This window comes from Stenella coeruleoalba, assembly GCF_951394435.1.
Source record: "Stenella coeruleoalba genome assembly, chromosome: 17".
NCBI lineage: Eukaryota > Metazoa > Chordata > Mammalia > Artiodactyla > Delphinidae > Stenella > Stenella coeruleoalba.
Window position 1 is genome coordinate 79954619 of NC_137163.1, and position 61034 is coordinate 80015652.

A 61034-nucleotide genomic window follows, 5' to 3' on the forward strand; every position below is an offset into this window, starting at 1 on the left:
GCCTTCGGGACGTTTATGCGCCAAGTATAAGTTTTCTGGCTGGTGAAGCATCAGAGTGAAGGAGGCGGTAGTTTGAAGCAGAGTGTTTGCTGCTGTGGGTCGGATGGATTGGTGACTTTTAAAATAATCTACGTTTCTACTGTTACTTCAACCAGCTCTTAGTCTTGCTTTTAGGAATTCTGAACTCCTAAATCTGTCTAGCCTTTGGATCCAAAAATAGTTTCCATTTCTATCCCCCGTTAGAAACAACTCACAAACGGAAAAGTCGGGCTCAGGAGCTCGTTAGCAGAGTCATCAGGAGGTGCCCTTGTCTTCACACCACTTCCCCGTCAGGAGGGATCCGGCAACACCTCATCACCCGAGGGCACTTACTAATCTCTTTGCTCGGATACTTTATAACCGCATCTGTCACTGTAGCGATTCCCTGAACACTGGGCCGGTCCGCCAGCCAGGACCACGCTGTCCTTTGAGCAGGCTCAAGCTCACTGCTCATTACGAGGCGCCACAGGAAATCCACTGATGCGTCTCTTCCAGCAACAGCCACTTAAGCCCATCTCTGTAATGATGTTAACTGGGAAATCTCTGTGCTCAGAACTCAGACCCTGCCCTTCCTGGAGCCTTGACGGCCTGGGCTCCCTGCCCCAGAAAGTCGCCACCCTTTGCTGCAGATCCTGTATTCACTTTTGGCCACCTTAGCCATCCTGATGAAATTCAATGCAAGGGTCCCAGAATAACCCAACATAAATTAAGTCTGTGGAAATTCAGTGCCTACAGCCAGAGAACGTCAGCACCCTCAGCGCCACAAGCAACCAGAAAGGAATCCAAAGTCCTCTCTGGAGGTGGGTCTCGTTGGATTGCGGTGACGAATTTGCATACAAAGTCCCAGACTTTCTGCTTTCCACTTGCTGTTTATGTTATTTGGCAAAGACATTTCAAAGTTAATGACAGGACGTCTGCTTCTGGGAAGACGGAGTAGGTGTACTTTCCTCTCCTGCTCCCACTAAGTATGATGGAAACACTGGGCATTATGTATAAGAAACTGAGAAGTGAGAGGAGTGGCCAGACTGGCCGGCGACCTCGGGACCTGAGGGATGACCACGCCGAGTCCCTGGCTTTGCTCTCTGCCTCGTATGTCACAGAGTTGGAGCTAGAGAAGCTGGTGACCTGGGAATACCAACGGACACAGACAAAGAAGCCTCCGCAGAAGCTGCTCTTTCTGGGCAAAGGGCCAGGCAAAGGGCAGCCCAGCAAGAAGGAGAACTTTTAGAAAATAACCACTGTGTTCCAGCCAAGCACCACAGGAAAATCTATGGTCCCTCCACAATACCATGCCAGCAGAGGCCTAGTCAGGAGCTACACTCCCCCTCCTAGGCTGTCAGGAGCCTACGCTCCCCACTCCTGGCTGCCAGGAGATACCCCAGGACCTCAGCCCCCAGGTTGGTGTCAGTGGAGACCACATGGGGAGCCTGGACCTCCACCCCGACCTGCAGTCCCAGGGACCTTCCCTCTGCCAGGTGGGTTAGTGCCAGAAGAGGCCCAGGGGACAGTAGGACTTTCACCACAGCCCAGCAGTAATGGAGTCACCCCTGCTCTGGTGTCAAGGCAGGGCGTGGGGAGGGAAGTCCTACCCCTCACAGCCGGCGACACACCCATGGAGGCCCGGGGGAGTTGGGCCTCTCCCAGAGCAATAATGGGATGTCCCTCAGTGTCAAGGGAGAGTGAGCGGGGATGCAGGACATCACCCCACCTGACAATAATGAGGAAGCACCCTCCTGCCCCCACTGGACCAGTGTCAGGAAACACACAGCAACCAAAGGGCTCGAACATGACCACCAGTGTTCAGGCTCCAATCTAATTCTCTCCTCACACCAAGAAGCAGAGGATCTCAGACTGAATGAAGAAAGTCAATCTCTAGATGTCATCTAGAGATGACACACGTTAGAATTCTCTGGCAAAGACTTTAAAGCAGCCAACATAAAAATACTTCAATGAGCAAATAGAAACATGCTCGAAACAATTAAAAATAGTCTCAGCAAAGAGACAGTAAGTCACAGCAAGAAACAGAAGAAAGAAGAACCAAATGGAAAGTTTAGGCCTGCAAAATGTGACTGAAATTTAAAAACTCAATGAATGTGCTCAACAGCAACATGGAAGGGACGGAGGAAAGAGTCCGTGAACCAGAGGACAGATCACCAGCATTCACCCATCTGAATAACAGAGAACACAGACTGGAAAGAGGTAAGAGCCTCAGACTATAGCGAAAAATCTAACATTTGTGTCACTGGAGAAGCAGAGGAGAAAGTGGGTGGGCCTGAAAAATACCCAAAGAAAATGGCTGAAAATGTCTTAAATTTTGCAGAAGACATAGCCTACAGATACAAGAAGCTAAGCAAATCCCAAACAAGATAAACCCAAGACATCTCAGCATTAAACTTCTGAAAACTAAGGCAAAGAAAATCCTTGAAAGAATCCAGAAAAAAACACACCTCACCAATAGTGGGAAGGAATCCAAATGATCACAGATTTCTCATCAGAAACCAGAGGAGTCAGAGCAAAGGGCACAAAATGATTCAAGAACTGAAAGAAAACAACTGTCAAATGGAATTCTATATCCAGTGAAACGTTCTTGAGGAATGGAAGGGAAACCAAAAACCCTCCAATGAAGGAAGACCAAGACAAGTTGTCATCAGCAGCCCTGCCCTGAAAGAATGGCTAAATGAATTTCTCTGAACAGAAAGGAAATGATAAAAGAAGGAATCCTGGGACGTCAGGAAGGAAGAAAGAGCACATTAAGCACAAATACGGGAAAACACAACAACCTTTTCTTCTCTTGAGTATAGTATATATAATATTATATTATATTATATCATATCATGCAATTGAAGCAAAAATTATAACAGTCTGATGTGGCTCTAAATGTACGCAGAGGAAATTTTTAAGATAATTGTGTTATAAAAATGGGAAGATGAAAGGATTGGAAGCAGATTTCCACAAGTCATTCCACTGGCAAAATGACAGGCAGTAAATTGGGATAAGTTATGAAATGTAATATATAGTGCAAAACAGTTAAAATGCTATATAAAGGGATACACTCAAAAACACTGTAGATAATCAAAATAGAATTCTAAAAAATGTTCAGGTAGCCCACAGGAAGGAAGCAAAAACAAAACAGAGAAATAAAAAACAGAGAGAACAAACAGAAACCAACCAAAAATAATGACAGTCTTAAACTCTAACATATTAATAAATACCTTATTATTTGTCTAAACATAAATGGTCTAAATATAACTATATCTTGTCTACAAGAAACTCATTTCAAACTTAATGATACAGTCAGATTGAAAGTAAAAGGATGTACAAAGGTATATCATGCAAACATTAATCAAAAGAATGTAGGAGTGGCTATATTAATTTCCAATAAAGTAGCCTTCAGAGCAAAGAAAATTACCAGAGACAAAGAGGGACATTATGTAATGATAAAAGGGTCACTCCACCAAGAAGACATGAAAAAGTGTGTGTGCACCAAACAATACAGATACAAAATATGTGAAGCAAAAACTGACAAACTGAGAAAAGAAATAAACGAATCCATAATTATAGTTGGAGACTTCAACACCTGTCTCTCAACAATTGTTAAAAGAATTAGAAAATCATCAAAGATAAGGAATAAATCAAGATCATCATTAATACAGTTTCTAATCAACATTTGTAGAACACTTCACCCAACAACAACAGAATACACTTTTATTTTTTTGCGGTACGCGGGCCTCTCACCGTTGTGGCCTCTCCCGTTGCGGAGCACAGGCTCCAGACGCGCAGGCTCAGTGGTCATGGCTCACGGGCCCAGCCGCTCCGCGGCATGTGGGATCTTCCCAGACCGGGGCACGAACCCGTGTCCCCTGCATCGGCAGGCGGACTCTCAACCACTGCGCCACCAGGGAAGCCCCAGAACACATATTTTTTTAAGGACCCAGAGAAAATACACCAAGAGAGACCACATTCTGTGCCATTTTAAAAAATTCAACAAATTTTAAAGAATTGAAATCATATATTCTTTGATCCCAATGTTAAAAGACAAGAAATCATTAACAAGAAAATATCCAAATGCTCAGAAATGAAAAACCCTGTAAAACACCTTTAAAAACTCATGGGTCAAAGAGGAAATCTCAAGGGAAATCAAATAATACATTGAACCCAGTGAAACTGAGACTACAATATATCAGAATTTGTGGGACACAGCTAAAGCAGGGCCGGAAGGGAAATATACACCACTAGATGCATACATTAGAAAAAAGGAAAGTTTCAAATCAATAGTTTAATCTCTCACCTCAAGAACCTAGAAGAAGAAAAAAATAAACTGAAAGTAAGCAGAAGGAAGGACATAATCATGATAAGAGCAGAAATCAGTGAAATTGTTTTTTAATAATAGATAACATCAATGAAACAAAGAGTTGGTACTTTGAAAACATCAACAAAATTAGCAAACCTCTAGCAAAACTTATAAAGAAGAAAGGGAGAAAGCACAAAACAGCAAAATGAGGAAGGAGGTGGAGATATCACTTTCCCTGCAGACATCTAGAGGATAATCAGGGAATACAGCTCTACAGGCATACATCTGACAAATTAGATGAAATGGAGCATTTTCTTGAAAAACACAAGCTACCACAACTCACTCAATATTAAATAACTATTCCAAATAGCCCTTTAACTATTAAGAAATTTTAATTTATAATTAGCAACTCCCAAAAAAGAAATCTCCAGGTTCAGATGGTGTCACTGGAGAATTCTACCAAATACTTAAAGAATTACTACCAATTCTACATAATCATTCCAGAAAATAGAAGAGAAGGGAATACTTCTGAATTCAAAAGTAGACAAACATCATATAAAAAAAGAAAACTAGAGACTAACATCTCTCATGAATATAAGTGTAAAAATCCTTTAAAAATACCAGCAAATAGAATTCTGCAATATGTAAAAAGAATTATACACAATGACCAAGTGGGTTTTACCTCAAGGATGAAAAGCTGGTTCAGTATTTTTAAATCAATCATTGTAATCTACCATATTCATAGACTAAACAAGAAAAATCACATGATTGTATCAATCAATGCAGAAAAATCAGTTGATAAAATTCAATACCCATTCATGATTTTTTTTTAAATCTCAGAAAAATAGGACTAGAGAGAAACTTTCTCTACTTGATAAAGAAGATCTACAAAACCCTGCAGCTAATATCACACTTAACAGTAAATGACCGAACATTTTCTTCCTAAGATTGTAAACAGAACAAAGATGTCCACTCTAATGCTCTTAGTCAACACAGTGCTTGAAGTTACAGCCAGTGCAATAAGTCAAGAAAAGAAAATTAAAAGGCACACAGATCAGAGAAGAAAAAATAAAAATGTTCCTACCTGCAGATGACATGGTGGTCTACATAGAAAACCCCAAAGAATCTGAAGAAAAGAAACAAATTCCTAGAATTAATAAGTGAGTTCAGCAAGGTCACTGGATATAGAATAAACGTAGAGAAATCAATTATATTTCTACATAATAGCAATAAACACAAGGACCCTTAAATTATAAATACAATACCATTTACAATTGGTCAAAAAAAAAAGAGAAATATTCAGGTGTTAATGTAGCAAAAAATGTACAGGACTTGTATGAGAGAAATTACAACGGCTGATGAAGAAATCAAACAAAATTTAAATAAACAGAGAAATAACGGTGTTGATGGACTGGAAGAATCAAATGTTAAAAGATGCCAATTCTCCCCAAAACTGATATACAGGTTTAATGATTCTTATTATAATCTCACCAAGATATTTTGTAGATATAAACAAAGTCATTCAGAAATGTATATGAACAGACAAAAGAACCAGAATAGCTACAGTTTTGGAAAAGAAAAATCAGGTGGGAGGAATCAGTACCCAGTTTCAAGATTTATAACTACAGTCAGCAAGTCTGTGTGGTGTCAGTGAAGGGACAGACACACAGATGAATGGGACAGACTGAAGAACCCAGAAGTAGACCCACACAATTGTGTCCAACTGATTTCTGACCAAGTTGCAAAATGGCATAAACACAGCTTATCCACAGATGGTGTTGGGGCAATTGGGCGTCCATTGCTAAGAAATGAGCCTAGACTCAAGTCTCATACCTTATACAAAAACCAACTCAGAATATGTTGTGGACTTAAAGTGTAAAACTATAAAACTTTTAGGAAAAACGTACGAGAACGTATTCATGATCTAGTATTCGGCAAAGAGTTCTCAAACTTGATATCAAAAGCATGGTCAATTTAGACAGTGTTAAATTGGACTGCATCAAAATTTAAAACTTCTTCTCTGTGAAAGACACTGATAAGAGAACGAAAAATCAAGTTATAGACTGGGAGAAAATATTTGCAAACTACATATCTGTCAAAGGGTATATAAAGAAGAGAGAAAGAATATTAAAGTCAAAAAATTTAGCAGTTAAAAAAAAGAAAGAAAAATTTTAAATCCATCAGAACATGCACGAAAGACACAAAGACATTTCAGTGAAGAAGATACAGAAGCGGCAAATAAGCACATGAAAAATGTTCTACATCATTAGAAAGCAGGGAAATGCAAGTTACAGCTATAATGAGAGGGACTTTCCTGGTGGTCCAGTGGGTAAGACTCCACGCTCCCAATGCAGGGGGCCCGGGTTCAATCCCTGGTCGGGGAACACAGGCATGCCGCAATTAAGAGTCCACATGCTGCAACTAAAGATCCCACATGCCGCAGTGAAGATCCCACGTACTGCAGCTAAGGCCCGGCACAGTCAAATAAATAAATATATTTTTTTAAAAAAACAACAACGGGCTTCCCTGGTGGCGCAGTGGTTGAGAGTCCGCCTGCCGATGCAGGGGACGCGGGTTCGTGCCCCGGTCCGGGAAGATCCCACATGCCGTGGAGCGGCTGGGCCCATGAGCCATGGCCACTGAGCCTGCGCATCCGGAGCCTGTGCTCCGTAACGGGAGAGGGCACAACAGTGAGAGGCCCACGTACCACAAAAATAAATAAAAATAAAAAATAAAAAAATCAACAACTATAATGACACAGCTTTACACACCTATCAGAATGGCTAAAAAAATTTTTTTTAAATAGCAGTAACGTTAAATGCTGGGAAGAGTATCAAGAAACTGGCCCACTGACACGTTGCTGGTGAGACGTAAAACGACAGTCACTCTGGAAAGGAGTTTGACAATAAAAACTGTTAGCCAACATCTGAGAAATGGAGATCTGATTGAAATAAACAGGTGTTTCTCTGAGGTTTAGCAGGACTGCAGCCTGCAAGACACAGGTTCAAGACTGGGAGAGTGGAATTGACATACAGGCACTACTATACATAAAATGGAGAACTAATAAGAACCTACTGGACAGCACAGGGAACTCTACTCAATACTGACCTATATGGGAATAGAATCTAAAAAAGAGTGGATATACGTGTATGCATAACTGATTCACTTTGCTGTACACCTGAAACTAACACAACATTGTAAATCAACTAAACTCCAATAAAAATTAATTTTAAAAAAGAAGCACTTGAATCGTGTTCCCCTGACTTCAAAATGGGGGAGGCTTATAAAGGAAAAACAGCAAGGTTCCAGTTGGTTCCATGAGCTGTTCATGAAGAGTTACAACTGGAGCTTGTCAGAAGCAAGGCAGCTTGTCAAGCCAGGGTCGGCTGGGGTCTGAAATGGTCGCATAGTCACAAGTCACCTTGAGATCATACGGGTGCAGCTGGCGGGTGCTCTTCTGAATATGGCTGGTGGTGTCCTTGGACCTGGTGCAGTTCAGAGAAAGTTCAGCTTCTCAGTGGGGCAGAGACCTGTCTGAGACCAGATCCCCAATGGCCACCCGACTCAATGTTTGTATGTCTGAACTGATTGCTCCATTGTAATTTCACTTGTCATCAAAACTAAACATGCAACCACCATATGACTTAGTTGCTCTCCTGGGCACTCATTCTAGAGAAATGTACAAGCGTACAGAAATGTACACCTTTATCTATAATAGCCAACATGAAAGTAACCCAGGTGTCATTCACTGGGTGAACAGTCCAGGGAAATGTGGTCCTTTCACATCACGGAATAATCCTCAGTCATAAAAGGGAATGAGCTACTCGGGCACATAGCAACCTGTATGAACCCCTAGAAATAATTCAGAGTGGAGACATGTTACACACCATACGATTCCATTTATATAACATTCTTGATGACAAAATTATGCAAACAGAACAGATGGGTGGTTACCGCCTTTCAGGTGAGTGCATAGGGGAAGGTTGTAGATGTGGCTATAAATGGAGAGACAAGGGGTCTTTATGGCAATGGAGACGTTCTGTATTTTGCATCAATGTCAATATCTTGGGTGCGACATTGCTCTATAGCTTTGCAAGATGTCACCATTGGGGGAAACTGGGTAAAGGGTGCATGTGAACCTACAATTATCTCAAAATAAGAAGTTTAGTTTTTAAAAAGTTAATGACAATTCATCGGTGCCCAAAGTCTAATGGGAATACAGGGGAAAAAAAGCATTTTGCCATTTTTACTGCTTCCTTACTCTTTCCTCCAGCTGGAAATTGTTCATCCTTCATAAACATTCCATAAAGCTACTGAACCAACTGTGTGCTTGGGATAAATACCATAGTCTTTCTTCTCAGCAGTGGAGCAGAGATCACACAGAGTCCACTGAAAAAGGCAGTATGGACAGGAGCCAAACCCAGCCTGCATGACCTTGGAAAAATCACTTAGCCTCTCTGGTCTTTATTTCTCCACCTACAAAATGGACCCGAACGTGCCACTGCACCAAACACCAAATTCTATAGAATTAACTTATAGAAAGGTTGTAGGCTAACCTTTAACCTATCAGGAGTCCTGTTCCCACCGCCATCTTTACGAGCCCTGAGCCAAAGGAATGAATCCTGTTTCCTTTGCAGAGTCTCCTTTTGCAAAGGCTCCGCACATCTAGGCGCTGGTCTCTGCCCCCAGACCAAGCCCCACGCCCTCTGCGGCCGGAAGGGCTTCAGACAGATGCCGGGCTGGTCCTGCCTTCCCGACGGCTCTGATCCACAGTGACAAACGCGACTGAGTGACGTGGTGAGAAACAAACTCAGAGACGGCAGCCACAGGTACAGGGTATTTCCTATGTGATAAGCTGTTTTAAGAGCTTGGCAGAGTTTAATTTTTAAAAGCAGCCCGATTTCAAATCTGGACACAACAACCCAAGCGGCAGCGAGAAGCCCTGTCCACACACAGGATGCAAACACAGCGACACCAGGACGCGAGGCCATCCCCAGCCAGCCCCGACCTGCAGTGGCCCGAGGTCTCCAGCTCAGGCCACTCTCGGACACAGAAGCCCAGGAAGGACCTCAGCGGTCCTTGCACTAGGTGGTCTGCCGCCACCAGGGGTCACCAGCCCAGTGTCCCCATGGCACCCCAGCTCGTGCCAAGGGCTCCTTCTCTAATCCAAGTATTCCATTTCACTGCTTCCTGGGACCCATGGTACAGAGGCTCGCTCTCAGCCTCCAAGCGGATTACGTCGCCCCTCACGACGGAAGGGTTAACCCTGCTGCTCCTCTGCTGACTGAAATGGCAGGATTTTGCCAACACTCTTTGAAAGACATTCCCTGGTGGCCAAAATAAAGCTCGAGGGATCGGTCAGACCCTTGTCTACCATCTCCAACCACAGCCCCTCAGACTGTAACACCTGATTCTCAGAATCGCATCAGTGAGAAGTTCCAAATTAGCCATGCGGCCCACTGGAGCAAGACCACATCTTATACCCGGGGACCCGCCTGGCCCAGAGGAAGGAAGGCAAAGGGCCTCCCCGGGGCAGGCAGGGCTCTGCGTCCCCATTGAGCCCAGGATGGAGGCTGCCCCAGGGCAGCAGCGCAGGACGTGCAAATAAACAACTAAATAGGTGAGGGCAGGGCACCTGACAGAGCTGGTTCGCTTACAGCTGCGCGGCGCTCATCCCGGGCATCTACGGTCTGGAAGCTGCAAAAGTTTGCATCGGGCTTGCTTTCCGTAGGAGCCAACTCTGACATTTAAATGATCCATTCCATCATATCGTAACATTGTGTCAATCTGGAATGCATTTTAATCAAAAGCCCCCTTGAAATGGTCTCCTTTGTTGTATTTCCTCGTTGGGTCATTTCAGCAACATCTGCTGTGTTTAGACAATAAGAGTAAGAGCCGCAGAATGCTGTTTGTACTCAGCTGCCCGTGGGGGGAGACCCACCCCCAGCTCGGCAGTGTTTATGTAAATCAGTGTGGCTGACACAGCCTTCATAAACAGACGAGGGAAGTATAACAAACACGCGGGCCGCGCAGGAAATGTTTGCCTGAGAGCTGGCTTTGCTCTCGGCAGACCGATGAGCAGCTGCTGACATGGCAGATCTGGGCTCCCTGCACCCAGGCTGTGCCCGCGGCCGCACAGGACGGGACGGGCCTGGCCCACCAAGGGGCCACTGAGGTTCTCCGAGTGGGACGTGGCCCTGCGTGCTGGGCCATGGGGCACCCTCTCCGGCCCCGGGACCCCGCCAGCTGCCCCCCATCACGCGGCACCCGGGCTGGAGAGGTTTCCAGGAAGGCCCTTCTGACCCCAGGCCCTCGTGCTCATTCGGGAGACAGGGTGCAGGGGAACCATCACTCACACGTGCAGACACACACAGACTGGGCTCTTCATACGAGCAGCCTGGGGGTCCACCAGGAGGAACCTGGTTCACCGGCTAATGCAGCCGTGAGAGCGCGGGAGCCCTGAGAGAACACACCGCGCAGTGCACTGTTGAGATGTGTCACACACACACTGCGCTTCCTGTGTGAGCTGTGCTCTCCTGTCCCGGACGATATACTAACTGCGCTCTGCTACGCTGGGCTGCGCTACACAGTGTCCCGCGCTCTCCTCCGTGTCCTGGACTGTATGGGACTCTGCGCCCTGCTACACTGGGCTGCGCTTCTCTGTCTACTGTAATGCTGCACGGCTGCAGCGCAGCAGTGTGGTGCAGGCCACTGCGGTGCAGGGCACACAGTGCGGCACAGTACAGCACGACGCAGCGCACGCCGCCCAGATGGTCCGGGGTGACGCAGCACAGCGGAAGCTGGTGCGGTGCAGTGCGGGCCGCGTCCTGCGGGGCAGTACAGCCCAGTGCAGTGCAGCACAGTATAGGAGGCCCTCGCATGCAGTGCGGCGCAGAGCCACGGGCCACCGTTCTACGCCGTCCTGTTCTCATGCACGGGGCTGTGCTTGGCTGTCCTGCACGACCCTCCTGCCCTGTGCTGTATGACGACACTGTGCTCTGCTCACCGTAGGTTCTCCCGTTCCCCACTGTGCGTCCTACTCACAGCCCCTTCTGAAGGAAGGTGACAGCCTGGCTCACGTGGGACACAACTTGATGAGACCTCGAAAGTCGATCTACCGAGCAGGTTCTGCGGGAGAGACGCGCCCAGACGCCCCTGGACACGGGTGGGGCTGCGAGGTCGAGGTTTCTGGCGCTCGGCGGGGGCCCAGCTCACCCGCAGGACCAGGAGGCAGATGCTCGGGCTGCTGGAGAGACCCTCAGCCCTCAGCCCCCTCCAGCACTGCCGAGACATGGGTTCAGACCCTCTGGTGCTCAGTCTAGCTGTGTCACCTGGACCCCAGAAGATTCCCTGGCCCAGTGGCAGCACAGAAAGGACGCAGATCACACTGACTGAGCAAAAGCTCCCAGCACAGGGCACCTCATCAGGCACGCAGACCTGTAGTTAGAAATGAACCCAGAGACACTTCAAGCCCCTCATTTCACAAAAGAGGGAGCAGACCCGAAGCAGTTTATTCACCCCCGTCACAGGCCACGGAACGTCAGAGTGAGGACGAGCCCACTGCCCTGGGCACGTCCGTCCACACCACAGGCCGCTGTCTGGGACCAGAACACACGAGTCACCTGGCGTCACAGACCAGCCTGGAGCTGTGGGACCACTGCCCCGCAGGCCAGACCCAGAGGGGCAGGCGGAGGGCCGTGCCCGGAGGGTCCACCAGCACAGAACTGCCTCCCACTCGGGGGCCGAAATTCACGTCTCCTCAGTAAGAAGATCAAACCTGATCGCTTTGCAGTCAAGATTAGCCGCGGTTCCAGAGGATGGATTACTCACCAGATGACCATCTTGGAAACGTCCAAAAGCTCTATCTCTTCTTGGGTGACGAGTTCCAGACGTCCAGATGTGGGGGCGGCCGGCTACCATGGTGACCAGACCAACACAGAGAGGCCCCTCCGCACCACACTCCGGGGAAACGGCAGAACCCGAAATATCTCTCCTGCCACCAGAGCCACGCTTCCCACGGGGGCCCTGACGGCTGACCAGGTGGAACCGAGGCCCTAAGAATGTCTCAAATGCCCCTCTCTGCGTTGTCTACCCAAAGCCTCAGCTGGAGGTAGCCCAGAAGCTTCCAGAAGACGGCGGGACTCCTGGAGGATCCACTCACGTTGCCGGCCTGACAGAGGGCACAGGCGGTTGAAGCACAAGCCAGGGGCTGCTACTCACGGGCATCATCATTCTTATGGCAAGTGCGCGATCTTACACGAACCGAGCGTGAGCCTCGGGCCGCACGGAGGCCCTGCTGCGGGTCCCTGACGGCCCGGCCCGGCTTGAGGCCCAGTCAGGCTCCCCAGCTTCAGAAGCCCCAGGAGTCTTCTCATGAAGACACACCCAGAAGGGAGAAAAGACCTTTTTCTACTACAGCTGGACTTATTTCTTGGCCTCCAAGTAAAAATTTCAGAAAATATTTTTAACCTTATTTAAACAGAAGATGAACACTAAAAACACCTTTGTGCCCTGCCAATTCTTGCAAAGAAGAGCTGCTTGGATCACACTGAGCAGTTAGAAAACATTTATCTAAAATAGCTTACTTATCATCACACTACACCCTGTGATATATATCTGATCACAGGCTCCCCAGCGCAAACCGACCAGGCCACTCAGTGGGAGCCGGGGCTTCTCAGCAGTGGGCCTGGAAAGGGCCTCCTTCAGCTGGCTCCTTCCTGACACAGTCAACACGATAACCGCATCTCAAGGGGAGGGGTGCTCCTGGGGCCACGGTGAGTGAGGCGGGAGCTGGGGACACGGCCGAGGCCGCAGCTTCCAGCCCTGCCACTTGGGCTCACGCGCCGGACTCGGAGCCTCGGCGCCGTGGCCAGAAAATAGGGCCAAGGACAATGCGTGTTCACGTGGCTGGGAGGGCGGGCCGGGGCAAGGTGCACAGGGGCACAGGGGCACCATGAGACCCACCTGGCCTGTGTGCGACACGCACACCCGCCCCCGGGGGCCCCCCGCATCCCCGGGGCTGCCACATAAAAGCGGAAATCCACAAGCGGGGGCTCGTCCTCGTTGGCCGGCACCCACCCGCCCCTCGTGCTTCCAATTGCCTGGCCCCCAGCCGGCAGTGACCTCTCGGGACCTGTTTTCTGATCTGTGACCCGAAAGGCTGAGCCACAGGAGAGATCAGCCCTTCAAGTGCTGGCAGCTGTGAGCACCCAGCCCCTCAGCTCGGGGGCCAAGGCCACTCCCGCGGTGTCCCCGCTGCCCTCGGCCCAAGCGCCAGCAGGAGCCCCAGACACCGCCCCCTCCATCCTTCCTTCTCCTGAGCAAACGCTTCACCAGAGCAGAGGGCACCCGGCGAGGCTCGGTAAGAGGGTTCCGGGGGCTCATCTCCTCGAGCAGCGCACGTGGGCCGCTCCCCACCGTGTGCAACCCCGTGCCGGACCCCAAGGGGCCCGAGGGGCACCGGGCGGCGTGCACGGATGGCACTGGCCAAACGTCGCATGCCACTGGGCTCCAGGTTCTGTGGGATTAGACTCTTAGGCAGGTGGGGACCCTTCCTTAAGAAAAAGAATACACAGTTACAAATATGAAATGACGCTGAAACTTTACCAGAATGAAGAAAGAAACCACAACCAATTAAGTGAGCTCTGGGGACTCAGATCCTTTCTTGTGAAAGCCCTTACCAGAAATGCTTACGAACGAAGGTTTGCAGGCAGCAACCCGGCTTCCTCTCCACCCAGGACCATCCCGAGGTCCCAGGGCCCTGGCGAGGGGGTCCCTGAGCCACAGACCCTCCCTGCTGCCGGGGGTGGGGAGGACGCTCCTCGCAGCCGGCCCACCGGCTTCCCCACGCCTGCTCTGGCCTCTATGAACCGAGCCCCTGCGCTGTGTTTGCAGTGGCTTTTCAACCCACAGGAAAAGCAGGGATGCGGCACGTGTCGATGTCAGGGGCCCAAGCTCCACGCGTGGCATTGACGTCAGCCTGAAACAAACACTGAACGGAAGCAGACGTGTGAACGCGGGTTCTCAGGGCCCAACGCGCCCCCATGCCCGTCGGCTGAGCCCCAGTCCCGACAGCGCTGCCTGGGGCACCCCCAACCCCCGGCTGGATTCAGGCTCGGGGGGACTCCAAATCGTAAACTGCTGCGGAAATGTATACACACCTCCTCGTCCCAACAGCTCTTTTCTAAGGGATGTTCCTGTGTGATCCAGCTTTAAGTTTTCAACTCTGTCATATTTTCTAAACTCCAGTCTCTTCCATTTACTTTAGGACTGTGGCCCTCGCCCTCCCCGGAGGGAAAGCTAAACAGTGTGGTCAGGACTCGGTGTTCCCAGGCGTCCGTGAAAACCTCTGTCCTCACTGCCACTGCCCACCCCCCTCGTGGTCCACCCCTGTTCACTGCCCAGTGGACGGGCGGGCAGGTGCGTCCACGCCCAGGTGAGTTAGGACCCGGTGTGCGGGAACCGGTCCAAGCAGCAGGCAGCTCGGCTCCCAACCACCAGAAACTCATGGCGCAGAGCTGGTCTGTGGGCACCGATGGAGGTCCATGCCATGATGGTGTACGAAAAACTAGGAAACAAGACCTAATACGGTATAACCTTATGTATGTAAATATCTATCTGCCTGCATTTGCGTATTTTATATACACACAGGAAGGTTCTAGTGTTCAGTCAACAAATTGAGTGATTATTTCTAAACAGTGGGATCTTGTCTAACTTTGATCTCCTTACCTGACGTTCTCTCGAGACAGATACAAAAAATACGCTCAACATGCAAAATATAAGCTTTACAATGAACAATGAATATTTTTTCAAAAGGAGCAACGCATGTGAGGACGAAGGGGCGGGGGGCTCAGAGGGAAGCTGGGGGGATGAGCACCCAGGCCTCAGGGCCGCACACGCAGAGGGCAGCCTCTTCCCGAGTTACAAAATGCCCTCCTTTTTGCCGTTTTCTCTCTCAAAACTGCTCCAAATTCCCAATCCTAAAGGATTAAACGGAGATGCAGGACAAGAGGGGTGAATTAAAGCAGGAGGCACTTGGGATGGAAGTGGGGCCTGAATTTAGAATCCAAAGACCTGGGCTTAGATCTGGTCCGGCTGCTGAGTGACCAGCAACGACATAGTCGATGACAATTCCCAAACCTCTGTCTGCTCGTCCAAACGCGCTTTCACCTGGAAACCTGTAAGGCCATGCATTTAATGAAATCACCTCTACCTCTAGGTTGTGCCAGACGGAAAACTGAGTAACTTTATGGCTGCGTTTTTTAGAACCTCAGGAATAGTCACCAGCCCCCGAAGCCGTGCCCACCTCCCCTTCTCTGGACCACGGGCGATGCTCACCCAGTCTCTGCCAAAACGGCCCTGCCTACTCATCCGAGAGCCCTGCCCCTCTGTCCCGTGGAGCCCCCAGCCTGGCCCACTGAGGTCGGCAAAGATTTTCAGTCGCCAGCACTTACTAGAGGGTCCTCACAGAAGAGTATTATATGTAATGTATAACTGATATACTCACGTCATTGTGTAATTGACATGTGAAAGAACAGGCCGCCACTTCCTGGGTCAGCGCCTGCATTTAAAGGATGTGTCAGGAACCCTGCTGGAATTCAGCACCGTCCTTTTGTCCTTCCATCCTAACAGAAGAGCGCTTTGCAGCCGGGTCGGCTGGGACCTGTCAGGGTGATTAGATGGAATTCCACTCAGTGGCCCTTCTAATAAAGCCATCATTTTCCTAAGAAAAGGGGCCCAGCGGGCAAACACCTCCTGCCCTCCTCCCTTGCCTGGAGCACAGAAGGGATGTCTGGATATGCAGCCGGCATCCTTGGAACCAGGACAAAAACCGCACGCTGGGCGGGGCTGGGGACGGGCGAGCAGAGGACGCGGCGCCCACGCCAGCCCCAGACTGCCTCTCTCTGGACGTCTTGAGAAAAGGGAAAAACAGCCGCTGTCCCATGGTGACTGACTGAACTTCTGGTACTTCTGTCAAGTGCAACTCCAGCTGATTAAGAAAACCTGCCTGTTCTGAGGCCTCATCAGCCAGACCCTGAACCTGGATCGGTTCCAGAAGTTCCACTACACGTGTCAGGCGCTCAGCTACAGTCACAGCCACACCCATCGCTGGCCTCGGAGCCTGAAACTGGGACAGGACCAGCCATCACCTCCCGGGCACGTGTCCTGCTGCTGCGGAGGGTCTTCATCCATCCCCAGGCCTCCAACGAGCCCGCAGCCGGCGAAGCTCGCTCTGACGTCGTCCCTGAAAGACCCAGACTGGGTCCACTGTGAGAAGCAGCCGCCATCTGGGCGTCCTCAGCACGCTGCCCCTCGCCGGAACTGCCGCGTGCTCGGGCGCATCGGAGCAGCGAGACGCGTACAGGTGCTGGAGGCCGGCCACACCGAGGGCGGCTCCGCAGCCGCGGGCCCGGCCGCACGTGTGTGCACGTGCACGTGGGGCTCTGCACGCACATGCGCACTGTGTATACACGCATGCGCGCCTTTGTCAGCTAGGAGGACTGACAGCCCTGCCCCCAAGCGGCTATCCACCCCCCCGGCAACGGTGGCTGAAAGGCAAACAGTAAATCCCAGAAAGTCGGGAATGAGGAGTTGCTCGGAAGGAGACAAGTTCAAATGTGTGGCCTGAGGCTCCAGAGTCCGGCCGTGTAATCGGTCATTCCCTGCGGCCATTCCTACGCAGGTGTAGCCCAGCATGGAGCCCACTGCCCACAACCGAGGTGGGGTGACCAGGAAGGAGGAGGGCAGAGGGCCCTTTCCGGCCTGCTCTGCGCGGCTGGAATATGGGCGCAGGGCGGCTGTACAGCTGACGGCGACTGTCCTGTCCCCGCCGACGCTGGTCTCACCACCGCCCCGAAGCAGGTGGAGACAGACCCAGAGCCCCCGGGACAGGAGGCCCGGGCACGGGGGTGCTTCTCACTGGGGTGGGGCAGGGAGCGCCCTCAAGGCTTCCAGCTGCTGCCCTGCCTCAGTGGCACAGTCCATCTGTGCGTCTGTCCATGGGTCCATCCACGGGGACGTGAGGCAGGACCCGGAGGTGGCCCCCTGGGGAGGCTCGGCGGGCACGGCTCTGTGGTTACCGTAAAACACCTCATAGGTAAAACCCTGCATTTTATGCTGATAGCAATTCATCTTCACTCACCTATAAAGGCTCCACCCTTTTACTCTTACCCTTTTATATTTTTTGATGTCACAACTTACATCTTTTTATGCTGTGAATTCATTAACAAATTACAGTAGCCGTAGTTATTTTTCATGCTGTTTCTTTAATCTTTATACAATAGTTGAGTGGTTAATGCACCATTCTAACATAGAATTACAGTTTTCTAATTCTGAAGGCCTATTTTTCACCTATACTGCAGTGTCGTGTACTTTCATGTGTTTTTAAGTCACTGTTCAGTGTCTTTTCATTTTAGCTTGAAAAACTCCTGTCAGCCTTTCTTGCAGGGCAGGTCTAGTGGTGGTGAGCTCCCTCAGCTTTTGTTCTTCTGGGAAAACCTTTATTTCTCCTCATATCTGAAAAATAACATTGCCTGATAAAGTATTCTTGGTTAGCAACTTTTATCTTTCAACTCTGAGTAAGTCATTCCACTCTCTCCCGGCCTGTGGGGTTTCTGCTGAGAAATCTGCTCCTGGCCTAACAGGGGCTCGTGTGTAGGTTACTTTCTTTTTCTCACTGGCTGCCTTCAAGATTCTTTCTTTATCATTGACTTTTTGAGTTTCATGAGAATGTGTCTAACGAGAAGGTCTTTTTGTATTGAGATAGTAAGGTGTTCTACCAGCTGAATGGACTCGCACTGAGCCGTCTAATTCCTCGCCAGGCTTGGGAAGCTCTCAGCTATCCCTTCCATCTCATTCACTGAATTCTTCAGCTCCAGAATTTCTGTTTGGTTCTTTTTTATAATTCCAATGTCTTTGGTAAAGATACCCTCTGTTAATTTTATTCCTGAGTTCACTGAATTGCCTCCCTGGGTTTTCTTGTTGCTCATGGAATTTCTTAATAACAGCTATTTTGAATTCTTTATCAGGTAGATTGCAATATTCTACCCCTTGAGTTCAGTTGCTGAAGAATTATCATTTTCCTTTTCTTTTCTTTCTTTCTTTATTTTTGGCTGAGTTGGGTCTTTGTTGATGCTCACGGGCTTTCTCTAGTTGCGGCGAGCAGGGGCTACTCTTCGTCGCTGTGCGCAGGCTTCTCATTGCAGTGGCTTCTCTTTGTTGTGGAGCACGGGATCTAGGTGCACAGGCTCAGTAGTTGTGGTTCGTGGGCTCTAGGTGTGCAGGCTTCCATAGTTGTGGCACACAGGCTCAGTAGTTGTGAAGCACAGGCTTAGTTGCTCCACGGCATGTGGGATCTTCCCGGACCAGGGCTCGAACCCGTGTCTCCTGCGTTGGCAGGCGGAATCTTAGCCACTGTGCCACCAGGGAAGTCCCATCATTTTCTTTTCCTAATACCATATTATCTTGGTTTTTCATAGTGCTTGACTATACGTGCCTCTGCTTTCGCATTTGAAGTAGCAGACACCTTTCTTAGTTAAGAATCTATATTTACTGTTGCTCTCAATTCGACAGGCTGGCAATTAGAACCCTTTCTTTTGTGTCCCAGAAGGTGGCGCTATAGCTCAGGCTTGCAGCTTCTCCTGGAGGAGCTCCGCGGATACACTGAGGGTGGTGCACAGGAGCTGGCATGGAGTGGGGATAGGAGTGGACTTGGCACTGGGCTTTGGGGGTCCCCACGGGCCCAGTAGGGGACCCTCGAGTAGCCCTGCCAGAGGTCCAGTGGGTGGACCTCCTGCCGGAATCCCGGAGCAGAGAGCAGGAGACACGCCCCTTCAGTGCCGTTTGATACTGTCTCTCTCGCCTCTCTTTCCTCTCTCCGTCCCCAGTCAGACGTCCCTCCTCAGAAACCCAGGTGCTGCAGGAGAGAAACGGGTCCCTCCAGCTGCAACCGCACAGCTGGGTCAGCCAGACGGTCACTCACGCTTTCCACCTTCTCGGCCAGAGAGGTCACCTCCGACACCTTGCAGCGTCACCCTGGGGAGGGAAGCTGACGGGGTGAGTTCCTCCACCCCCTCTCCCTCAAAGCCCATCTCTACCCTGCCCTGAAGGGGGGCCCGACTTCCCAGCGGCAGGCTGGACCTCCAGGGATCCTGTCAGCCACAGATGGCTGCCCGGGTCTACAGTCCGAGGCTGCCCTTCCCCATCGTGACATGCGGCAGTGCGGCAGGCGCACCCCCTCCCTTGGATCCACGGCCCCACTGAGGCCTGTCTGCTGACTTTCATTTGCACAGGTGGGTAGAAGCTTCCAGGTGTCCTGGGGTAATGTGCCGGTTAGGCTCAGTCATGGGGGGCCAGTTAACTGTAAATCAACGGGGAGAGAAGAAAGGAATGACTCACGCTGCCATGACACTGACCCCATCCCATCCTTTCACATCGAACCTATGTGTGGCCTTACAGCCAAAGTGAGCCCCAGGAAGGGAGCATGTAGTTGGATCATGTTTTTGTTTTTTTAATTCATCCTGCCGATCTCTGCCTTCTGTTTGGAAAGTTTAGTCCATTTAAATTTTAAGTCGTTGCTTATAAGGAAAGACTTACTTCTGCCATTTTGCCGTTTGTGCCTATAAACCGCGTATCACTTTTTGTCCCCCATTTCCTCCATTACTGCCTTTTGTGTTTAGTTGATTCTTTGTAGTGACATTTTGATTTTTTTCTCGATTCCTTTTCTGTATATTTTATGCTGTTTTCTTTGTGGTTATCATGGGGATTACATTTAGCACCCTAAAGTGACGACAATCAAATCTGAAATTTTGGTATCAACTTCAATCACTACAAAAACTCTACCCCCCACAGTTCCAGATTATTGAGGTCACAAACTACATCTTTATACATCATGTGATGACTTACATAGATTTTTATTCTTATGCATTTATCTTTTAAACCCTGTAGAAAATAGTGGAGTTATAAACCAAAATTACAGTAATACTGGTGTTCACATTTGCCATGTATTTACCTGTACCAGAGATCTTTATATCTTCCTGTGACTACAATTTACTGTCAAACATCCTTGCATTTCAACCTGAGATCCCATCAGCATTGCTGGTGGGGCAGGTCTAGTTGTAATGAACCTCCTCAGCTTCTGTTTGTGTGGGAATGTATTAATTTCTTCCCCATTCGGAAGGACAGTTTTACCAAACAGAGCATTCTTGGTTGACAGTTCTCTTTCAGCACTTTATCATCCCACTGCCTTCTGACTCCAAAGTTCTTCTGAGAAATAGGCTGATCATCTTATGGAGGATACCTTGTACGTAATGAGTCGCTTTCTTCTTGCTGCTTTCAAGATACTCTTTGCCGTGTCTTTTGACAGTTTGATTACAGTGTATCCCCAGTGAGTCACTCTGAGTTTATCTAACTCAGAGTTATTGAGCTCTCTTATTTGTAGATTCACATCTTTCATTAAACTTGGGGAGTTTGGCCATTATTTCTTCAAGTAGTCTCTCTCTCTCACTCTCTCATTTGGGGACCTCCATAATGCAATCATTGCTCTGCTTATAGTATCACATAGATCCCTTAGATTCTGTTCACTTTTTAAAATTCTCTTTTCTGCCTGTTCCTCAGACTCCATAATTTCAATTGTCCTATTGCAAGTTCACTGATTCTTCTGCCTGCTCGAATCTATTATTGAACTCCTGCAGTAAACTTTTCATTTCATTTATTGTACTTTTTACCTCCGGTACTTCTGTTTGGTCTTTTTTATAATTTCTACTTCCTTGTGGATATTCTCATTTTGTTCACACACCATTTTCCTGATTTCTTTCAGTTCTTTTTCCATGTTTTCCTCTAGGTCTTTGACTACATTTAGGAGAGTTTTTTAAAGTCTTTGTCTAGTAAGTCCAATGTTTGAGCTTCCTCAGAGACAGTTTCTGTCAATGTTTTCCCTCTGAACATGCCATGTTTTCCTGTTTCTTTGTATGCCTTGTGATTTTTTCTTAAAAACTGGGCCCTTTAATATTACAGTGTAGTATCTCTGGAAATAAGATTGCGCTCGTTCTCCAGGAATTTTTTGTGTGTTGACCCTGCAGTAGACCATTAGTTCTGAAACTTTCCCAAACTATTTTTGCAAAGACTAGTCTTCGTCCCATGTGATCACCTGAGTCTGTCCTTTACACTGTGTTCAGCTAACGTGAGAGTCTTCCTTGAATGTCACAAGTCTTTATCAGTTGGCTCTGTCTGGGGAGCTCCTTCAACACTCAGTCAGGCTTGCTTTAGCCTAGGAGTCAGCCCAAGGTGAAAGCTTAATGTCTTCTCGTGTCTTTCCTGAACACACATCTCGCCAAGGTATGCGTTTGGATTTCTAATGGTCTTGCATACACAGCTGCTTTTGAATGCCCTGATTTCCAGAGTCTCACTCCACCTTCTCCCCCAGGCCCTAGACTGTCTACTGTATGTCTTGCCCTAGGCATCTGTGAACCTGTGTGGCTGTTGGGGGCACTGCCCACAGTTTTTCCTTCTAAGTTCTGAGTTAGGCAAAACAGATGGGCACCTTGTCTTTTAGGTATCCCACACACAGTTTAGAATAGACAAACAGTAATTTCCCAATAAAGTCTGCTCTCTCCCTCCAGTTTAAGGGAGGGACCTGGGAACTAGGCTGCTGCAGCTTCAAACCTGCCACCACCCCAGGGAAGAAGTCGGGTAACAGTAAGTAAGAACACCACAAAACTTCCTGACCACTTTGAATATGGCTTTTTCTTGACTGGGTGTTTGCTTGGTGGCTGTAAACTGGCTGTTTTCCAGAGCCCTGACAAAGCTGGTTGAGACAGTTTCTGTTTGTTTCTTTCAGTGTTTCCATGGGGAAGCAGAAGCTCAGAGCTTCTCAGACCACCATTTTGCTACTAGTAAGCCCTCTCCCAGTCCTTGTTTTTATTTTACCACTTTCATTCACATTTCTTGAACTTCTTCTAGTGTAGCGACCTTTTGAAACAAAGTACAATATTTACCAATTTGGCCTATTGGATTTTCATCACACTACCTTTCAGATGATCTCGTCCAACATGACCCATATCTCCACCAGCTTCCTGTCGTCCACAACCAAATAAGCAAACCCTTCACTGTTCTTCAAGTCTCTATTTAGAGTTTTAAAAGAATAGCACGGGGACTTCCCTGGTGGTGCAGTGGTTAAGAATCCGCCTGCCAATGCAGGGGACACGGGTTCGAGCCCTGGTCCAGGAAGATCCCACATGCTGCGGAGCAACTAGGCCCATGTGCCACAACTACTGAGCCTGGGCTCTAGAGCCCACGAGCCACAACTACTGAGCCTACGTGCCACAACTTCTGCAGCCCACACGCCTACAGCCCGTGCTCCACGACAAGAGAAGCCACCACAATGAGAAGCCTGGGCACCGCAAGGAAGAGTAGCCCCCACTTGCCACGCACAGCCGTGAAGACCCAACACAGCCAATAAATAAATAAATATATATATATATATATATATATATATAATAAAAATAAAATAAAAGAATAGCACAGTCAACCAATCATCGCGTTCTCCCAGTCTTCTGTCCTGTCCTCTTAATGTTCTCACCAGCATCTATCCCATAATCAGAACGCTGTATTATGGCTATTTTGGTTTTTAATGAATCATAAACTAAGGTTCCCAAGCCATGATATCTCCCCAGGGAAAACAGCCAACAGATGCCAACAGCCCTGCAGATGCCAGAAGCACTAAGAGGCAAAGGTGATAATTACAGATGCTCGTCCACTCCCCAAAGTCCATCACAAGAAATCATTTTGGTTCCCATTTAAAATGTTTAAGTAGAATTTTACTTGCAGCAGTGAAAACCAGGAGGTAGTTTATCACAAAAAACAAAGACTTTGAAATCAAACAGACCAGTATTCAAATGCTCATGTCGGCACTTACTAACAGCAAATTACTTAAGTTCTATAAAACTCATTTTCTCATCTAAAAAAATAAAGTAGAGAAAACCACAACTATCTTGCAGGGATAACATGAAAATTAAATAAAATAGCACATATAAAGTCTTAATACTGAATATAAAGATCCCTTCACTAGGAAAAAGAAGACAGACAATGAAAATTTCCCCGAAGCTAAGAATTCTAACGAATTTTATTAAAGAAATATTACATGGATGCCAGACTGTTGGTTTATATGCTCTCTGGTTTCCATTGCTATAACAGCATATAAATGTGATGCGACATATCAGGCAGTTCTAGGGTGGGTGTCTAGTGTATTTTGGGAAGACAGATGGAAGAGCCCATGGGGGATATTTGCCTGAGGAGTCAAGATGCCCAAGAAAGATTTCTTCTTAAGAGAGGAGAGAGTCAAGGTCCACAGAGGTGGCCCAAATCTAGCGAGTACACGTTGAAGGTGAGCTTTCTTTGAGTACAGACAGCACAGCGATGTACGCTACTCACAGTACCTCCACTCCGCTCCCCAGCTCATGTCTGACTCCCAGGGAGAGAGGAATGAAACACAGACCAAGTAGAAACGAAAGCTGTTTCGTCCAACTCCCTCAGGACATCAAGGGCACACGTCCACACTGGTCTATAAAGGAATGAAACACCAGTCAAGGAGGGAGACCCTCCCCCACTCTGGCACAGCCTCAGACCGAGCACTCAGGAGCTAGACCAGGCAAGAGGGGCCTGCACCCACCTCTGCCCATCGTGAACAGCAAACAAACTGAAGAAGGACGAGCGCCGAGGCCACATCATTCACACGAGGTCCAGCCCAGCGCCGTCCCCCAGGGATGCAGTGCCGCCAGACCCAGTCGCCACTTCCCCAGCTCCAGCCCACCAACCTCAGCACGAAGGGCAGCTGTGTCCAGGTGCTGTGCCGGTCTGCGGGTCGGACCGCTGCCCTCAGCTTGGGGCTGCCCTTGCACACGGGGGACACTTGGCTGTGAGAACGCTTTACACTTTACACACACGTGTGGAAAGTTAACCTACCTTTTCAATCCTGCCTCAGCATAAACGCAGCAGACCCTTACATGGCAGAGATTCCCAGCAGCACCCAGGTCGCCAAGAGCCCCTTCTCTTGCTTTTCTTGTGGTGTCTATTCACAGATCCTGAGGGGTCCACATGTCAGCATGGTGCTCACAACCGCTGCTGAGAAACCAGTGACTGAGAAACAGCTCGCAATCTTAAACCATTTAAATTACTCGTAAACGTATGCATGTTGGTCTAGACACAACACACGAGCATAATACCAATTCTTTACATCAGCAACGAGATGACATTTAATGCTAGAAATACAAATTGTTTCATGTTCATGAAAATACAAATATGACAAAAAGTACGTAAAACATCATCAGGCTTTTGAAAATTAAATTTTCAGTTTTATTTCAATAATTTTGATTTAAGATGAATATTCATTTTTAAAATTTGCACTTTAATATTTTAAAGAAAAAAGATTTTTCAAAAACATGAAAATATTAATTTTTAATAATTTTACACTTGTTTTATATTTTTATAAAATATTTCCATTTTAATCATTTAGAGCATTACTGTCAATTGAACACAAATTATGTAAAAATATTTATTAGATGTATATAATTCGTGATTTAGCTGAAATTAGGCAAGAGAAAATAAATTTTATGTGTTATATATATGTATTTTTTTTAAATCAGTGTTATTTTTTAAAAGTATTTATTTATTTTTGGCTGCGTAGGGTCTTTGTTGCTGCGCAAGGGCTTTCTCTAGTTGTGGCGAGCGGGGGCTACTCTTCGTTGCAGTGCACGGGCTTCTCATTGTGGTGGCTTCTCTTGTTGCAGAGCACGGGCTCTAGAGCACGTGGCCTTCAGTAGTTGCAGCACACGGGCTCAGTAGTTGTGGCTCGCGGGCTCTAGAGCACAAGCTTCAGTAGTTGTGAACACGGGCTCAGTAGTTGTGGCTCGTGGGCTCTAGAACACAGGCTCAGTAGTTGTGGCGCACGGGCTTAGTTGCTCCGCAGCATGTGGGATCTTCCCAGACCAGGGCTCGAACCCATGTCCCCTGCACTGGCAGGCAGATTCTTAACCACTGCGCCACCAGGGAAGCCCTGTGCTATGTATTAATTGTGTATGTTTTATTCGATTATTCATTCAAACATCTACAGAACACCCATACATAATAATAATTATTATTCCACATATTATTATGTGGAATAATTAAATTCATCCTTGATATTTTTCTTTCAGTCATATAAGAATTGTAGCTTTACATATATTTTTATCTTGTCATTATGAAGACATTTATCAGGATAAAACAATAGAACATGTACATTTGGTACCTGTCTGTTGCTTTGATTTAGAACTTTAATATTACACGTGGCATGTGGGCCACAACCGTCTGGGGCAGGCTGGATGGAGGGGCCCAGAAACGCCCCAGGCCCAGAACCTCCGAGGGAGGAACTCCCTAAACCAGAGCAGGAAACTGGGAAATGACAGCTCAGAGCACAGCACCCCAGCCCACGAGACTCCCAGAAACAGCTGGGGAATTGGGGATGAACTAGAACCCACACCGTAATTGTGCGGAAAATATATAGGAAGTTTCACTGAGTTTCTCTCCTTGTGACCATTTCTACCCCTAGACCATGTGGCCTGAAAAATATTAAATTACAAAAAGAAACAGAGAAGTCCCTCTTCTACCCAAAACTTCCAAAACAATGCGCTTTGCGAACATTTAGACATATCTCAATTCTGCCGTAATAAGCAACTTAGGATTCAGACCACCAGGAGGTGAAACCCAGGGACGAGCCAGCCAAGCTGAGCCCCAGGGGCTCGGGAAAGGCAAGCGGTCCCAGCACACGCCACCCAATGACCCGCGTAAAGACATCCTCTCCACGCAGGGTGACCCCCTTGGAGTGGCCAGTGTTTACAAACACAGCGCAAGCCGGGAATAAACTCCCCGGAATCGCTGCAGGCAGACCACCAGCGGTAGGGACAACACCACATTCGTTACCAGAGGGCCCAGTGAAACCCAGCAGCACCAGAGCAAGACGCCCATGGGCAGTGGATGGGCCAACGCCTGACGCCGCCAGCGAGACAAGTGGCGCGGGAGTGGAGGCGCCCGCGCCCTGCCCTCGTGTCGCAGCCATGGGGCGTGGGCCTCCACCCACTGCTCAGAGCCGGCCCCGGTCTTCGAGTTCCTGTCCCCAAGCACAGCTTCCTTGATTTGATCTGTTTGGGGAAAGCGTCTAGGGGACCTAGGCTGACCGCTCCGCACAAAATGTCCTCGAGAAGCTGACTTTTTTGTTAATAAGACCTAACTGAACTGAACGGGCACGAAAACGGCCCACAGACAAAACTGGCCCTACCACGCACCACGGCCTCTCAGCCTCCTGATCGCTACAGAGATGCCTGCACGGCCGTGCCCACCCCAAGAGGCGGGTGCGGGCCGCGGATTAAAGAAATGTGGGCTGAACACACGGCAGCGTATTGCTCAGCCTTAGAAAGGAAGGGAATCCCGACACACGCCGCAGTGTGGATGGACCTTGAGGACACCATGCTCAGTGACATTAGCCAGACACAAAAGCACAGTTGCTGTACGTTTCCATTTATGTGAAGTCTGCAAAGTGCCGGTTCATAGGAACAGAAAGGAGAGCGGTGGGTGCCGGGGCTGGGGCAGGGGAGTAAGTGTCTAGTGGGCAGAGTTTGTTTTGCAAGACGAAGACGTTCTGGAGATCTGTTGCACAATACTGTGAATATACTTAACACTACTGAACCGAACATTGAAAAATGGTTAAGACGGCAAACTTAATGTTACATGTTTTCTACCACAAGAACAAAAGCTATAAAACACAAACATGTCTTGCCTGGCAAAGAATTTTGAGTTCTTTTTTTAATGTGATGAATGAATACATAATCTAAAACTGTTAAAAGGAATTATTACTTGTAATAAAAAACTTGGATTTAAAAGTTAGACCAAGAAAAGGGGAAAAGAACTTTGGAACTGAATAACCCAAAGGAAGTCCCGGAAGTGGTGGGCCGTCCACTCGGGCCCAAGGGGTAACTGCCGTATCTGGATGACTCACGGCGTCCTGAGCCAGACATGGCATCCAGCAGCTGCTGACAGCGTCCCCTGCATCTGGTGAGCAGGACCTGAGACCTTCCTGCCTCTGTCCACACCAGCCTGTGTCCCCCTCAGCTGTGTCCAGCTCTCACTTCTGTCCTGAGTCTAATGGCCTGGGTTTCCATCACTGGAGCACGTTTAGATAGCCCAACGTTCAAAAAATAAGTTCACTTACCTTCTTCTGAAATTATTACTTTGGAGAAGACAAATTACGAAATTGCTTACCTGAAACACCTTCACTAAAAGAGCTCATATGTCTTCATATAATATTAGGAAGCCATTTTTAAAGGCATTTAGGCTCTTTTAGTTTTTTTTCAGTCCATCATGCGACGTGAAAACTTCCTTACTTAAAATGTTGAGACGGGTCAAAGATTTCATATGCTGCGCTAATAAAAAATCAAGTGGGGACTTCCCTGGTGGCGCAGTGGATAAGACTCCGTGCTCCCAATGCAGGGGGCCCGGGTTCGATCCCTGGTCAGGAAACTAGATCCCACATGCATGCCACAACTAAGAGTTCGCATGCCACAACTAAGGAGACTGATAGCCACAACTAAGACCCAGTGCAACCAAATAAATAAATAAACTTCTTTTTTAAAAAACTCAAGTGGACAAAGTAAAAGCTCTGAAATGCCCCTAAACAAACTTGGAAACTCTCTCGTATCGATTAGAAACATCCACCCACAGGGTAGATCATGAAAACTGTGCTTTCATGTCACCAGAGTCTGACACCTGAAGAGCAGACAGTAAATAATAACCAAATTGATAAACAACAAAAGGAGGCCTTCTCCTTCCTCGGGGACTTGATGAGGGAGAGCTGACGATGTCGGGAGCCTCGCTAATTCGGTCCAGATGTGCTGCCTCGGTGCTGCCCTTCATAACTAAGGCTGTGCGTTAAGTGAGGAGGGGTCTAGACTCCACCCAAAGCAAGCAGCTGACCCAGGGCGCACCTGCCCTGTGTGAATAGGGACGCGCTTGGCCCGAGTGATTGGGGGGGAATGTGGGCATGACCCTCCCCGAGATTTCCATTTTTAAATAAAATGCCCCCAAACAACTTTGCTGTGTGCTCAGCTCAAAGCAGCAGCTACAAGACCAGGCCCCCCTCACTCAGATGACTTGTGGACCCACCTCAGTCCTGCTCGGAGGACGTTTAACACAACCTTTGGATAAATCCCCTCGGCTGAGTGAGAGTGCATCCCACCCCGGACGGCAGCCACACTGCCCAGGCGACGTTTTATCATCAGCCCAGCGCAGTGCAGCCCACAGTGTGTGGTTCAGAAATAGCACGACCCCAACTTTTCTTAAGGGAGGCAAAGGATGCAAACATCCAGGTGCCGACAGGGCCTGCGGGCCTCTGGCTTGTCAGGCGCTGGACCTGGAGACTTCAGTCACCCCAATTCCCGCAGCTCTGTGACGCAGGAGGACCCAGATGTGGCGGATCCTGCAGAAACACGGCCCCACCCGGCCTTCCGCCCCGTCCAGAGCACACGCGGCTCATCACGTGGGCCCACGGGTCACCCACCAGCACACCCTCTGAACGTGGGGCAGAATCGCACAGCTGCTGACTCAGGTCTTGGATTTGCACACAACTTCCCTCCACATCACCCTGGGAATGCGGGCTTCCCATCACCCGCCCCCTCCCACCCCCAGTCCTGCACGGTCCAGCCGCACCGATTCTGGGGTGAGTAACGGGTCTGAGAACGTCTGCAGACGCTTAGACGTGGTTTTGTTCCCGTTCGGTCCCGAACGGTCACCCCACATAAGCACAGGAGAAATGCCAGCGCAGAGGACCCTGCGGCAACTGGGCGTCAGGAATCTGAAGAGTGAAGGGACCGAGGCGGAGGGTGGACACGGCCGCCTTGGAGCCCGGCTGTCTGGGTGGGGGCTGGTGTCCCTGAGTCTGTTTCCTCAGCGTCGAGTGGGGACGATAACTGTACCACTTCTCGACCAGGAAACCTATAGGGGCCTCCACCACCTGGGAAAGGACACACCTGTCCCCGAAGTAAACCAGGCTCTGTGGCAGGAAGGGCAGAGGAGAAATCGGGGGGGCTGTCCTCACGCAGACCATGCCTTGTTCGAGGGGCAGCCTGGACAGCCTTGAAACCCTTCCAGGACATTCCACGAGGATGATTCCCACACCGCCTACCTGGGGGAGGCTCCCATCTCTCTACACCCCTTGTCATCAGAGCATCACTCGCTGTCTGGAATGACTTCTTTTTAAAAAAAAATAATTAATTTATTTATTTATTTGGCTGTGTTGGGTCTTCGTTTCTGTGCGAGGGCTTTCTCCAGTTGTGGCGAGCGGGGGCCGCTCTTCATTGCGGTGCGCGGGCCTCTCACTATCGCGGCCTCTCGTTGCGGAGCACAGGCTCCAGATGCGCAGGCTCAGTAGTTGTGGCTCACGGGCCTAGTTGCTCCGCGGCATGTGGGATCTTCCCAGACCGGGGCTCGAACCCGTGTTTGCTGCATCGGCAGGCGGACTCTCAACCACTGCGCCACCAGGGAAGCCCTGGAATGTACTTCTTGACCCAATTTTCTCTCTCACTCTCCAGAAGGTAAGCTCCAAGGAGGCGGGGCCTTACCTTCCTTGCTCTGATGTGGTGAGTACTCAACAAACGCGTGGAAGAAAGGGGGAGGGGGGAGTGGAGAGAACGGGGGAAGGGGGAGGGGAGCTAAGGCTGAGACAGCCCTGTAACTCCTCAAAACGCAAAGCCGAGGCAACGCGCTCGTAACCACCCTGGGAGCACTGCCCCGTCGGCGGTGCCCTGTAAACGTTTACTGGCCCGCATCCAGGCACAGCCCTGGTACCATATTTTTAACGGTTGAATGTTTGTCTAGTGAAAAAAAACACTGGCACCAAACCAACAATTAAAACATTAAAAAGACTGGTAAGTATTTTATTTAAAGTTTCCCCAGTCTATTTTCTTAGGGAACGTGCATTTCAGCCAGCGGTCTTGGTCTAGCTTGTAATGACTTATTTACACATCATGTTTTAAATCACTGCTCTGCTGACTGGAAATTATTATTGTCTTTGGAGGGAGACTACAGGGTGAGATAGCTTCTGGAAGGTGGCTGTGAACATTCATACGACATTCCACCAAGAAGGAATTACCTTACCTGGAATCCCCTTAAGCCCTCAGTCCCCAGTTTCAACTCTATTAAGCTGCACGTTTATACACCATTTACAGTAAAGCCTTCAGATTGGATGACCAATGTTCTAAATTTTGAACAGCCACCGTATGCCCTCCCAGCCCCTCAGAACTGCAGTTTCCTGTTCTCTGGTGCTGCCCCAGTCGGCTCCTTCATCAAAAGGAAAAGGAAAGGAACCGCACCTCGCTTTCAGGGAACCCCAACATACAAGCTATTTTCAAAGGAAGATTATTCGCAAGAGAAGTTCTTCCTTACATGTTCTGCAGACGTGAGAAGGTACCGGAAAACGCAGGGAGCCCCGGGAGAGGAGTCCGGGGTCAGAGGGAGCCCCCCACCCGGAGAAGCGCTGACCACGTCGGGGTGACCCCGCAGGTACTTCAAGGCTGTGTGCTGTGCCCGCCCCTCTGCTTGCCTTCAATCCCAGGAGAGGCCATCACACGGCCTAGGACATAGCAGAGGAAGCTGAAAAGTGCCCCACTCACTCCCCTTGGACCAGGGCTGGAGCAGCTGCAGGCCGCGTAGCCCGACAGGGTTGCCGGCCTCGGGGACTGCAGCCCGCTGCCCACCCCCGACGCCGCCACAGCCCTGCCCTGGGCACCTGTCCTTCGTCACCTCCTTCCAGCCCCACCCTCCCCTGCGGGCTGGCTCCCCTCTCCGCCCAGGCCCCTCGCAGAGTCGAGCTTCCTACCTGCGGTCAGATGCCTGCTGCCCCCTCCTGCCACCGGGGGAGCCCGCGCAGGGACATAGAAATGAGCAGAAGAGGCGCTGATGTGAATCCCGCCCGCCTGCCCTTCAGGGCTCCCTGCTTTCCACATAACACACGCTGGGGCGGAACCTTCACGAGGGACCCGGAAGCCCCTGGGGACAGGGACAGGAGGGCCAGGCCAGGACACCTCCCTCGGGAAACGTGGCTTCTTCAGCTGGACCTCGGTTTTGGTAGCCTCAAAGGTGGCTCAAGGGTCTTCGTCCTAAGACATTTGTGAGTCCCTACCAACACACCCTTCCAACAGGTCTCTCACGAGACCCAAGGTCTCACCTCTGAGGGAGGCATCTGCCTAGAAAACCCTCAACGTCTGGCTAAAATTTAAAGGTGATTCCTAGCATGTGACAGTGGCCGGCATCCCAAGTGTCACACACGCAGGCATCTCACACACACACAGGCATCTCACACATGCACACACACAGGCATCTCTCACACACACACACACACACACACACACAGGCATCTCTCACACACACACACACACACAGGCATCTCACACACACAGGCATCTCACACACACACACACACACAGAGGCCTCTCTCACACACAGGCATCACACACACACACAGAGGCCTCTCTCACACACACACAGGCATCACACACACACAGGCATCTCACACACACACACAGGCATCTCACACACACACAGGCATCTCACACACACACACACACACAGGCATCTCTCACACACACACACACACACACACAGGCATCTCTCACACACACACACACACACACACAGGCATCTCTCACACACACACACACACACACACACACACAGGCATCTCTCACACACACACACAGGCATCTCACACACACACACACACACACACACACACACACACACACACACACACGCATCTCTCACACCGGCCCTACTGGGTCCTTATCCTCACGCTTGCTTCTTCACCACTCTGTGGAGGTGACGCTACTCATTCTTCAAAGTTCATCTCAAATAAGAACTTTCCAGAAAGCTTTCTCGAGTTCCTTCCGAGACTGTATTTCTTCATCCTATAAATACCAATAACGTATTATACCTCCTCTGTGCATAAGCAAACCCTGCCTGGCATCACAGCACAGATACTTCTCTCAAGGGACTGAGCTCTTTGAGGGCAGAGAACATGTACCTCTCCCCTCTCTATCCCTAGAAGCCTCTCCTCAACATCCTTATACACAGAAAACAACTGCTGAATGTCACAGATCAACTTTAATCGTTAATTGTCCATCTCTGGAAAACTGAAAAATTTGCATACCATCCCCTGCGTCTTTTGAAAAATACCCAGTTTTCAGGGTTCTACGGTTGTCCATTATAGTTAAAGGAGATACCCCTCAGAGAATTTCCAGGAAGCTATACGGTATAGTAAGATGAGTACCATACTCTTACCCTCTCCATCCATGTATGTGCTAATGAATCCATAAAAACTCAAATAACAAAAAAACTCAAACAAATAAATGTGGAACAAAGAATCCACCAGATAAAAGCCCTCTTCCCCAAACAAGTTTATCCTCCAGAAATCTGTACCTCCACCGGGGCTTTGTCTGAGTTGCTGATTCCTGTTCAAGATAAATCCCTTCAGTGAGCAACAAATGGTCTTCATAAGAACCTCTCACTACAGCCAGACTCTCCTTCCTGGCATTATCACTAGCCCCTCTTCTAAAATACCATGTTGTTACCCATAGATTGTCACTTAGAAATTAAATATATACTGACTGAGCACTTACTTCAAGCAATGTTGTAGGTACTGAGGATCTAACAGCAACAAAGAGGGGAAAAGCAGTTACTATGGGAAAGCATCTATACACAATAATACACAATACACAATAAACATAATAATCAAGTAAATCATGTAGTATGTTAGGTAAAATAATAGGACATATCTCACACCATCCACCAAAAACCACCTCAAGTGAACCACAGACCTAAGTATGAGAGATTATGCTATAAAACTGTTAAAACATCAGAGTAAATCATCATAATCTTGAACTGAGCAGTAATTTCTTAGGTCTGACATCAAAAGCACAACTGGGAAAAGAGAAGATCGCTAAACTAGACTTCACCAAAATCAACAAATTCTGTGCTTCGAATGACGCCATCAAGAAAGTGAAAAGACAGCCCACAGACTGAGAGAAAACATTTGCAAATCATGTATCTGATAAGGGACATGTATCCAGAATATACAAAAACTTTTAGAATGCAATAAGAAGTTGATGAATAACCCAATTTTCAAAATGGGCAAAGGATTTGAATAGATCCTTCTCCAAAGCAAAAATGCAAACGGCCAATTAGCACATGAAAAGGTATCCAACAGCATTAGTCATTAGGGAAATGCAAATCAAACCACAATGAGATACCACGACACACCCATCAGGATGGCTAAAATGAAAAAGACAGACAATCACAAGTGTTGTCAAGGATGTGGGGAAACTGGAGTCTCAGTGCATTGCTGGTACGAATGCAAAATGGTGCAGTCAGTTTGGAAAACAGTCTGGCAGTTCCCCAAAATGCTAAGCATAGAATTACCACATGACCCAGCAGTTCCACTCTTGGTGTATACCCACAAGAACTGAAAATATATCCACACAAAAACTTGTACAGGAATATTCATAGCAGCAGTAGCAAAATAGCCAAAATGTGGAACCGGATCAAACACTCATTAACTCATGAATGGATACACAAAACTGTGGTAAATCTATACAATATTATTCGGCCATAAAAAGGAGTGCAGTACCATGCCACAGCATAAATGAACCTCTGAAGCACTATGCTCCACGGAAGAAGCCAGCCATAGAAGACCACATATTGTATGATTCTATTTATAGAAAATGTCCAGAATGGCCAAATATAGAGACAGAAGGCAGACCTACTAATCATTTAAGTTGAGATGCCTCCTCTGTGAAACCCCTCCCGACAGAAGCAGGCAACCTGGCAGTGTCCTGTGGCCTCACGTTGTAACTGCTGACTACAGTGTAAGTTCTATGAAGACAGAAACGTTAAATGTCCATTTTGTTCTCTGCTGTATCCCCAACACCTAGAGCAGTGCTGAGCACAGAACAAGGGTTCAACAAATATTTATTGCAAGCTCCAGGGAAATAATGTGTTCACAGGCCCCATCAACAGGCAATGGTCCTCGAGTATATCCCATTCATCTCTGTGCTTCCAGAACCCTCGGTAACGTGGTGCCTGGCACACAGAACATCTCCGTTCAATGTGGGGGAAGAATGAATGAATGAGAAATAGACTAAAAACTACCCTCAAAACACACAGCTCTTCCCAGATGGGATACCCAGGAAGAGCCCTGTTGGCTTCTGACATATAGAAATGTAAGAGAATCTGTGTTGTTTGAAACCACTCAGTTTGTGATAATCTGTTAGAGCAGCAGTGGGAAACTGTGATAATATGATGCCACAATAATTAACTCTATAGCATAAAATAAACATTTTGAGAAATACTTTTTAAAAAGTTTTTCAGATTCTATCCTGGTTTTCCTGATTATTCATAAAACTTTTCAATAGTATAAGTTGCAAGAATATGGTAGTTGTTATTCCTAATTTTTCCCCTTTCCCTCCTCTTAGCCATCCTGCTCTACTTTCCATGTTGGTTCTGAGCTGTAATTTGAGGTTAAGCTGAAAGACCACAAAATGGAAAGCTGTCATAAGTGGTTCTCTCAAATTTCCTGGACCTTGGGAACAGAACCACTTTGACTGCTTTTTTGGTTTGACCTAGTTAATTCTCTGTTCATTGGTAGCCTTTGAATTCTTTATTATGAACATACAATGTAATAACCACTTTCTATTTTAAAAAAATTGTAATAGATATTTGCATCAAAGCAAACTCTTATGCATTAAAACTTCTCTTATAATGAAAAGAATTTTTTCAAGCCTGCTTTTTTTTCTTTTAGTCAAAAGTCCAATTTTATTTTATTTTATTTTTATTGGAGTAGAGTTGATTTACAATATTGTTAGTTTCAGGTGTGCAGCAAAGTGAATCAGTTACACATATACATACATCCACTCTTTTTTAGATTCTTTTCCCATATGGGTCATTACAGAGTACTGAGTAGAGTTCCCTGTGCTATACAGGAGGTCCTTATTAGTTATCTATTTTATATATGGTAGTGTGTATATGTCAATCCCCATCTCCCAATTTATCCCTCTCCCAGCCTTACCCCCCGTAACCATAAGTTTGTTTTCTACATCTGTGACTCTATTTCTATTCTGTAAATAAGTTCACTTGTACCCTTTTTATAGATCCCACATATAAGCGATATAATATGATATTTGTCTTTATCTGACTTACTTCACTCAGTATGAGAATCTCTAGGTCCATCTGTGTTGCTGCAAATGACGTTATTTTGTCTTCTTTTATTCAAGCCTGCTTTTCTTTTTTTTTTTAGCTGCATCTGGTCTTAGTTGCAGTACACGGGATCTTTGTTGAGGCACGAGGGATGTTTTTGTTACGGCACGCAGTCTGCTCAGGTTTCTCTCTAGTTGTGGCTCTCAGGCTTCTCTCTAGTTGTGGCGTGCAGGCTTTCTCTCTCTAGTTGTGGCACCTGGGTACCAGAGCACACGGGCTCAGTAGTTGCAGCACACGGGCTCTGAAGTTGTGGCATGCGAGCTCCAGGGCACATGGGTTCTGTAGTTTGCGGCACGTGGTCTCTCTCATTGAGGCGTGTGAGCTCAGTAGCTGTGGCACACGGGCTTAGTTGCCCCGCGGCATGTGCGATCTTAGTTCCCCAACCAAGGATCGAACCTACATCCCCTGCATTGGAAGGTGGATTCTTTACCACTGGACCACCAGGGAAGTCCCTCAAGCCTGCTTTATAAAAGATCATTTTCTTCATCATGTCCTTTGCAGTGTTTTTTTTTCCCCCCACTTTGGTTAGGCTAACTATGCAGCTTTGACTAAATCAAATGTAATAAAACAAGTCAAGGCTGAAGAAAAGCTCTTTAGACACATGTCACCACAAACAATTAGAAGATTTATTAAGTGTTTTTCTCTCTAGTTTTTTATTCCTAGCATTAATGGTGCATTTAACTGCACTCTTCTTATCTTGGTTATATCCTTAAAAAATATTTATACTTCTCAAGTCTCAAATGTCACAGCAGAGAGCCAAGCTGTGAGCTCCAGTTTAAGCCTTTACTGAAAACAAAACATAGTCTTCTGCATAAAAGACAAAAATTAATTTGTAAGAGATGTCAAGGCCTTCCTGAAACAAACGTAACTATTTTCCCACGACGAGAATAAATAATGGTACAGAATCATTTCACATGCCATCGGCTGTAGTGCATGGTGGGTCATCTCGGCTGTCACCCAGAGTCGCTGTGGGAAGGGGGGGCTGGCAGGAGTGCCCTTGCCCACCGCCGGCTCCACAGCCCCTGCAGGAGGGACGGGGGAGGGCGCGCGCTCTGGAGGAGGGGTGCGTGGAAAATTCCGTCAAATCCTCAGCCCTAAAGGTCTGGCAGGAGCAAGGCCTTGGAATCTGACGTTCAGTCGCAGGCACAGGAAAGGGCACGAGCAGAAATGTCCCCTCGGCCTTCGTAATGATGGCCGGTTCTAACCTCACGTGCAGTCAACACGGAATCTCAACCCGGGACATCGTCCTTCAGAAAGAGGGCACGGGGCGGGGCCAGACCGAGGCCCCCTCCCACCCCCGCCCCGCCCCGCCCTCAGCCAAGGGACCGGCGACGGGCAAGGCGGGACCCCGGCCACAGCGCGGCGCACGCACTTCTGCAGTTGCTCAGGAGTCTGTCTGCTCTGGAGCTGAGGAGGGTCCGAACCAGAAGCGGAAACCGAACACTACTCCCCTTCCCAGGGCTCCTAAGACGGCACGAGCCTTGCACGTGCAGAGCAAGACCGCAGACGCCGTAAAACACCGATGGTCCGGCGGGAAAGGTCCCCACCTCACCTTTCATCCACATTTGTTTTCTTCAGGTAAATACTCTGCTTTTACACTAGAGACCCTTTATTCACAGGAGCTAATCCCAGAAAGCGACAGGAAATAATTGTGCGTTGAAGAGGGACAGAAAGGGTCGTGACCAATCAGAGACGTTCCTGACATACACGACTAGTTTCCAAGGACTTGAAGAGAAAGATGTAGCTACACCTGTGAAAAATCTACAACAGGATGAGATTTCATGTAATTCAAGGCAGAAAAAAAATGTTGGGGGAACCGTGCACACAGATACGCAGACAAAGGCGTACCTGATGCACTGCTGACAGAGGTCCCAGAGGACAGGGGGCCATGGGACGTGACCAGGGGCTCCACAGGGGTTTCTAAACTGGCTTCTCCCACCCAATTTCAAGAGGTCTGTCTTCCCAAACTCCAGCTGTTCCCCTTCCCGTGGGCTGTTTATCCGACCCAGATGCCACCACATTCACAGCCCCGGAGACCCACGCGCCTCAGCTTGGCTGTATTAAGAGACGCGTATTTACTACACGTAACGTGAACCACCACAGGGGCCAGGCAACAACTCAAACTTTACACCAGGCACACACACACGCGTGCACACACATTACACCCATGCACATGCATACACGTTCACACGTGTTCACACATTATACCATGTGCACGCATACACGCACACACACACTACACCGTGCACACACGCGTTCGGACACACGCACTCTGTTGACCTTGAAAATCAGGGTCCAGGTCTCACCTCCACCGCGGAACTCGGGTGACCACAGCGGACGCTGCCAGGACGAAATCCTTGTCTTTACTCTTATTTTCAAGAGCAGGAAAAGGGAAAATAAGAAGGAAAGCCAGAGCTTGTACATCACCAGTGCACAACCACGCTCACTCCCACAACTGAGACACGAAGGCCACCCTCCCACAGACGCCTCTGCGCCCAGGGCCGGGCAGCCCTAGACCCAGAGCTCGGACCACGAGGGACGGGGCTTCCCCCAGCAGGTGGTCCCGACCACCTCGCTCAAGGCCTGACCAGTCGGAACCAGGCAGACCCGGAGTCATGGCATCCCCACCGCGAGCTGTGCGACTTTGGCCTTGGCCGTGTCATCCTGCCCAGCAGCTGACACGCTGCCCGGGGCACAGTCTGCTGGAGCTGCAGCCGCAGCAACAGAGTCATAGCAGCTCGCTGGGATCGTTCTCGGGGTAGTTAAAGGCTCCGGGAGAGGAGGAGCTGCGTGACTCCAGTAACCGCACCCGCCCTGCCTCTGGGCCTCTGCCCGCAGCGGTCCCGGGCCCAGCAGCATCAGAGGCTCCGGCATTCGGGCCGAGACCGGCAGCCCAGGGGCCAGCAGGAGGCCAAGCCCCGGCAGCCACCCAGGCCCTGGCAGACGGCGAGCCTGGGTCCTGACCTCAGTCCCTTGCATCTCCTGCAGGGCACGCCAGCACACTGAGGTCTCCCGGTCACAACAGGAAGCAGCCATGGAAACCCCAGTGGCATTGCTGGGTCCCTGCTCCTCTGCATCTGATGAGAACCTCCCAGATGGCTCTCCTTCTGGTGCCCCTGAGGAGATGCCCCTGCTTGGTACCAAGCCCTGGTGCTAGAAATGAGAAGAGCTGGGGCCGTCCTGCAGGGGAGCCCTCAGAACCCTAACTGACGCTCAGCGCCCAAATTCCAGACAAGATGATGTGGCAGGTGCTGAAGTTGAACCAGAGATGCTAAGAAGTTTCTCTGAGTCATGGAAGAGGCCAGCAGGACCATTAAAGCTCAAAATCATGATCTTCCTTATCTTCTGCATGAAGCCTTCAAGAAATAAGTAGGCTAGCCTGAACTAAAAGATGTGTGATACAACAGAAGTAAAAATACTCAGCAATTTATAGTTGCGTATGTGCCTGATACTTTCCGGAGAGACTTACACTTTATTTTTCACAACAGCCCTATGAGGCAGGTACTATTATTACTTTTACAAATGAGAAAACCGAGGCTCAGAGAGATGGGGTAACTCACCCATGAGGAAACGCAGCCTCATCCGTCCCCAAATAAATCAGCCTGCAGTCCCCACCCACTCTCACGGCTGAAGGATGGACACGCGTGGACGGGTCTAGACCACGGTGCTCAGGACTGCTCAGGACATGCAGTGCTTCTGCTCTGACCAATGGCCCTGTTTGCGCAAGTCTTGTGCAAGTCCACGCACCCAGCATCACGGAGAGCACGCCTGCACGGACCCCGACCAGAGGGGTGCTGCCCTGACCCAGTGCGGCTCACACCGTGTGCTGCGGCTGTGGTCTCATGGGCTTGTCTAAACTTGGCCAGTCTAACTACATCCTTCGCTGTAATTTCAGGAACTGGTATTTCATAAGCACCAGCACTGTTATTAAGGCTGAATCACTAGGAACCTCTGTTTCCATGATTTGGAGCCTGGACGGGAAGAGTCAGGCACAGAGACACTAAGCACAGAGCTTCGCCCAGAAGGGAATTTTTTTCCTCTGAAAATTGAGGGCAAACTATTTGGCTGTTTAAAAGCTAAAAATAAATACAGTTTACTGGTTCCAAACACTGTTTGTGGTAGTTCAGCTCCAAGATCATCGCAGTTTGGAAACAAGTTATGTTTGGCAAACAGGCCGCAAGGGATCAAACTGCTTTTTCTATTTTAAATAACAAAATAAAAACAAAGTCTTTTGATTAAAAAATTAACAGCTGTACAGTAAACTCTCGTGCATTTTCATAAGGATATTAGGAACCTAGGTGGTACCTAAGAGCCAACCCTTTCAGCCAGAGAAAATTATTCAACCAACCCCAATACTTCACCAAACACTGCGGGAGTCAACATGCTGCAGTAACTGCAGTGAGCGTTCAAGTCAGGATAAAAATGAGGCTGCGGTCTCCCCAGGGCCCTGTATCCAGTGCCGCAGGACTGAGCAAATGGTTTCTGTCTGTTCAAAGCTCCCCCACCAGAAAGAAGGAGATTTAGAACGCGGATTAGCAAACATAAATTAAATAGTTGGGCAATGGAGCAGTTTAAGGGTGTTTTGATAACGCAGCCTCTGAGCTGGGCTCCAGCCTCCACCTCCCAAGCGCAGGACCCCGGACTGGGCCGCCCACCCTCCCCTCCACTCATTCCCTCTCTCCCACAACCTGGCGCTGCCACCGCAGGCCAGCCTCACCACCGCTGCCTGCGGACCCGGCCCCTCTTCCCCCCCTCGCCCTTCCCCACATGCCTCGAGGTGGAGTGACAGTCGCCACGGGACCAGCTCCTCCCTGGGGTGGGGGTCCTGCCCTGAGCAGCCTTCCTGATGCCCCCCAGAGACCTGGGCATCTTCCCTGGGCAGCCCTGGGCTTGTGGGGCACCCGACCCTGTACGGTAGTTACTGATGCGGCGAAAGTCATCAAGGCAACGTGCTGGGGCCACCAAGGGCCCAACTGGCAGAGGCGTGTGTGCCCATCACGGGGACCCTTCTGGAAACGAATCTGGGTACCTGAGCCTTAAGGTCTCAGTGCTCAATTAAGTTACAGGATCATGTCCACCACCAATACCACACACACATCACATGCACAGGGACACACACACAAGTATACACTACACACCACACACAGCCACACGCTCACATAAGCACACCTCACACACACACACACCACACACACACACATGCTCACATATGCACGCACCACACACACACACACACACAACCTCCCCTCCTCCCTTCCCCCATCCAGCCCAACATGCTTCTGCACTAAATTCCCGAATCAGCCCCAGGGTCCCTGCAGGCTGGCTCTGACCCTATCACTCTTCACAGCCCCTACCGCACACACTGCATCCCTCGGCGAAGACACACAGCAGGGGCAGCACCCCTCTGGCACCCTCGCAGCGAGAGTAAAGGATCAGACGCCATTTCTCCGCATGATGAGAAAATAAATGCATCTGGATTTGAGAAACTGAGCGTGCTCTCTGATACGCTTCCAGACATATTCTTTGAAAGTAACGAACAGAAAAGGAAATGCACGATGCAAACTGGGATCTGATATTGCAAAGCTGACTCTGCAGATGACTTTTATAGTCTGCAAAGCATTTTCACACGTTATCTTATTTGACCTTCACAACCGTCCTGTACATAGAACAAGTATTATAATTTCCATTTTTCAGAGTCAAGTGGAGGCTCAGAGTACAGGGAAGACAGGAACCCAGCCAACTCAGAACAAGGCTAGTCCCACCATTTATCTTTAAATCTTTTCTGTTGTGCTTCATGTGAAATGTGCAGGAAAAATTCCACAATAGTTCCAGAGGCTGATGTCCCCGTTTATCCAATTTACGGTAAAAGTGGATTTCTCCCCATTTTAAAAGTGACAGCTTGAATGAGAGCTGCATGAGTAATTAAGTCATTCATCTTATTCATTAAACCCCTGGTGAGAGCTGGTTATAAAATGCCCTCGGCATGAGGAGGGCGGCCGCTGAGCATCCTCTGAGTGCCGGAGGGTCCTCACTCCCGCCAGCCTCCCACACCACTCGGGGGGCTCCGCAGACCCTAGAGCTGCTTTGTGAGAATACCTTCTGGCACGGCTCTGCTACGGACGGCAAGATTTATCTGGGTCCTCTGTTGGGGACGCATGTTCCTGCTTCTCCACTTTCCTTGACTCTCTTGGTTGGTATCTGGAATTAGAAAAAACAGTCGCCTCTCCTGGTCTTCGCAGCCTGACCGCACCCAGAGTACAGAGAGGACCCTCGGCCACCAGCCTGGCCAGAGACTCTGGGGGCCTCTTGAACCTTCATGCTAACCCAAACCTTCTTCTCACTAGCGCCCAGGCAGCTGGAGCATGCTGGTCCCCTCCACACTCCCAGGCAGGCAGGACAGAAGCCAGGCCCGGCAGCCCCAGGGAAGCTGGACATCTGCGCCAGGCCTCCCACTGCGGGAAGCAGCTGGGAGCTGGGGGTCCCTTCTTCCTGCACAGCACAGGGTTCAGGGAGGGATGATGGCCCAAGGATGTCTCAAACTTCCCTGCCAGCTTTGAGGTGGCCAATTTCATACTTGTCCAGGGTACAGAAGCCTCTCAATGAGTTTCCAGATTTCTTAAAAGGGAATCTGCCCTTGTGCTGTTGAATCCGTGTGTCTGGATGGGTGGGGCGTGGGGCGGAGTTGGGCAGGATTCCCAGCCCCCCATCTTGCTGGCATCACCTCTCTGGCAGATAACTCTAACACCGTTATCACCTTGGTTTTGCCACACATTGATTTTCCGTTCACTTTGAGATCATCTGGTAGCTGGTACGATGAATGATGTTTTACTGAAGCCCCTGGGTCCTGTGGGAGCCTCTACTTCAGCTGGGCGTCTCTGACCCCATCCCAGCCGGGGAGGGGGGCCGGTGCGGGGTGCTGTCCGATTGCTGGGAGACAAAGTTAGAAGCCCAGGCTCCCTACCTGGTTACCATGGACACCCACGGCAGGCAGGGGTCCTCACTGCTGTTGGAGGGGTGGGAGTTCTGGCTCACTGTCTCCACCACACCAAGGGAGGGTGCTCGCGACCACTGGGCCACAGTGGAGGCCCTGACTCGTCATCAGGCCACCTTTGAAATACCCAGTTGCAATTAACAGGAGGAATAAGGGAAAGTACACCTACTCCACCTTCCTGGAAGCAGAAGTCCCTGGGAAGCTTTTGAAAAATATCTCTGCCCGGATCCCACCTCTAAGGATGGATTTAACTGGTCTGGAGCAGTGCCTGGACATCAGGAACTTTAAAGGCCTTCCAGGTGACTCCAACGTGCCCACCCCACCCCAAGTGCCGCGACCTCACCCCCGTGCTCCAGTCACCGCGGCCCCCACCAGCCTTCCTCTGCCCACGTTCCTCTCTTGCCCAGAAGGCTTGCCCTTCCCAAAACACTCCCCTGCCCTCTCATATATACTGACTTCCTTTGTGGAGAATTACCATAGGACATAGTTCTCTGTAATTCTGATCTAAGTTCCTAATTGTACATTTACTCTATTTGATTACTTATCAGTGCCTGGAAAGCCCATGAGGCTGTGAGTGTCCTATCATCGGCGACTATGCCCGCATCACCCGGCAGCATTCCCGGTGTCTAGAACGGGGCCTAGCACGTGGCAGACTGGCCACAACCTTTCACAGAATGAACGGCCGGTTGGATGAACAGGCACATCTGGGTTCCGGCACACGAGGTGAATCAGGCCTACTGCTTCTCCCAAGGCGTACGCCACTCAGCACTAGTTTAGCAGGATAATAACAGACGTAACGTGGAACAGAGTCCTGTGGACAAGTGACTCAGAGAAACCCCGGGTTTAATGAAATTCCACATGACTTTCAACCTATGGTTTACTGACACGCACTGTTAGAACTTCTAGATAGGAACCTTGGAGCTCTATTTCCCGAATCATCTGACTACAGTACCATTTTGCAGGGTATAACTCATGGCACTAGTTTCCCGACTGAGTCTGGCAGGAACAACGTGACGAGCAGAAAGTTCACCCAGCTTGAGAGAAACTGGAACTCATGGCCCGGGGAGGGCATGGTTCCTGGAAGAGAAGGAAACTCAACACTCGACACTTTGTGTTTACTCTCACCTTAGTGAGACACACCATCTATCTCTTGTCTTTAGAGAGTCAAACACCAAAATATTTGTGACACTGAATTAAGAGTCAGGAGACTGCCCTTCCTTTATGGCTTCACGACCTTGAGCAAGTTATGTAACCACCTGCAAAATGAGAGCAATAATACACACCCTGCCTATCTCACTGGATGGGGTAAGGAACAAAAGAAATAATGAATATAGTAACAACAATGACTAACATTAATTATTTCCTTATTCTGTGCTGAACAATATTTCTAGGAACTTTCCAAGTATTACCTCTCTCATCTGTTGAAGTAGGTGCTATTACTATCGTTGTTATAAAGATGATCTACTAGATCCTAGAGAGGTTTAGTAACTTTCCCAACAACATATAGCCAGGAAGCAACAGAGTCAGGACTTAAGCTCAGAAAATCTGATTCTGGAGTCTGTGTCCCTAACCTCTATGATCCAAATAAGAGTTCCTGGCAATCTCTAAAGTGTGCGGTTAACGTATTACTCATCATGATTTCTCAACCTTGTTTTCCCTTTCAGCCTCAGCAAACCAGGAAGGTCATGCTGCATGGCACAGAAACGGGGTGCCTGGCTCCAGCCCTGTCTTGCACCGATAGTCATGTAACCCTGTGCAAGTCACTCAAAAGTAACTGTCATTTATTGAGCATCTGCCATGGGTCAAGCCCTGTGCTGGGTCGAGTTTACAGACATCAGTTCATTCCTGGGGGGGGCTCACATTCGTCCTCAGTCGAGTGAGGGGGAAGAAGCTTTCTGCCTAATATACTATTTGTTCATAACAACATTTTTCACAAGCATAAAATCATTTTTTAATTGTGCTACGGTATGACATCATTTTAGATTTATAAAACTTTGTGGCTTATTTATGTGTATTTTAAGCATTTCATATTTTTTCCAGCTTTACTAAGGAATAATGGACAAATAAAAATTCTATATATTTAAGGTGTACAATGTCATGACAAATGTATACACTGTGAAATGATTATTACAGTAAGGCTAATTAACGCAGCCATCACCTCACACGTTTTTTTTTTTACAGTGAAAACATTTAAGTTCTACTCTCAGTAAATTTCAATTTTTTAATACAGTGTTATCAAATATAGTCATCATATTTTATATTAGAGCCTCAAAACTTGTTCATCTTATAACTGAAAGTTTGTGCCCTTTTTCCTCATCCCCTGTCCCTGGCATCCACCATTCTGCTCCCTGCTTCTATGAGTTAGACTTTTTTAGATTCTACATATAAGTTAGGTCAAAAAAATATTTGTCTTTCTGTGTCTGGCTTATATCACTTAGAGTAATGTCTTCCAAGTCCATCCACGTTGTCGCAAATGGCAGGATTTCTTTATTTTTCATTCCTGAACAATATTCTGTTGAATGTGTATATATACCACCTTTTCTTTATCCATTCATCTTACAAAGCTATATTAATCAAAACAGTATGGTACTGGCATAAAAACACATAGACCAATGCAACAGAATAGAGAGCCCAGAAATAAACCCACACTTACATGGTCAGCTAATTGTTAACAAAGGTGCCAAGAATACACAATGCAGAAGGGGTACCCTCTTCAATAAATGGGGTTGGGGAAACTGGATATTCACATGCAAATGAAAAAGAATGAAACTGGACCACCATACACAAAATTAACTCAAAAATGTGTTAAAGACCCCTGAATGTAGAACCTGAAATCTGAAAACTCCTAGAAGAAAACATAAATTAAAAGCTTGAAACTGGTCTTGGTAATGATTTTTTTGATATGACACCAAAAGCACAGGCAACAAAAGCAAAAATAAACAAGTGGGACTACATCAAACTAAAAAGCTTCTGCAAAGCAAGGGAAGCCATCTACAAAATGAAAAGGCAACATAAAGAATGGGAGAAAACATTTGCAAACCATATATCTGATGAAGAGTTAATATCCAAAATATATATGGTACTCATACAACTCAACTGCCAAAAAAATGTTTAAACAAGCTGATTTAAAAATGAGCAAAGGAACTGAATAGACATTTTTCCACAGAAGACACACAAATAGCCAACAAGTATATGAAAAGGTGCTCAACATCACTCATCACCAGGGAAACGCAAATGAAAACCACAATGAGATATCACCTCACACCTGTTAACCACAAATAACAAGTATTGGTGAGAATGTGGAAAAACGGGAACCCTTGTGCACTGTTGGTGGGAATGTAAACTGGTGCAGCTGCTATGGAGAACAGTATGGAGGTTCCTCAAAAAATTAAAAGCAGATCTACCAAAGGAAACGAAATCAGTATCTCAAAGAGATACACGCACCCCCAGGTTCACAGCAGTGTTATTCACAACAGCCAAGACGTGGAAACGTCCTAAGTGTCCAGCAACAAATGAATTTCTAATAACAACTGATGATGTTCTCCAGTCTGGTCACTTCCAGGTGACTGAAGGAAGTTACCTCCTTGCCTGGAATGGGTGGGCGATACTTTACTCAGGCCATGGGTACTCAGGGATCCTTCTTTTCCTGCTTAAAAGACTAGAGCAGAGTCTAGTCTTGGACAGAGAACCCACGGCCTCTCAGGGCGCCCCCGGCTCGCTGTCCAGCTGCCCGCGCTGTCTGCTCCGTGGGCCACGCACCAGGGCAGCGTCCCGCTCCTGCGCCACCGCCTCGGGCTCACACCCTCCACAGGGGGTCTGGATAATCCCAGCCCGTGGTCCTGACTGCCAACTACACTGTTGCTGGCTCCCAAATCTAGACCTTTTTTCCTAAAATCCAGACTGCTCAAGTTCAAAATCAACACGTCCACAAACAAAACATAAATGCCTCCTCTTCCTTCCGCAAACCCGTCCACTCAGGGCCAGCTCCATACTGTGCAGACCCCCGGTGAAAAAGGAAAATGCCACGAAAGCAACTAAAATAGGCAACCTTTTTCCTTTGTCCACAGTCTCCCTCTCAACTAGTCATGATGTTTGTTATTTACTATTTAAAGTTATTCTAGGTAAACAAACATTACAACTTTGATCATTCGCGTGGATTTTACTGCTTACCTTTTATTGTGGAATACCAGTTTTACCTGCAAATAGAGGAGCATTTAATTCATATGTGGAACCACAGAAATTACACAATCTGCATTTTGTAGCGCATACTGCTCGTGTATCGCGTTCTTACCAAAACAGAGGAAACACTACACAAAACACACTGAAGTGCTTTTACTTTTGCTTCTTGATATGCTCTTGGTACGTTCTGCCAACCCTCCAACTCGGTGCCAGCACCCAGCACCCAGGACCCGCTTCCGGACCTGCCCCCAGGAGACAGTCAACAGTGACCTTCCCCCTTTGTTCCCAGCGCCAAGCCCAGGGGACGGGTGCAGAGCAGCCCCGTGGACGGTGCCACGGCCCCCAGCCTGCAGAGGCTCACCCACGAGACTGCTCGTGTTCACACTTAAATTACTTTGTTGTCGAAGGACACTCATGAGAAATTTTAATCAAAACACTTCATTTTACTCTTTTGTCAGGACTCAACCAAGAGATGTGAAGTGCAGGGGTGAGACGGGAAAAGGGCTCCCGGGGGGTCTGGAGGGGTCTGTCCTCGAGTTCTGCCACCGCCCCTGTGCACAGCATCTAACCTTTCTGGGCTTTGGTGTGTTTCTCTCTCAGCGAGAGGTGTGTCTGGGGTGTGAGGACACGTGTCCTGCCTGTGTCGGAAACCAGGTGACCACACCTCGGGCACCGCGAGGCCTCCCTCCCCTTTCCTGAACGTCAGCAGACTTCCTTCAAGACCGTCGCCCCCCCTCAGCCCCGCGAGGGCCGTCCGGCCTCCAGGTCAGGCCTCTGCTTCTTTGCTCCGCCACTCCGTCCTGGCGGCTCTGACCTCCTCTGCTCGTGTGTGACCAGCCAGAGCCGGACGCAGCCCTGCCGTCCAGGTGCCCCCAGCCAGCAGGGCCGGGCACCTTGGGAAGGACAGAGGCGGCGGCAGAACCCGGGCTCCACAGAGACGCTCGGCCTGGACCCGGACCGCTGCCAGCGAACTGAAGCCAGGATGCCGGGTGAGGAGAGGCCTTAGGTGGGCAAGGCCAAGGGCTGGACCAGCCTCTCCAGGCAGCGGAGACGGGCTTGGTTCTCACCGACCCCAAGGCGAGGAAGCCGAAGCCGTGGCCAGGGAAACAGGGCAACTTGGCAGCCCTACCGCTGGTTTCTCAGAACTGCTGTGTCTTCTTCCAAACGAGCCTCAGGAGAAGCACAATTTAAAACTGACTTCATCTGCGAGAGTCAAAATATTTTGGCAGTTCTCTGGAAGGGGCAAAAAAGAGAACTAAGCCCTTCCCAACTCCTTCCCCAGGACAAGAAGAGAAGTTACAACACAGGCTTATGGGAGCCAGTGACAGAAATACATTCGAAGATCTGCAGAGTTACACAGCGCGCAAATTTGGAGAAGCAGTTCTGAGTCTAAATAAACGTCTGGAGGCTGTACTGAAATGTCTCTTTGTCTTCACTTGGCCGAACTGGCACCTCGGGATCACAGCAAGGGCCTCCATGACATCAGAAAACTGGGCACGAAGAGCAACCTTCAGGATATTGTGGGCCAGCAGAGACGTGATCCCATTTTAGGAGGCCGAGGATGTGCCTCTGGTCCCTGCAGGGTCAGAGGGTCCTTCAGGTCGCCTTCGTTAACTACATACACTCAGCATAATTCATTTACAAGTTGCTCCTTTGACCAATCTCTCCATAATGTACCCAAGGCGAAATCTCAACCTTGCATAACACCCTCACACACTTGCCTCGCTACTGCCCACGCTCTGCACGCGAAGAAAGGCGTAGCAAAGCTGGAAACATCCCAGGGAGGCCAGGTGAAGTGCGGGGAGGGGCATTCACACGAGAATAATTTGGAAAAATGAGGACAGAGCACAAATGACCAACCTATGTCATGTCACAAGGGTGGGAGGAGCCAACAGGAGCCCCGGACTCCCTGGGACGAGGGCGCTCTGCGAACACCCGCCCTGCCTAGGACGCAGTGGGGAGAGCAAACACACCGTCTGTGCGGTGGGGACCCCGGGCGCTCACTCGGAGTGCGGGCCCACCCACCCGTGCACTCCCCACCCAGCTAACCTGGTGTCTGGGCAGCGAATGGGTTTGCACTAGCACAGCCCTGGCCCCAAGGAGTTCAGGATCTCAGGAGAAACAGAGTTGAGGTGACCTGCACACACGTGAGCACCTGGTAACTGCCCGAAGCCATGCTGGGGACGCCCAGGCGCTGTCAGGTGCTGTGTCAGGCGCTGTGACAGGTGTGCGAAGCTCAGGGAGGGGCCTGGAAGGACCCAGAAAGGCTTCTGGGGCAGCAATGCCTAATGGGGCTTACAGGATGATTAGAAGCAGTTCCACGAGGGTGGGGAGCTGGAAACCTCCGCAGGTGGACCGCCTCCCCGACCTCGGCCCGTCTCCCAGGACCCGCCAGGCCTCTCCCTCCCAGCTTTCCCCACGAGGTGTCTTCTTCATGTCACCGGGCGCTGCATCCCAGACGGACCCGGACCTGCACACTGTGTGGGCTTGCTCACGTCCACTCTCTGCCCCGCACCCCACTTCTCCACGGAGAACCTTAAGGTCACCTGCAGCCTTGGGACCCCCAGCGCTGTGGCCTGTTATCTGTGGCTGCCGACCGTGCATCTCAGCAGCATCTGGAAGCGCTGACACGCACGCGCACACCCGTTTCCCCTCGTTCTCTCTGCCCCCTGCCTTTTGTACGCTGCTGTCCTCTCCCCACCTTCTCCTCCGAAGGTCTGAGTGCTCTACCCGTGGCGTGGGTGCGGTGATCCCGGGTCTCGCCCCCCTCTGGCCGCTCCGTCCCCTCCCCCCGCCCGCTGGGACCCCCAGCATCTCCATCCCTGTCCCTCCACCTCCCCGACCCCCCACCTGCTGGGACCCCCACCATCTCCATCCCTGTCCCTCCACCTCCGCCCCCTGCCCGCTGGGATCCCCAGCATCTCTATCCCTGTCCCTCCACTCGGCTCCACCCACAGCTGGACCCTGTCACTCCCGCTGACACCCTGCAGACACTGTGAACCAAGCAGATAAGTACGGAGCCCCCCAGGGGTCCCTACGCCCCGCAGCCCTCTCCCTGCAGCAGTGACAGTCCAACTGCCCCTTCAGGACTCCAAAGGCTCCCCCACAGTGGCCAAAACACCGACGCCACAGGCAGCTGTGCCAGGTCCAGCAAGGCGACCTCACCCCTGCCCGGGCCTCAGGCGCCAGCCCTCACCCCACGGGCCGTGCGCTGTCTCAGCCCCCAGCGCCGCAAGCACGGAACACACGCAGCGGGCGCCTCCACGAGGACCTGCCTGCTCATGGCTCTGGGCACCCCATGGCCTTGGTCGGGGCCACGTCTAGACCTGGTGCCAAGCCCGCCTCGGGACGAGTGAGAGAGCCAGGGTCTCTCTAATGAGAATCCGACCGGGAACACGGTCCCGCTCACGGGGCAGCACGAGGACGAGAGCCTGGCGCTTGGCAGTTGTTCAACAAGCCTCCCTGGACGAACAAGCGTGGCCCGAGAACATGGCCTGTCAGGGAGCCGCGGTATCTTCCGCGTGAAGGTGAGGAGGCAACGAAGACACGGCAGGGCGCGCGGGTGGTAGTCGATGCAGACGCCCGGCGGGGCGAGCCTTGGGCTTCGTCCTGAACCAAGTGAAAAGCACCTATGGGTTTGCGGAAGGAGTAAAAGCGTTCCCGAGAAGCAAGGCCGGAGGCAGAGGGAAGGCTGAGAAAACCGCTCCGCTGTCCAGGCCAAGCACGTGGCCTAAACCAAGGCGGCGGCTTCGGGATCAGAGAGCACAGCATAGGCTGGTTCACACGCCGTCAGTCACGGAGGCCGGGCTGGGCTTCATCTCCCACTGGATGCGACATGCGACAGAAGGGACAAATCGAGGGCAAATTCCAGGTTTCTGAACAGACAGAGGGGGCTGCCCGTCATAAAGCAGGGCTTACAGAAGGGAGCCCTGGTCCAGGTTCGGAGAAAATGAGTCTGATTCTGAAAACGCTGAATCTGACATACCCACGTGACGGCGGCCGGTTACAGCTGGAGGCCCAGGCTTGGCGCTCAGAACAGTTTGGGCTGGAAACACAGCACGTAGATTGGATTTAAGCCATGAGAGTGGATGGGGTCATGCAGGAAGGGTGTAGAGAACACAGAAAGTAAGAGGAGTCTGAACACAAATCCTAAAGAAAACTAACACCCAAGGAGCAGGAAAGAGTAGCAGCAAAGGGACAGGAAAAGCAGCAGAGAGACAGAAACCAGGATGTGGGCTTTTGAGGACGGCAAGAGAAGGTTTCGAGAAGGGTAGAGACGCAGCCGACCATCCTGCTTCGAAGCTCCCGTGCCACTCCCAGGGGCCGGGAAGCTGTCGGGAATCTTAGCAAAACGACCTCAGGGGACTCTGGGAGCAGGGGAGGAAGGGGAGACAGTAGGAAACAGCGCCCTAACCCCAACCCTTCCAGCTCCGAGGTACGGGAAATAAATAACATTTGCTCAGAGTTCACTGGCACCATTACTTTAAAAAGCTACCAAAAAGACAACTTAATATTGCACGTTGACGCAGCCATCTTTGCAGTGAAAGCACTTCACTGGGAGGGCACAACTTTTTTAAAACGTTCACAGCAGAAACGTGAGAACCACAGAAGTGCATGCGGTGCGAAGGGTCCCACCCCATCCCTGGGTGGCGGCTGTGCGCACCCAGATGCCCACCGTCCACAGACACACGTTTCATTCAATAATTACTGAGCGCCTACAGCTGCCAGATCCTTTGTGCATTACAGTTTGGGGTGCTGTTTTTGAGGTAAATAAGAATTTCACTGAATATGCAGTAGAGAATCTTCTATGTTTGCATCTATATCTCTAATTGACATTTTGCAGTGCCCCATAGTATTTCATAAGATACATGTGTGCACTGAAAGCTGCTGCCTATTCTCTAACGGACACTGAGGTTGATTCCAACGTTCACTGTGTAACCCTGCAGGGGACAGTTAAGTTCTTGTTCATCTCGTGTCCATATGCAAGTATTCACACAAGCTGTATTCCAAACATGGGATGGCTGGGTCAAAAATGTACATTTTTAATTTTTCTAGATCCTGCCAAATTGTGATGGCCAGGATATGAGTGTCCCCACCAACCCCAGATATAATTTCTATCTTCTTAATTTCCACCAATCTAACCAGTCACACATGGCATCATGCTGAATTTTTAATTTACAGTTAGTTCCCTAATTACCTGGAAGCTTAAGCATCTTTTCAGTATTTGTAGGTCGTTCGTTTTTTTTTTCTGGGAGTTTATGTTGCCCTTCCTTCTGTTATTTGCCCTTTTCTGATTGGTTTGTGTGAACGCTTTGAACATTACGACTGTAACTCTCTTTCTGTACTGTGTGTGGCAAATATTTTCTCTTGCTCTTTGGCTGGTGTTTTAACTTTGTGGTGTTTCTCACTAATAAGCAGTGCTTTGTGTTTTGGGTTTGTTTTGGTTTTGTCGGTCAGACCTGTCCGTCAATTCCTGGACGGTTTTTGGGTTTTGTGTTTCGCTTAGCAAACGTTTCACGACCCCAAGGTTATGCAAACACCCCACAGTTTCTTCAGCACCTTTTAAAGTTTCCGGGCCTCCACCTGAGAAGCACGCGCCATCAGAACTGACTCCGTGACAGTCCTATATGGTCCCGGGACTGGTTTCCCTACATCCAATTACACGCGTGTGGCAGCCTTTTAGCCACATCATTTTGAAAGAGTTTCAGTGAACAGAAACGTTTCCAGGATATAAATGTATTTCCAAGACTTACTACAAGTCCACCACTGGTTTCCCAACCCTGTCAGCTTTCCTGCGGCCTGGAATCTCCTTCTCCTACTAGAAAACGCGGCTGGGGAGACGGCCGGTTGCCCCGCACAGAGGACGGGCTGGGGAATGGCCGCGTCCCCACCAGCGGCCCCTCCAAGGCAGCTTCTCTGTAAAGCGCTTTTGTGCTTTCCCTGATGGTGGCGATTTATCCGGGCTTCATGCAGGAAAGGGGGTCTTTCAAGAGAGGAGCTCTCCTTCCCAAGAACAGTCAAGAAAGTTGCGAGAGATTAGCCAATCGTAGTGTTCTGGGGGTGACATGGCTTTCGTTACTTTTTCAAAAGAAAAGAAAACACTGTATCACTGCAAACTGCTTTGGTAAATCAAACCGACGTGCGTGGTTCACTCCTGTTTGGTAGCCGTCCTGATGTGACTGCCATCTGGCGAGGTTCCACCTCACAGCCAACAGCCCACGTGTGCTTCCACAGAGCAGGCCAATCACTCGGCCCCAGATTCCACTCGTACAGCTGACACAGTCACGCTTCTGTTTGTTTTTACTGTGGATTTTTAATTTCTCACGTGCCTGGGCCATGTCCGAGGCCTCTGTGTGTGCATTAGACCGTCTTTAAAAGACCTGCCACCAACCAGACAACACACAGGAATCCGAACAAATGATTCAAACGAGCCCCTTCCTGCAGACCTCTGACACAGCACGGGTCCAAAACAGCCAAGTGCACAAACAGTGCAAACCGCTATCGAGCCGGAAAAGTCAGAAATGCCAAGTTCCAGAACCTCACAAACCCGCCCGCCGTCTGCAGGACGCAGACTTCCGAGTGACTTCGCCAGTGTAGACGGCGAGCCTCTCTCACGAGAACCGGCTGAAGCGAGGCTCAGCCTCTCCCTGCGGAAGGCCCATCGCGGCGACAAAGGGCCGACGGCCTGGACCCCACTGAGCGAGGGCTCGGAGCTCGGAGCTCAGGACAGGAGGCTGCACACCCTGTCCGACCCAGAGGCCAGGTGCGCGGCAGTTTCTCAGAGTGCGGCTCCCCCTGTCGGGCTTCTTCAGCGGCGGGTGCCACGCCCCAAGTGGCCCCGAGTGGGGAGCGGGGGCCGCGGAGGCTCGCTTCCCGGAGGAGAGTCCCGAGTCCGAAAGGACGACGGGCATCCTTCCCTTCAGGCTGCTCCTCGCCGGAGGCTGCCCTCCGTGTCTGTGGGTTCGCTGGTTCCCAGTCGGCCCAGCACCCACGAGGGGGGCGGCCCCTCTCCAGGCCCCCGAAGCCAGCAGCATAGGTACCCCAGCACCTCCAACTCTGGACCACCCAGATCATCCAGTCTCCTCATTTCAAGGTCCACCGTGCCACGTAACAGAAGACAACCAAGGGGGTGAAACCTCATCGCACTGACAGGTTCGGGGAGCAGATGGGACGTCGGAGGCCAGCGGCCAGCTCACATTCTGCTCCCACGGCGGTAAACACCGCCCACACGCGGGCACTCCAGGTGGCCTGTGTGTCATTAAGTGCCCAAACTGGCGGTTTCCTTTCCTGAGAATTTGGGATAATGACCCTTTTTCAGGACTTAGAACACCACGAGGATGACTGCAAATTCCAGGCAAACGTTTATTTGTGACTATTTCATCGCTGCAGCACACGTCCTCAGAGGTATAACATACACATGAAGATGACGCTGTCGGGGCCAGCCCTTCCCCCGACAGGGGTGGCGTCCCGGACGCCCTTCCCGCCCTTCCCTGGAGTGAGGGTGGCCTCTGCCCTCGCTCCCACCTGCTCCACCCGTCCCGAGCGTGCCCGGCGGGGCTTGGGGACGACTCAAGAGAGCTCCGTGAAGAGATGAGGCAAAGGGAAACGAGAAGATGTGACCGGACACAGAAGAGCAGGGGGCTCTGAAGACACGGGGAGGCGCAGTGACCAGGCTGCCGAGGTCTTAGGGGGAGAAACACAGGCATCTCCAGCCTCGCCTAGCAAGGAGGGAGCCGGGAACACACGCCCAAGCTCTCTCGCCTCTGCCCTTCAACATCCTGCCGGCACCTCCCATCGGCTGAAGGCAAGGAAGCCTGGTGGATGGCAGTCAGCGGAGATCAGAGATCTGTCCCCAGAGCGCAGAGCATGGCGGCAAAGTTGGAAATGCAGTGACTTGGATATTGAAGAAGAAGGATGTGTCATTCATAAAAAACAAATGTTCCTGCAGCAACAAACAGCCCCAAATCCCGGTGGCTTTCAGTAACGGCCACGTGTTCATCCAGGGATGAACTGGCTGCAGCCGTGCTCCACACCATCCTGCCCCAGAACTGAGGCCAGTGGAGCCCACCACCCAAAGCACGTCCAACTTCGTGGCAAAGAATAAGGGGGGTGATCCCAGGCCCGCTGCAAAAGCGTCTGTCTGGGGCACTTCCGTCCTCACTTCACTGGCTAGAGCACATCACACGCCCACTCTTGAGCTTACACATGCAGTGACGTGTAGCTTCCCACCGTGAGAGGCTTGTCGGGAGGAAAACTAGCATATCTAACAAGCAGGAATACAGTGTAACAGCCAGGGGATGAGTGGTACCCACACCCACCCCCTTCCAACAGAGGGAATCCCGCAGCCCCTCCCCATGGCAGAGCCGCCCTGAGGACTCACCTGTCACCCCATCAGCTTTAACTCGAGCACCCCTGGGTGACATCCTTGCCATCGGGTGCAGGTGTGGCTTCTCAGGGCCCCGAGACCTATGAATGCATGACCTAGACATCTATCTTCCCCCTTAACACATGCAGCATGCCAAAGTGAAATAAAACCTCACTCCCGCTGAGAAAGGGGGAGAACAGGAAACACACAGCCGCCTTGGAGCCCCAGCAGTGATCAATCCTGCTATGCAGAATTTTGTGTATGTGTGTGCGTTTTTCTAGGAGGCAGCCCATAGCTGATAAAACTCTCAAAGCAGTTCTTATTTTGAAAGGAGTTAGGAACCCCCGAAATGAAAAGAAAATTATAGTGTTGAGAACTCGAACTTTTCTGCTCTGGTAGAATTTTCTTAGAACAAAAGCACCATTGGAACGCACATTGCTAGGTTACAGAAGTTGACTAGGAAAGGGAGGTCAGCCCTAACCTCAGTCAAGCTCTGCCCCCAGTAGAGGAAACCAAGAGGGGTCACGCAGAGGTAACGCTTCCGTTTCCAGCACTTACCCTATCTTGTGTTTTCACACGAGCTTTGGGAGAGTGGGCAGAGCTTCTCAGGGCTGGACGTCTGAAGTGAAAAGCGATGTGAGCATCTCCATCTGATTCACCCCACATAGCCTGCAGAGAGAGATTGAAAGAACAGTTCAAAATCTTCTCATAGTGAAAACACCAGACCTGTAAGTTTTTACCAGCAAGCTCGAGCAAACATTAAAGGGATAAAAAATTCGAAGGCTACACAAACTACTTCAGATAAAAGATAATATGGGTTTATAACTATAATGTAGGATTGATGTATTATTAGAAAATCAATTGATGTAATTTACCACATCAGCCAATAACAGAATGGTATATGATCATCTCTACAAATGCTGGGGAAACTTTCGTAAAAACAACATCTATTCATGATTTTAAAACAAAATAAAATTCTGAACATGCTAGAAACTTCTTGATCCAATAAAGGGTCTCTTCAAAAAACCTACAGCATACAAGACACTTAATTGATACTTAATTGAAGATGGGAAATAAGATCTGCCCGCTCTACCACACCAAACTAGAAATCTTAGCACAGCACAGCTGGAAAAAGAGAAAGGTAAGAGAAGTAGAAAGGAAGGACAAAACGATGATTATTCATATGTACAATGATAAGAGTTGTCTACATAGAAAATTCCAAAGAATCTACAGGTAAATAATCATAATTAATTGCAGAGATTAGTAAGACTTTTGGGTACAAATTCAGTTTTTAAAAATCCTTTTCTAAGACTTCCTCTTTCAGAAAGAAGGAGTAGACATACTTTTTCCTATCCCTCCCATTAAGGAAAGCCCCAAATCCTGGGCGTTATCTGTAAAACAAACAAAAGACTCTGAAAGGTGTAGAAAGGAAGCAACTCCCTGGGACACCTGGACCCACACAACAGTGGTTCGGGTTCTTTCTCAGCCTCCTTCCCCAGGCTGGGTGCTGGGGAAGATGGTGGGCACAGAGCAGAAAGCACCCAGAAGGGCCTGCTGCCCCCGGCGAGGGGACCAGGAATGGGGCAGCACCCCGAGACAGAACACGTCGGGTGAGGACCACCCTCCTCCGGTGCCCTCCACCGCTGTGGGCAGCTGACCGCGAGGCTCCATCTCCAGCCCCCCCACTGGCTCTTCGCCAGCTCGAGGGGCTGGAGGTGACAAGGCTGCAGCGGGGAAGAGGCCTACAGTTAGTTTACGGCCCAGAAGTCTGTTTCTGGTCACCCCCCACTGCCCCCCACCTCACTCTTCGCTGCCGGGCCTTTCCCAGCTGAGGGCGGGGGACCCCCCCGGGGCTGTGGGTCCTAAAGCCCTGCCCTCCTAACGGCCCGGCTGCGTCTCCAACGGGAAAGTTCCCCTCTTAGGTCCGGGCCTCCCCAGGCCTCCCTGATCTGCTCTGCGTGGGCACAGGGGTCCGGGGTCTGTCAGGTGGCCTTTCTCAGCCATTTGCCCTCCGACCTCTCGTGAAAGTAGCTGCTGGCGCCTCTCCTGTCTGGTGGGGACCGCAGGCAGCACGTAAACAGACAGGCTGTGAATTCGCTGTGCGTCCGGGCCAGACCCTCATAGCGCCTGGCAGCAGCCCTGGAAAAGAAGGAGCCCAGTACCTTCTCAGGACAGCAGCCCCGGGTCCTCGAGTCTTCCTCTCTCCTCTCCCACTTCTCTCTTAAGAGAAGAACGGAGGACGGGACAGAGTAAATCCGCCAGTACGAGTGCATCCGAGAGGTTCCAATTCTCTCCCAAGAAACAATCGTCCATAAATATGTGAAAGAGCGTCTGTAACAGTTGTTTCTATTCTGCCTTGGTGGCCTCCAAGCTGACCAAACAGGAAACCAAGGGAGCTTCTGAAACTTGAAACTCAGTGTCCGAATAGTCACCAGATTTGTTGAGCCACCTTTTTTTTCATTGCTTAGAAGAACAATAAGGTCAAGTTACCAGAAGAAAGCAAGACAGGGTGTCCAAAGCTTGGAGGGACTGAGGTCTGTGTGCCCAACACTCTGGCCAGAGTAACTTAGGTGGTGTCACTGTCTTTAAACAGTTCTGAACGAGAATAGAAATGTGAGGCATTTGGGGGAAATACATCAGCTAAGAGGAGCGCTTCTACAAGACAGCAAATTTGGTAACTGGAAACACAAAAGGATCCTTCCAGGAAGGACCAATGAAGCAGTGAGACCGAGGCAGATGGATTAAAGAGCGTGCACCAAGCAAGTGGAGAAGGGCGTGTCCTGCGCTGGGCGACGCACCCGGCAAAATGGGCAGGTCCCTCCCTCAAGGGACTCACTTGCAAACTGCAGTTCCGATGCCCCCAAAGAACTGGAAACGGGCAGACACTCCTGTGCACACGTGTTCACAGCAGCACTCTCAGTAATCCAAAGATGGAAGCAGCCCAGATGCCCCTCGATGGACGGACGGATAACAAACGTGGTCCGTCCATACGGTGGAGTATCACTCAGCCACAAAGGGAATAACGGGCTGACACAGCACAGCACGGATGAACCCTGAACATGGTGCCAGGGGAAGGAAGTCAGACACAGAAGGCCTCATACAGCATGACCCCAGTTATACGGAACATCCAGAGCCGGTGAAGGAAGGCACAGGGGCAGAAAGTGCTCGGGTGGTTGCCAGGGCAACGGACAGTGCCTGCAGGTGGGCCGGGTTTTCTCTGGGGTGATTGAAGTATTTGGGGACTAAGTAGGGGTGGTGGCTGCACAACACTGTGAATGTACTAAATGCCGCTGAGTGTCCATTTTTAAATGGTTAATGATGTGGTACAGAACTTCACCTCAGTTTTTTAAGAAAGCATTCTAATTGCATGTTGATACAATGTCAGAAACCACCTAGTCACTTTCCTTCCTCCAGGGAAACATCTTGGATGCTCAAGTGTGAAGAGGCAAACGTGGGATTTCTCTGGGCCCTGGGTGCTCAGCCCTGCTCCCCACAGCCCTTCCAGGGAGGTACTGAACCCCTGGGTCCCGAGAAGATCTGAAGCCCATCTCCTCACTTTGCACATAAAAGCACGGAGGCCCAAAGTGCGTGTCAGTTGCTTAAGCAGCTCGGGCATTTTTGAAAGATCGGAGACAAATTCATTATTTTTTCTATGTGAAAAGATACCAATGAAAACCTCGCTCCGTGCTCAGCAGGCAGTGTGGACGACACGCAGAGGTGTGCGGACAGCTGTGGGGGGAGGCTGGGCACCTGGGGCCGTGTCACCCGGGCGGGGCTGCGCCCTGACTGTCACGTCTGGGAACTGAATTAACACAGGGGAGCATGTGCAGGAGACGGAGGGAACTAGTCCGGTTTATAAAATGGTGTGAGAGCCTCGGGCACACTTGGGCTTCAGATAAAAAGACATAAACGTCCTCTCAGGGAAAAACCAGATACGTCCCTGTCCATGTGGGTGACTGATGATGTCACACGACTGGCTGACTCTCGGCCTCGCGGCGTGTCCGCCACGTGGGAAGCCAGGCCTGTCCCCATGGGCGGTGCTCAGCCCGGCTCAGGGGCAGGGACACAGCAGGCAGGGCGGCTCCCAGACCCCGGAGTCACTCCCGATGGGGAACGCGGTGCGGCCAGGCTGGCACCCGAAGGGCTCCCGCGAGGCCCACCCGAGCGCTGGCCACTCAGACCTGCGGGCCGGGCCCCTGCAGCGCGGCTAAAGGGGCAGGAAGGCAGTGCCCCGGTTTCCACGCCGACGACAGCTCAGTTGCAGAGCTGAGATGCCCAGCGGGTCAGGGACCCTCCCCTCCCCCCGCTCTGGGCCTCTTTCACACGTGGAAGGAAGAGAACTGAGAGCCAGGTGAGAAGCGTTACTGGAACGGAGGCGAGGGTGAAGGCCGACGGGTCAGGGCCCCCATGGGCGGTCCTGTCCCCTCCCAGCCACCGGGACCAGCGTCCGGACAGGAGGGCACGCGTCGTCCTAAGCGTGGAGAAGGCAGAGCGACCGGCACATTGCCTGCTTAGTCCCCATGGCGGCTGGTGTCCCCCCATCACCCCAGCCGATCCCACTCCGACCTCAGAGCCTGGCCACCAGCAGGCTGGGCGGGCGGCCCCCAGGTCTCTACTTGTCTGAGCCACCCTTTAGAGAGAGTCAGAGTCTTCACTTACCAGGACCCTCCTGCTGCACCTCAGGACCACCTTCAGCCACACTGGTGTGATCCCTCTGCGCTTCACCCATGTTTCTATGTGGAGACACTGCGGCGTCCCTCCAGAGCTGCAGACAGGGTTAGCGAGGAGAGGCCCACGTCCGCAGGTTAGCGTAGTGAGTGTAACCGCACGGTGTTTTCTGAGCAGGTGAGACCAGCAACACCCCAGCTCCATCTGGATGCATCTGTCCACGTGGAATGGGCGGCCTTTCCTGCAGAACTGGGTCCTTCATTCTTTACGAGGGTAGGTACTGCCCTCTGCTGATGACTCAAAGCCAGGGGAGGACAGCGGCCTGGTGCAGGCAGTGCAGACGTCTCCCTCCAACTTGCTCCCGGGGCGGGGCGGGGGGGGCGGGCAGGCAGGCAGACCCACAAGGTGGAGTCCAGCCCGCAACACCCCTGACAAACCAGACCTTGGTCCCTGCAAAGTTTAGGGTCACGAGGGAGACACCTAATCACAGATGCGTCGGAGACCCGAGTCCTCAAAGGGAACGGGGAGTCCAGGGGCAAACCGCCACCCCCAAGGTCACGGCCACGCACATGGTCCCCCTGCAAGCGCTGCTGGCACCGGAGAGGAACCCGTCCCACACGGGGGAAAAGCTCGTCACCCAGCTCCTCTACAGGAGTGACAGCCCTCTCCACGGCCCGAGGAGGGGCAGGGCTACCAGCTCCGAGCCCCCCCAACGTGGCCTTGTGCCGAGGGACTCCCACCCAAGAGCTACACCAACAGGACCGGAGCTTAAACCAAACAGCTATTCCTGGGCAGAAACAGCTCAATAAACTTTACAGGGTGACTTCTGTAAAAAGATGACAAAGCAGAGAAAAGGTCCCTGATTTCACTGTAGTGACAGCATTCGCTGAAATCTCCCTTTGAATCAAGTAAGCACCTTGAAGCTTTCTAAAAACACAACCGAAAACACGTGACTCTGAACACTGAAATCAGCCAACCACGTGAACAAACACAGAACTCAACCCCCTTTAGACGCCTGGTTCTGTTTCCACCAGGTCCCGTGGGCTGACAGCCCCACCCAGGACAGGGTGGCGGTTCTCCAGGGGCAGAGACTCCATAGCAAAACTGAAAACGACAAACACTTTCCCGGAACCACCCACGGGCCTCCCATGTGTTCACTCGATGCAACACGCTCG

At 50.2% G+C, this 61034-nt stretch overlaps 1 long non-coding RNA gene across 2 annotated transcripts; it reads right to left on the reverse strand.

Moving 5' to 3' along the window:
* Positions 1-24324: 24324 nt before the first annotated feature.
* Positions 24325-60257, reverse strand: LOC307176239. Of its 2 annotated transcripts, none has more exons than XR_013824648.1 (3): positions 59851-60257; positions 55750-55860; positions 24325-24445 (listed from the first exon to the last, which is right to left on the reverse strand). It is a non-coding gene; the product is annotated as an uncharacterized lncRNA (long non-coding RNA). The 2 variants fall into 2 exon arrangements; XR_013824649.1 differs by lacking the exon at positions 24325-24445 and adding an exon at positions 54927-55292.
* Between the last annotated feature and the right edge of the window lie 777 nt (positions 60258-61034).